The following is a 72,089-nucleotide window of genomic DNA, read 5'->3' on the forward strand; positions in this document are numbered from 1 at the left end:
GAAACGGGCCCATTTACAAGTAAGTAAGTCAAAAGATAAAGGCCCTGGGATTTGGGTCCTCTTTTTATATGCTTTTTTTTTCCCCCGGAGTGCCATTTTAAATTGGGGTAGCCAAGGCTGTTTGTTCCACCCGGGGGCTAATCAGGGCCTTGGGCCTTTCCTTTGTTTTATTTTTGCAGCTTTTCCCTTCCTTCTTTCAGCCACTCCATTCTGTCTCCTTTTCCTATCCCCAAATACTAACATTCCCCCCTCAAGAATGGGAGGGCCCCTTTTTTGGGAATAGGGGTTTAAAATCTTTCTGGCTATTCCTTCTGAACTGGGTGCGAGGGGCATTGGGCCTCCCCGCTTGCTATCCACCCAAATCCTTAAAACAGTTCCATCTAAGGGGGATGTGTTTTCCTGGGGGGCTTAATTTTTTTTTTTATCCTTTGAACGGGAAGCATGTTGCAGCTTTTGACATAGGCAGAACAAAATGGGTTAACAATTGAAATACATTTTAAAACAAAGAGCATCAAAAGCATAACAAGACTAATAGGGCATTAGCCAACTCCCAAATTTTCCCCTTGCCAGGGTGGGTCAATCCCCCCTTGTCCCCGGGGTCAAAAATCTATTTTTGCCTTTTTGGGGTAAAACCCCCACGTTTCTTTAGAGCTGTCCCCGAAAAATCTTATCCCGAAACAATTTTGGGGGGGTTCTTAGAATGGCACTCATTTGTATTCTGAAAAGGGATGTGAGATTCCCAGCTCACAGTTATTGAGTGGTTTTCTTCCAGGGGACTCGTGATATGAATCCAGGAGTCATTCCCTTTACCTTTACTGCTTGGGGGTAGAAAAATACAGGGTAGGGCCCTTCCATGGGGCTGGGGGTGAGCCTTTTTTGGGGCCCATCTTTCCAGACTTTAAATAGGACTTGAGCCCTGGGGTATATAGTGGTGACTCCTTAGAATTTTGGGGCCTGTTCACACCCCAGAAAAAGTATTTCTGTTGGGAAATTTACCACTGGGCCCGGGATAAAAATGGGGGGGTCTGACCTCTAGATCTAGGAAAGGTCATTACATAAACAAAAGTCTCTCATATGCATCTCAAAGGGGTAAACCAACCTGTGTTGACTCTTTCTACTTTTCTGAAGACTGAGGCTCCAGGCACAATGGAGATAATAAGTAATGCCCAATGTTTTAGAGATCCCCTGGGCTTCCATGGTGGCTCAGAGGGTAAAGGGTCTGCCTGCAATGTGGAAGACCTGGGTTCGATCCCTGGTTTGGGAAGATCCCCTAGAGAAGGAAATGGCAACCCACTCCAGCATTCTTTCCTGGAAAATCCCATGGAGGGTGGAGCCTGGCAGGCCACAGCCCATGGGGGCCAAAAAATCGGGGAAAACTGAGCCTTACTTGCTTGTTTTTTCTTTTTACCTTTGATTAAATGAATTTCCCCTTGTCACTTGTGAGACTGGGCAACCAAACTTGGGAAAGATTTTTAGGGGCAGTTTTTTTTTTTTTTTTTTTTTTACTACCTCCCAGGAAGTCCTTAAAAACCCCTTTTCCCCCTAAAAAGTTTATCCATATTAAATTTTTGGTTTTTACCTTTAAAAGGCAATGGGGGTTCTCGTTCTCCTGGGTATTTGAGATGGGCGCCCCAAAAATTTGGCTTTCCCCTGTTCCATGGGGGACTTCCTTATATTTTTTTGAAACTTTCCTTTTAGTTTTGAACCTGAGGCCTTTTCCCTTAAAGATTGGAGGTAATGAAACCTCCTGAGTTCCCCAGGGAGAAGAATTCCCCCCTTTTGGGCCCCATGACTGAACCCCTAAACCCCCCTTTTTGGAAACCCCTATCGTTTGAGGCTCAAATTTTTAACCAAGACCCTATTAGGCATTTTTCCCCCTTACCCCCCGGGCGGAGTGGGTGTCCCCCAACTCTCCACGGGCCCGGCTTAGTTTGGGTTCAACAAAAATTGCCGTTTTTTCACTGGATGGATTTGAGCCCTTTTGCAATCCGGCCTGTGCCAAATTGGGGGAAGCTGAAAACGGTTAAGCTTATCCTCTTATTTTCTTTTAAGGGGTTGACCCTATTTCCTCCCCTTCCCCTTTTAAAAGCATTTTTGTCCCCAGGAAGCATTTCATGTATTAATCCCTTTAGGGTTTAAAGGAAAAAAACAAAAAATGGGAAATTGGGTTGTTGGGCCAAGGTTTTTAATTCTGGGTCCAAAAGGAAAACCTGATTTGGGTTTTTTTCCTTAAGAACAAATTTGTTAAGAGGCAACAAAAACCAGATGGTCCATAAAAGTGGAGTGGAGACTTGATCCTGGGGTATGTTTGTAATTTTGTGAGAAGGGTGGTAAGGGTTTGGGCCCAAAAGGCCTGCAGGACCAACTCCCAAATTGGCAAACATTATCCCTGGAAGCCCAGTTGCCTTTGAAGGGAGGCCAATAGGTGGGCTTCTAGCAGGCATTGTGTGCCTGTCGCTCACCTTAGTGGGCTCACTGAGAGATGCTGATGTCGCACATGTTGTAGGAAACATGGAAGACAAAGGCCTGAATATCTAGAGGGATTGGATATTATACAGTATTTCCCTCCCAAGGGCCAGCTATTTTCTGGTTGTCACTCCAGAAGATTGTAGAGGCAACATTTTGTGCCGGGCTAGGGCTCAGGAAAACAGCATGAGACAGGAGGGAAGAGGGCAGGGCATAACTTTTGAAAGAATGACATAGCTCAAGGGCATAACATAAACCGATTAAAATCAGTTGGGTCCAAGATGACAAGTCAAATTCAAGTAAACCTTAATCCCCAATCTGTAAGCTAAATGGCACACTCAGAGGTGTCAGGACAGCTCCAAGGCACTGTCAAAAGATGGAGGAGTGGGTGGCTCCACAATGGTTGGGATGATCCTCCCACTCATTAGCATATGAATTCACCTAGCCAGGCCTCATTCTGTGGCCTAAGCCAATGGCCCACACCCTGCAGAGTGTACTTCTCTCTGAATCCTAACAAATCCACCTCTTACCTATTGCTGTGTCTCTCACTGAATTTTTGCAATGAGACATCAGAGCCTGAGCTTCATTAGGTCCTGAAGCCAGGCATCAAGGGTTTTGGCTGGGCTCGAGTCCCAGGAGAGAGAGCTGAAAGACGGGAGGAAAACGCAGTGGGAAAGATGTGCCAAGGAATCCCCTTCATAGCCTGCCAGGAAATCTCCTAAATACCTGACCTCTGCTCACAGTTTTCATTGGACTGATCCTTGGCACAAAGACAGCTACTGGGGCTCAGCTGGAAGTACTGTATGTACTCCTTTGGGACATACTGAGGAGTAGCCTCTCCAGACTCCCTCGGTTGTCCACTGCCACTCGCCTCTTTGCAGGGGGTTTAAGGAAACATGAAATGAGAGGTTGTGGTGGAACTAAGATTTCCTTAGGCATGTGTCCCACCAGCCGTAGGAGTGAGGACTTCCTATCTTAACCGGAGGTCTTCTCGAATCTGAGACTGAGCCACGTGAGCTTTCTGCTGAGTTTATTTTTCGCTGTCCTGGTTTCCAGCACAATGGGCTTCTTGTCACTTCCCTTGCGCTGTGTTTTCTTCGCATTCCCCTTCTACTGTGGGAGCTTTGTCTGAGTTGGGCTCCAGCTGTGCTGGCCTCCTCCTTGCAGGGCCCTGCACGGAGCTTGTTTCAGCCAGGTTCAATCAGAGTTATGGCACCACAGATGTCGGGGAGTGTAATCTTGGTTCTGTCTCATCTCAACAAAAATTTGAAGCGACGGACATTAAAGCCCTTGGCTTGTCACAGCTCTTGGACAATGTTATAGCTCCCTCAGTTTTATTTAGAAAATAAAGGAAAATACATCCTCGAGGCTTGGGGGCATGGCAAACCAAAAGACGTGAACAGAAGAGAGAGAATGAGAAAGAGAGACAGAGAGTGCATGCACACGGGGGGGGGGGGGGGGGAGAGAGAGAGAGAGAGAGAGAGAGAGAGAGAGAGACCCCAGCCCTTTGGCTTGTCTTTTTATAAGTTTTTTTTTTTTTTTTCCTCTGGGCTAGCCAGGAGTGCTGTTTGTTCTACCTGAGGTCCTCACTCTGGTCCTTGGACCTTCCTTTGTTCTGTTTTCAGGGGCTTTTCCCTCCCTTGTCTTTTAGCCACCTCCGTTCTGGACTCTGTTTCCTATTCTAACTACGGAACAGTTTATCTGGTCTTTCATCCTTGGGTCACCACATTCCTCCCTCTATTTTTAAGGCTAATTCTTTGGCCCTTTTTGATACCTGCTCATGTCTAACTATCTACCTATTTCCCTTCTCAGGTCTTTGGGAACCCAGTCTCAAGGGAAAAGGGAAGATAACCATTCTGGCTTCTTCAGGCTGTACAGGGTTGTCGTGGGGGTCTGGGTTCTCTTTGCCTGCTCTCTGTCAGGGTGATTTATGGAGGGAGATGAGAGCCCACAGAATGGTAAGGTAGCTTGTTTCAGCATTGTCTGGGTGTTGGCTAGGGACTATTCTTGTTGTACTACCACTTGGAGATTTGTTGTATTCTAGAAGAAACAGACTTCACAAGAAAGTTAAAGATACATGGCCCAAGATTAATAGAAGTGTTAGGGGAAGCACACTGACTGAAACCACCCACCCTGACCAGGCACCATAGTAACCACTTGCATGAGTTGTCTTATGACAGGAGGTCCTGGTAAGGAACAGGGAACTAATAAGCCACCACCAACTGGAAGAATTCAGGAAAGGTCAAAAGGAGACACCACATGTCTGACCACCTCCCAGAATCCTTCTCTCTTTCATCTAGACTTCATCCATCTAGGCTGAACAAGGCACCAGGAAGCAGTCTGAGGCAGAATGATTGGCTAAAGACAACCCAGAAACTAATCTCATCGCCATAAAACCTGAGACTGTGAGCCATGTGGCAGAGCTATTCTCCTGGGTTCCTTTACCCTACTGCTCTCCCCCTAGGTGCCCTTTCCCAATAAAATCTCCTGCTTTGTCAGCACATGTGTCTCCTCGGACAATTGATTTCCAAGTGTTAGACAAGAACCCAGTTTTGGGCCCTGGAAGGAGTCCCCCTTCCTGCAACAGAAGTAGAAAATCTGCTGAGGAGGTAGCCAGGAGAACCAGGACTAGACATTGGTTTGTGACATTAGTGTTTCTCTAGGTATGAGAAGATGCAAGAATTTGGGCTCATAAAACCTTTATCTCAAAACATCTGACTATCTGAAAGCCTGTTCTTCCAGGTTTTTCCCAGAGCACAGAGTGCCTTATTTCTGATCTCTAACCTGAACTCTTTCAAGGGGTGTTGAAGGTAAGCAGCTTGCAGTGGTCATGATTTAGCTTTGTAGAAGCACCTGGCAAGTGCCAACTTCTAGTCAGCAGTGCCCCTTCATAGCCACATATTTGACCATGCTTTGGGGCATTTCATGACCATTGTGTCCCATGGAGCTGGGAAGGCTCATTCCCAGGTCTAATGAAGATTTCATTGACAGGCCACTCATGGTGTTGTTACTAGACCAAGCCTTGCAAGTAGCAAGAGTCTCTGGACCATACCTGTCTTACTAGCCTCTTGGTCCAGGAAAATATTTCCTCTTGTTGCTTCTTCCCATATCTAGAGTTACTTTATTACAGCCATTGATCTCATATGAAACTGCATATCAGCATTTTATCACAGGCTCAGTCACACATTTGGTAATGTAAGAAACAATCTTCTGAAACAAGTGACATAATGTAAGTGACATAAAATACATAAAATCATAAAATACAAGTGACAAGAAAATAATATAGCTAGCAGTTATTAGTAAGGTCACAAACAAGAATTTAAGTCAAGAACTTTCATTAGATATAGCCCAGTATACTCCAGGTCATCTGACTTAATTAAATGATTATAGCTGGGTGTTAATCTCCTTGTTAATCTCCTCATGGAGCATCTGACCTTTATCCAAAGATTGATTACTGAGATAAGCTTTAGAAGCAAACTTAGAGTGTCCTTTTTAATAACTTAATTTAAACCTTTTAGCAATATAACATAACAACAAGGAACTAGCTCAGAAGTGAGTCATAAACACAGACCTTAATTAGCAAAACTAGAACTTAATATTAAGTGAAATATAACTTTTTGTCATTGTGAGAGCATTAACCCTGTAGCCAGGGAAGGCTTTAACCCATCAAATAAAAATGAGGTTTGTCAGGAAGCCCAGAAAAGCCAAGCGGCCATCTTGGATTTCCCATAGCCCTGACTCTTTGATTTACAGCTATTGTTCACCCATTTTTAATTCCCTGATTTAGGAGCAGACTATGCCATGTTTTAAGGACATCAGGATAGCAAAATTCTAACTGTGAGGGGTTATTCTTGTAGAAGCAGCATGAGCTTTGTCTACATGTACTATAATCTTAAATAATGCTTATTTACTTTACCAAAGTAACAAAAGATTTGAAAACAAATATAAATCACTTAAAGGCAAAAATATTCATAATCTGTTACTGAAAGCTGCATTCTAAGAAAACTGTGTTCTCTTAACATAAAAAGAGTAGATTAAATTCCAATCTGGTACCAGTTTACCAGATAACAAATAAACAAAATTTGCTTATTGGTTAACCTTAGAAAAGTCTTCCATACATCTTGAAGTAGCAGTATTCTTGCAAAGACATCAGAATGAAACCATAGAAGGCATGTTTAAAATCTGATTAAGTTGCAATTGACAGTGTAACCTGGTCATTGCTGTGACTTGTAACATTTTAATATGATAACTAGATTTATAACTGACAACATTTTACTGGGACATATCAGATTTTCATGAATTTCACATAATTTCTAGTATATCTATATTAGTAACATCAACTATACAATATAACCCGAGAGGATTCATCACTCCTCTAACAATACTTCCCATGTAATTTAAGATGTCAAGTGAACTCAGGTAGTTTAATACTTTGGGATGTCTCAGGGGCCCTCTGAAGCATCCCAAAGTTAGCTAGAAGTCACATTATTTAGGAAGTTTTGTCAATTAATATCACAAGGGTTTATAACAGTCAGGTAGGATCATATAAGTCACTGTGAAACATAGTCATTCGCTTAGCCAAAATCAACAAAAGATTTCAAAGGTAAACATAGAACAGATCACTTCTGTGATAAGGTAAATAAACTTAATATCCATTATCAAAGGCAGTTCAACGTCTCAAGAAAACTTGTATTATGTGTAAAACTCTTTTCTGGGGGTCCACATTTCATAAAACCTCTTTATCACTTTCTGTACCCATTCCTTTGTTCTCCTCTCCTGAAACAGCCACCTGTATGTCAGGATTACTTCTTTTTACCTTCAGAAAATGCAATTTCATTCCTTATACCTTCTTTATTAACAAAACATACATCCTACTTTCCTTAAGCAACCAAAAAACTGACCTTTATATTAGCATTCTATAGACCAGTGAACATAAATACCAGTGAAAATTTCTAAAAACAATTTTGGTTTTTTATAGAGAACATCTCAGGATGGCACCAAACACTATTCATTAATACTCAAAAATCTCATTAGTTTCTGTGTAAGAGGAAGTTAGTATTAAGAAGTGAATGTTTCAGAATCTTATTTTATTTGGAAATGACCTAGCTATTCAATAAAATTTCATCACTTAGTTTAGTGCAATAATAGTAATTCATGTTACCAAAATCTGGAGAGACTATTTTAGACAGACATTTTTAAAGTATAATTATTTTTAATAGTTTATCTAAAAGCTCATATCTCATTTACATTTTTTAGGAGTTTTTTTTTTTTTTTCTAGAGGTACTTTCCTTGTTGACAGACTTGTAACAGATATAACAATATAGTGATATTTAACTTATAATAAATCTAAGCACAATGAAAATAATATGCTCAATGTTAATTAATGACTCTTAGACTTGTCTATATTAGATTAGCAAACATTAATACTAGATATTTAATACTGAATATTTCCCAGTTGACATGAATCTGAAATTCATTTAGGTTAGGTTTTTTTTTTTTTTTTCTATTTAGAACTGTTTGATTTGTAAGCACTTATTTTTCTTTAGGCCAATTAAATAAGAACTCATTTACAACTTCAGCAATATTATCAAAAAACAAAAGACACACACTGAGATGTACATAAATTCAGACAGACAGACAGAGATCTCGTAGTTTTCTGCCTGAGATTTAAAATATCTCTTTGACCCCTCCTCCCCCATTTTTTTTTTTTTCTTGAAGTTCTAATTTGCCCAAGGCTGAGGTCTCAGGCAAAGTGGGCATAATATTTCAAGGACATGGAAAGGGTTAACTTCAAGATTTTTCCCTAGGCAGGAATTTTTAACAAGCTAGTTGTTTTTAATTCTATATGCAAAAAAGAACTGGTTTTGCAGATTTCAAGAAAAAAAATTTCATTTTAACCAATTTTCTCTGGAGTCTAAAACATATCATGGCCATCAAGTCATCTTTCCTTTCTATAGTCATAGTTTTATACCTAAATTATAGACCAAATAGTGCTCAAATTGACTGTAATATATAGGGCAGATCAACTGATAAAAATCTGGTATTGTCCCTCAGGTGGAGAGTGAGACTTTTGTCCCATCAGAAGAATCTGAAGGGTTAAGAGAATTTGCAGGAATAGGGGACCCTTCATCCACCCCCACCCTGAGAGACAAGAAGTAGTCAGAAGAGAATTCTTTAGGATGTTAGGAGAGTTTCTGATCCCTCAGAAACTCAGTTCAGTCACTCATTTGTGTCGGACTTTTTGTGATCCCATAGGCTGCAGCATGCCAGGCTTCCCTGTCCATCACCAACACCCAGAGCTTGCCCAAACTCATGTCCATTGAGTCGGTGATGTCATCAAACCCTCTCATCCTCTGTTTTCCCCTTCTCCTCCTGACTTCATACTTTTCCAGCATCAGGGTATTTTCCAAGGAGTCAGTTCTTCACATCAGGTGGCCAAAGTATTGGAGCTTCAGCTTCAGCATCAGTTCTTCCAATGTATATTCAGGACTGATTTCCTTTAGGACTGACTGGTTTGATCTCCTTGCAGTCCAAGGGACTCTCAAGAGTTTCCTTAACAACACAGTTCAAAAGTATCAGTTCTTCGGTGCTCAGCTTTCTTTATAGTCCAACTCTCACATCCATACTGGAAAAACCATAGCTACTGGTAAAACCATAACTTTGACTGAATGGACCTCTGCAGCATGAGTCTCTCAAATCTGGATTCTGACTGAGGGCTTTGAAGGACTGAATGTAAGGAAATTTTGAGTCCTTTCTCTGTTTTTGGCAAAAGCTACTGTGCCATTCAGAGGCCATTTTTTGGGGAGTCCCCCAGTTTGTATTGGGGCCATGCCTTTTGCAGGGTCAAAATTTTCCAGTTTCTGAGAGTGTAGACAAGGAGTGAGTCTGAGAGAGGCTCGACGTACCAGAACTCACTCTTAGCCTACCTGGCATAGAATGGAGTTACTGAGAGTCACCAGTTGACAGAAAGTTGTCCCTTTGGTCCCAGTGATCTCTCCGTGCGACTAATGGCACAAAATGGCCAACTGTACCAACAGTCGCATCCGAAGTGAGAGGTGACCCCTGAGAACCATGCGGCTAAGGCACCATGTGACAGCTAAAGTTAACCCTAACCCTAACCCTAATCCATGTGACAAAACCAAGTGGCTAAGGTACCACGTGACCAGGGCAGGCAGATATTTTCCGGAGCAACTGGGTGACTCACCATTCGGTGATTCCCTGAAACGTGGAAGGCACTCTTGGGATGACTCAGGGGCAACACCTAGGCTCCTGTAAATCAATCTGGACCAAAAGGGGAAGACGTGAAAGTAACAGGGAAGAAGGCTGAGGAATCCATCTTACAATCCTAGTGGGGAGATGGTGGCCAGGGGACAATGGTATCTGTTTTGCTTCAACCACTATGTGCCTGGTGCAGTACAGGGAAGTTGTCTTGCTGGAGGTGGATGCCCTTGTGGTCTGATCCATTGCTTGTCCCTCTTATCTTCACATGAGAGTCTTCATGTGGCAGGCGCCCTAATGGCTTTTAAGTGCCTGGCCCGTGCACACACAATATTGGTTGGCCTAGTCCTCAGTTAGAAAGGAGTCTAAAGGAGAGACCCTCACCCATTCAGGTAGCAGCTACTGGGGCACAGTGAGCAGTAGGGCCTTTGGAACACACCGGAGGGTAACCCTGGCCAGAGTTCCTCAGTTGCTTCCATAGCACTTGGCTATTTGCAGAGGGTCCCTATGAGAAAGGAGAAGAGAGGAGGCCCCAAGTCCCCATTAGGGCCGTCAAAAATGTCATGATCCAAGTGTGGATTGGAAAAGAATTTCCAGAGATGAGGCAGAATTAGAGGAGAATAAAATTTATTAGAGTGGGAAACCCTGTTAGAACAGCGGGCCAGCTCAAGGGAAAACTGATGTTGAACAGGGGTCTTTAGCCCACTTTTATACCCAGGGTCCGAGGAGCGGGGTAGGTGTCTTGTGGGTCATTTGCTGATTGAATGAGGCACGTATATTGGGTGGGGGAAGAGTAGGGCAAATACCTTCTCCCTTTGTGTGGTAGGAGGAGAGACAGGTAATACTGCTCAGGAGGACCTGAACTCCATTAATAGTTATAACATGGGGGAGGGAAGGATGATAAGGGTCTGGTTTTTCAGTTCCTGCATTCCAAGATCCTACTTGGTTTTATCTGGTGTTTCATCCTTGGGTCACCACATTCCTCTATTTTTGGGACCAGTTCTTTGGCCGCCTTTGGCAAGCCTCAGGCATGGGATATGTTATTTTCTTTCTTCCTGCCATCCACAGGTGGACAGGGTTCTGAACAAAGGCACTTTAGTTTAACAGTTGGGCAGAGAGGGGCAGGATTCTCTGAGGCAAATCATTCTGAATGATTATAATAATAAAAGTAACGAAAGCAAGTCAAAGAAACAGTTGCATCATGGAGTCAGAATTAGCTTCCATGGTTTACTTATTATTATGAGGGGGTAGGGGAGTTGGTTTACTTATTGTGAGGACTACCAAATCTGAAATCCACAGGGCAGGGCAAGCTGGCAGATTCATTTCTTTTGACTGCTTCACTTTTAGGGTTGGAATAATTTAGAATAGTACTTTCTAGAAAATACAGCAGCCAATAGAATTTTATAATTTTTACATTAGAAAAGAGTTTGAGAGCTTTATTTAAGTAAGAGGCTATCACAGAACTAATGTTCCTTGGAACCAAATTTTGAGAATTAACAGCTTGTGGTCATTTAAACTAAGAGCTTTAACATCCACTGTTTAACCATAAAGTGGGCTTGTCAGGTGGTGCTAGTGGTAAAGAACACAGTTGCCAATGAAGCAGATGTAAGTGACATGGGTTTGATCCCTGGCTTGGGAAGATCCTCTGGGGGAGGGCATGGCAATTTACTCCAGTATTCTTTCTTGGAGAAATCCATGAACAGAGGAGCCTAGTGGGCTTCAGTCCATGGGGGCACAAAGAGTTGGACACAACTGAAGCAACTTAGCATAGCATACATACATTTACTATAACTCTCTTTGGTCACACTGCTGTTGATTTTACTTCTTTAATCATAAACGCGTAACTGGTCCTCAGCATGAAGTATATGTATCATGATGCTTTGGTCTATATAAATAAGAAAAGAGTGAGTTTGTTTAGCAAAAGTTGTCTTCGATTTGTGGATTTAAAAGACTAGGACTCTAGTTCCAGTTCTGGCGTCTAGTAATTATGTGACTTTGGAAAATATGAAACATCTGATAACAATATAAATAATCAAAGCCTTACTTTACTCATCTATAAAATAGGAATTAAGGATATTGATAGCTTTAACATGAAACAATGGGTATTAAGGCATGTGGAAGTATGAACACTGAAATACAGACACAGAATTAAGTACTTTACATAAATTCATCAGAGTCATAGAATTTAAAACTTTTTTTCTATGTTGGTCTTCAACTGTTTCATGAAGTTTATATAAATGCAGAAATTCTCTTGAGTTTCTGTAACAGGTCTTTTGGGTTATTATTTTTTTCAAATAATAATCAGATTGTGTTTAACAAAGCTATATAAAAGAGAGTACATTGGCTTGCTGGGACTATTAATAGACTGTAATAAAGTATCACACATTGATTACCTTAAAAACTGAAGTTTATTATATCACAGTTCTGGGGGCAAGAATTGTGATACTAAGGTCTGGCAGGGCTATGCTTTTTCTGAAGGTGCTGGGGAGGAAATCTGTTCCAAGCTTCTCTCCTAGCAGCTGGTGTACTGTTAGCAATCTTGGATATTCCTTGGCTGTGGAAACAGACTTCAAACTTCACATAGCATTCTCCTTGTGCCTTTGTGGATGTCTAAAGTCCCCCTCACCCCACCTTTTTTTTTAAGGCCAACAATCGTATTGGATTAAGGATGCACTCTACTCCATCTTGAATGATACCTGCAATGACCCTATTTCCAAACAAAGTCACATTCTGAGGTACTGTAGGTTAGGGCTTTCAATATGTGAGTTTAAGAGAGGTGGTGAGGGAGATACAGTTTAACCCATAACTTAGAGTATATTCAGAAGGAAATGGGAGTCAGGAAATACACACACAGTTTTTATATTATTATTTTGAGAAGTTTATGAAAGATAGAGGAGCATAAATGAGGATCTAAAGTTGGTAGAAAATTGTATTGTTTTGATTTTTAAGGTGACAAGATTTGAAAAACATAAGGTTCATGGGGAAAAGCTAGTGGAAAGTCTGAGAGGAACAACTGAAGGATCGAAGTCCAGAGAACATAGAAGAGAATGATTGGAGATAATGATGGGTTGGTGTTCCCTGTGAAGAAAGGGGAATACTTCTCTTAATATCACAGTGAGAGAGGACTAATGGAGAGGCGGAGATTTAGATTTGTTACATTTATTATTACAAAGATGAGATAATTGTCTTCTAATTGATTATTATTATTATTAATATTATTTTTCAAAGTGGGAACACAGTCATACATTGAGTATAAGGTGGGAGTAGATTTGGAAGTTGAATGAAGGTAGATTTTTTAATGAATGAGAGGATTACTTGATAGTGCTGGTGTCCAAGTTGCAATAGGTAATCACACATGTAAAGACGAACAGTTTGCTCACATGTGTGGATTTGTATAGCATGCTAAACTGCCAGTATGAGAGATGGGTAACTAGATTTATCGATATTTGGAGTTTTTTTTCCAAGTACATGCGAAATAAGGGCAATGAGGCCAGGGATTTTTACTCACTAGTAAGATAATACTTAAAATTATTAACCATGGTTACCACAAAGGAGACGGTAGGAAGTAAAGTCAAGAGGGGCTGAGGATTCAGGAGAAATTGAAAGACGCTAATGAGACTGACACACTGGAGTAGCTGAGCAAGCAAGTACAGGGCTTTACATTTCTGTTTCCTTTGAATATTCAACTGCGGAAGTCACCTGCTACCATCCTTAAAGGGAGGATGCTTGAGTTAGTACTGGATTCAGTCACAACGGAAAAAAATACAGCATACAAATGGTTTAAAGATATAAAATTTATTTCTTACTGGGAGTAATTCAGAAAGTGAGCATATCGTAGTTTCATAAAGCTGTCAAAACTCCAGACTTATTCTATTAATATCTTTTCTGTCTGTATCATATTACATGATCAGAGATGTTCTTAGAGATCCATCCATTGTGCCACATTCCAGCCATCCAAATAGTTAGAGAAAGGAAGAAAATCACACAATTTTCCTTTAAGAGCACATTCCAGAGATCATACTGAATGTAGTTATTTAGTCAACAAGTTATGTCCAACTTTTTGCAACCCCACCGACTGCAGCAATCTAGCCTTCCCTTGCCCCTCACCATCACCCAAGTTTGCCCAAGTTCATGTCCTTTGAATCGGTGATGCCATCCAACCTCTGTCATCCTCTTCTCCTTCTGCCCTCAATCTTTCCCAGGATCAGGGTTTTTCCAAAGAGTCATATAGAATAATTCATCTTAAAATGCACTGGTCATAATTTAGTCACATTCAGCAGGGGATGCTAGAAGTCTCGTCTTTTTACTAGACTGTTATAGGCATAGTAATAAGAAGAGGAACCTATAACTTAAGAAGAAGGGAGAATTAATATGAGAGGCAACCATCAGTGTGTGTATCAGAGTTTCATCTTAGAGTAAACCAGTAAAGGAGGAAGAAAAAAATAAATTTGGTCTTGTGGGGAGAATTATAATCATCATGGAATGTTAGGCATATAAATTACAGCATCAGTGTTCTACTCCACCTGGACAATGGTCAGAGGGCCTGAGTCAGAGGACCAAAGTCTAAAAAGTGGTCTTAGGTCACCATTAAATGTTTGTTTGGAAAATGTGTAGATGTGGGATCCATCTGTCATGTTATAGAAAGATATATCTCTAGCCTCATAATCCACAAATACCCCCACACTGAGGGGTTTTTCGTTTAGAGTAAGAGAAGTTTCTGGGGATGTGAGGCCCCAGTACTCCCCATTATAGAGCCTAATGGCCCAGAAACCATTCTGTGGTGACATTTTGGCCCTCCCATTCCTTGCTACATTATTCATACAAACTCCCAGGTCCCAGGAATGTGCATTCTGAACCTCCACCTCCCAGAAGCATCTCCCTGAGCTGACATGCAGCTGACCAAGCACACATGGAAGGTGGACAAATCTCTCTGGGGAGCTGGGAAGATCTTGACATGGTTCTTGCCAGGTTACTCTTCTCCCCTCTTCAGACAGGAAGAGGGCAGGATGGGCAGTGGCTGGATCCAGAGTCAGGTTGACTGCAAAGACAAGAGATCATCAGGTTTCTGGGAAGAGTTTCAGTAGGCTTGGGCCAGAGTTCTGTGAGAGCTCCTCTGGCTCTGGGGAGATCCAGTTCACCTCCCTGGATATTCCTGGGACTACCCACAAGGAACTGGGTCTGTCTTGGACCATGATAGACTCACCAGTCTGGAACTCTTCTTTTCTCCAATCTGCAAGGAACAAATGAACATAAGAATCCACCATCTGACAGATAGAGCTGCCTGTCTATCCAGAATATTATGGTGATAAACTCCTTAATTCAAGAATAACAGCAATGAAAGAAGAAAAGAAAAACCAACCTCTTTTTATATACTTGAACATCTTTTTACAAGATTCTAATTATGTATGACTTGAAGACCTGTACCAACCCTATGCTCTCCTCATCCAAAATTCATATAGGATAAATATTTGTAATTTATTTAGGATGTTTGAAAGGAAATATAGGATATGATGTGTCTGACCAAATAATTTATTATTCACTCTCAATTCCTCAGATTTTAGCAGATGATAACCATTTTACCTACACTCAAAACATAATGTTATATGCAATTAAAAATAATAAAACTACTAAAATGTAATGTTCCAAACATATTATCTGTTAGAATAATGAGTAGATTACTGGACTCATGAAATAAATCCCTGTAGTTTCCTTGATTTTCAGCAAATCATTTTGCACACAGTAGATGTTCATTTAAAATATCTTTGATAATAAGATTTTCTTCATCAGAACCCGTGTTGCTCACCAGCATATAATGGTATTTCCCTCCATGCTGCAAAAGAACAAAATAGAAAAAACTTTACTTTTACCCTTGCATGTCTCTTTTGCTGTCTTTTTTATTTTATTACAAACAAATAGAAATATTTCTCTTTGTTCTATTTCTTCTACTGAATCCTTTGAGCTCCCTCTTTGTATCCTATATCCTCATATTCCAATTTTCAAATATGGTGATAAAAAAGATCAGGTGGAGGTTAGATAGAAATATAGAAAAAACAAAGGTGGCAGGGATAGGATCATGAAAGACAGCACATAGAAGGAAGAAAGGAACAAATGAATGAAAGGGGACAGGAAGAATTACAGGCCAAGTCATTTGTGGTTTGCACTTCAGAGAGAATTTTTTGAAAGCATTGATATTTATAAAGATAATGCTTCCAATGCTGTTTTGCTTACACTAAACATTTTTGTTGTATTTCTGCATTCTATCCCACTGGCATAGGGGCATTCTGGCTTTTCTCTAAGAAAAGCAGAACAGTGAAGTTTTCTGAGAGATAATTATTACTCACCGGACTTGAATTGAGCCTTCTTCCTCTCTGAAAGAGAATACACAATCATGTATGTATATATAAACAGATTTTCTTAACATCATAAAGAAGATGTGAGTAATGCCATGCATCTGTCAATATTTGTGTCTGAAACTTGCTAAGTAATGTCTATTTCAAAAGCAATGAAAGAAATGTTTGAAGTTCATTCCATCTGGAAACTTTACTAAAATTTAAAGAATATAATCTAATATGAAAGGACACTTTCTTGCAGTTCAGCCACTCAGGCATGCCTGACTCTTGGAGATCCCTAGGAGAGGGGCTTCCCTATCCTTCACCATCTCCCAGAGTTTGCTTAAACTCATGTCCATTGAGTCAGTGTTGCCATCCAATCATTTCATCCTCTTTCATTCCCTTCTCCTGCCTTCAATCTTTCCCAGCATCAGACTTTTTTCAGATGAGTCAGTTCTTCACATCAGGTGGCCAGAGTATTGAGACTTCAACTTCAGCATCAGGCCTTCCAATGAACATTCAGGACTGATTTCCTTTAGGATGGACTGGTTGGATCTCCTTGCAGTCCAAGGGACTCTTAAGAGTCTTCTCCAGCATCACAGTTCCAAGGCATCAATTCTTTGGTGCTCAGCTTTTTTTATTGTCCAGAAGTCACATCCATACATGATTACTGGGAAAACCATAGCTTTGACTATACGGACCTTTATAGGCAAAGTAATATCTCTGCATTTTAATATGCTGTTGAGATTTGTCATAGCTTTTCTTCCAAGGAGCAGGCATCTTTTAATTTCATGGCTGCAGTCACTGTCCTTTTGGAGTATAAAATAATAAAATAAAACTACTCCTTTGGAGCAGAAAATAATAATTCTTGTAGTAGGATACTAAAAATAATGTAGAATTATTTTAGAAAATAGCCATAAAATTTAGAGATATAATATCAACTAAGTTTATTTGAGTGACTGAAAAATATATGTTCAAGACCCTGAAGGAAGAGAAATTTGTTGAATTAACTATTAAATTGTTAAAAATAGAAGTGAATGTACAGTAATGATCTTGGTTGGAAAGAAAAGATAATGCAAATTCCTGTGAAAATATTTTTATACCTTAGATCACTGGAGATTATGGTCAAGCAAAATGTATTAAGATTACATTTGACACTAGTATATGCAAAGTATTTAGAAGGTCAACAAAGGAGGAACTTATTCAGCAACTTTAGAGTCTGGATACTATTTTTAAGTTAAAAGAAGATAATATATTAAGAAATGGGGACTCCATCTCAGAGCACATGAGGAAAAACCAAAGTTAAAGGAAACTTTCTATTGAATAGAAATAATCACATTCTTCTTAGCCTAATCCCTTTCATCCCACAAATTTTTTTTTAAACCAACTTTATAATGAAGTTATGATAGTCACCAGGAAGATAAAATAAAAGGGAAAGAATAAAAGGTAGGCAAGAGAATTAAGAGACTTAATATGGGAGGAGTTCAGAGTGTCAAAGAAAATGGATAAGGTAATTTGAAATTCACAAGAATGCAAAGGAAAGACAGCAGTATGTAAGAAGTGAATGTCAAGAAATGAAGAAAAAATTTATCTGGAAATACATCTTTTTTAAAAAGTCATAAAACTTACCCATTTCTTTCTTGAGTTGTTCTGAAAAATATAATGCAAAAACTCGTATAAATTTCAAGGAAAGACAATACAGAAAATGAAAGTGAAAATAAAATTTCCGTTGCACAGTAGATAGAGAAAATGAATATAATCAGAAAAGAACCAAAGAAACAAAAGTACTGAAAAATACCAAGGAAGCAAATATTTTTATCTTGGAAAAGTGGGTGAAAATTTGTTCTTGCAGACAAAAAATGTTGTCTGACACTTTGGTAAACAATGAATGTTGCCAACCATGAAGCCATCAGAACCTGATGGTGTACCCTGAGGGGATTTAGGATGGAGAAAAACGAGATACATGGCCCCAGTATCAATGATGCATATCAAAGGAATAATTTCAGTGAGCTGAGACTGTTGTATCTTACCATATGTAGAAAGGCTTTAACATCATTAACTTGAGATGCCTGTTTTGTTTTTGCTTTTTTAAGTTATTGTTAGAGGTAACCTTGATGTGTTCCAATACAGTTTTCTTTTTTTTTTCCCAGTAAAAATTCCTAGATATCTTATCCTTCTTTATCTCTCTGTAAGAGCTCCTCAGAATTCTCTGAGAGGCCGTATTCCAGGTTTTAGTCCTTGAGTAAGGTCCTCAAAAAAATATAAATTGAAACTTTTAGCTTAGGCATTTGCTTTTCAGTCAACAATTTTGGTTTGGTGACCAAAAAAAGGACCAAAAACAGACTTCTCTCCTTCACCTGAACTCCACAAGGATCTCTAGCTTTGGTACCAGAAGAGGTTCCCTTGTGCCCATCTACCTCCTCAGAGTTTTAGACAATTCTGGGTGGATCTTGGATCTCTTGTTATTGACTGATGAGCCTGAGTTTTATCGGTGGTATTAAATCTCTGGCTAAAGTAGTAGTTCTCCTTGAAATTTAGTTTCAAGAAGAGATGCCCGGGGGAAAGACACTGAGAAATTTTTGCTCAGTTGAAAGACAATGAGAGAGTTATCCTTAGTTGAGATACACTGGGAAGATTGTATTGTGTGAGTATAGAATTTATACTTACAAATACTTGCTTTGTTGAAAATTAAAGGACATCTCACTATAAAAATGGCCAAATTGAGACTCTTTTGACATATCCAAATTATGTTTTTGTGTGCACAGCTAAAAAATAGCTGGCTTGATGAAACATCTTTTCAGAATTCTGACTTTAAAGGAAAAAAATATCTGCCATGGAGGAACTTGCATTTTTGTCCCTGTGTCTTTGAGATGTAAATGTTCTACCTGCTCTTCTCAGATATTTTTTCTGTGTTTTGAGAGCTTGGTTTCTGCTTTCCAGAAGATACACATATGGCAAGAATTTGGCAGGGAGTCAGATAGACTAGGATTCTGAGCAATCTTTTTGTCTGGCTATGCCAACTCTTGGTAAAGAATCTGCCTGCAATGCAGGAGACCCAAGTTCAATTTGTGAGTCAGGATGATCCCCTGGAGAAGGGAATGGCTACCCACTCCACTATTCTTTCCTGATAGTCTATGAACAGAGGAGCCTGATGGGCTAAAGTCCATGGGATCGCAAAGAGCTGGACATAATTGAGCAACTAACTACACGACAACTCTCAGAAAATTTGTCATAAGGGGCCCCAACCCATAAGGCATTTGTCATCTTAACCTTCAGTGCATCGGCCTATACAATGGTGGCCCTTTACTTAGATGATTTTTGAGAGTAAACATTTAAGATCCTGTGAGAATTACATCCTTTTTGATCTCTTATGGGGACATCGTTTGTGTCTTATTGATTTGAATTGCTATTAAGATTCTACTCATCAACGGCCAAACAATGGAGTCTTTAAATTGAAGAAACTTTTAAATTGGCAAATTTTTAGAAAGCTCTAACTATGAACAGCTATTTTATTGGCACTTATGAAAAAAGCAAATTAGAAAGTAGATAAAAAATATATATGAAATGGGTAACCTAAAAACTCCCTTAGTTTAACACTCAAAATATTGTAAAGTAATTAGCCTGCAACTAATAAAAATAAATGAAAAAAAAAAAGAAAATAATGAAGAAATTGTTTGGAAAGATAAAAAAAAAAATTTGAGAAGCCTTATATTTGGTCTCAGCTGCCCATGATTCAGTCTTACAAATGCTAATAAAACATTAGATCAATTTCTAATTAGGTTGATTAGTAGAGGAATAAGAAGCTGAACAAAAGTCTAAAAATTTCTTCCCCAATAGGTGCAAATTTTAAAGGTCCTCCTCCCCAAAAGAGAGATCTTTCCATGGTTATTAAGAAACAGAATTTTAAAAAATGAACATTAATATGATTAAAGAAAAAATCTGATGTAACACAACTTAAGGTTTGATAGGCCAAAGGAATCCCTTATAGGTCCTCGGCATTGTGTGTATGCATGCTAAGTCTCTTCAGTCCTGTCAGATTCTACAGGCTACCGTATGGACTGTAGCCTGTCAGGCTCTTCTGCCCATGGGATTCTCCAGGCAAGTATACTTGAAAGGGTAGCCATGCCTTCTTCCAGGGGATATTCCTGACCTTGGGATTGAACCTGCATCTCCTTCAGCTCCTGCATTGTAGGCAGATTCTTTACTGCTAAGCCACCACGGAAGCACCCTCCACGTTAAAGGGGCCCAAATAAGTTTACTTTATTTACTGTGGAAGAATAATTACAGAGCTATTTGATAAGCAGTTTGTCACTTGGGGCGAAAGTTAGGCCAATTAATAAGGTTAAAAGTTTGACAAAAGAGCATTCATCCCTTGGTTCAATCTCTTACTGAGGACAGCAGAGAATTTATACAAAAATTGATAATATGGTCTAGTGGACCGTAGGAAGCATCACTATGAACAAAGCTAGTGGAGGTGATGGAATTCCAGTTGAGCTTTTTCAAATTCTAAAAGATGATGCTGTGAAAGTACTGCACTCAATGTGCCAGCAAATTTGGAAAACTCAGCAGTGGCCACAGGACTGGAAAAGGTCAGTTTTCATTCCAATCCCTAAGAAAGGCAATGCCAGAGAATGCTAAAACTACTGCACAATTGCACTCATCTCACGCTAGCAAAGTAATGCTCAAAATTCTCCAAGCCAGTCTTCAACAATACGTGAACCGCGATCTTCCAGATGTTCAAGCCGATGCAGAGGAGGCAGAGGAACTAGAGATCAAATTGCCAACATGCGTTGGATCATCGAAAAAGCAAAAGAGTTCCAGAAAAACATCTACTTCTGCATTATTGACTATGCCAAAGTCTTTGACTGTGTGGATCACAATAAACTGTGGAAAATTCTTAAAGAAATGGGAATACCAGACCACCTGACCTGCCTCCTGAGAAATCTGTATGCAGGTCAGGAAGCAACAGTTAGAACTGGACATGGAACAACAGACTGGTTCCAAATCAGGAAAGGAGTACATCAAGGCTGTACATTGTCACCCTGCTTATTTAACTTATATGCAGAGTACATCATGAGAAATGCTGGGTTGGATGAAGCACAAGCTGGAATCAAGATTGCCAAGAGAAATATCGATAACCTCAGATATGCAGATGACACCATCCTTATGGGAGAAAGTGAAGAAGAACCAAAGAGCCTCTTGATGAAAGTGAAAGAGGAGAGTGAAAAAATTGGCTTAAAGCTCAACATTCAGAAAACTAAGATCATGGCATCTGGTCCCATCACTTCATGACAAATAGATGGGGAAGAAATGGAAACAGTGAGAGACTTAATTTTTTTGGGCTCCAAAATCACTGCAGATGGTGACTGCAGCCATGAAATTAAAAGACACTTGTTCCTTTGAAAAAAAAGCTATGACCAACCTAGACAACATATTAAAAAGCAGAGACATTACTTTGCCAACAAAGTTCCATCTAGTCAAAGCTATTGATTTTCCAGTAGTCATGTATGGATGTGAGAGTTGGACTATAAAGAAAGCTGAGTGCTGAAGAATTGATCCTTTTGAATTGTGATGTGGGAGAAGACTCTTGAGAGTCCCTTGGACTGTAAGGAGATCCAACCAGTCCATCCTAAAGGAAATCAGTCCTGAATATTCACTGGAAGGACTGATGCTAAAGCTGAAATGCCAATACTTTAGCCACCTGATGGGAAGAACTGACTCATTTGGAAAAGCCCTAATACTGGAAAGATTGAAGGCAGGAGGAGAAAGGATCAACAGAGGATCCTTGAGTCAATGGACATGTGTTTGAGTAAACTCTGGGAGTTGGTGATGGACAGGGAAGCCTAGCAGTCCATGGGTTCGCAAAGACTGAGCAACTGAACTTAAGTGAGAATATTTATGTTGAATATTTGATTCATGACTAAGTTTTAAAGTGAAGTTATGAGATCTATAGATATGTCAGTTTATACATATGTATGCATTATACATATGGCATGTCTCTACCTTCAGATAGTATTATCAAAATTAAAATATTAAAGATCTTTGTTTAATTGACTTAAAAGTAGGTGCTTACAAATTAAATATAAACTGTCTCAGATAATTTTAGATTCATGTGATCAGTGTTAATTTAGTGTCAGATATTAAAGTTACTTTAGGCTTGTTGGTTTAATAATGTGGACACGGTTTTGGAGTCATCAATATTGAGTATGATACCCTTTTGTACTTAGGTTTATTGTAAATCACTAAGTTCATGTTATTTCTGTTGCAGAGTTTGTCAGCATGAAAAATTAACTGGATGTGATGATATTTTTATAAGGTATAAAATAAAAGCAAATATTAGAATTTTCAGTGAAATCTAAGAGTAATTGTTTTGGTATGTCTAAAATAGCTTTGCCAGATAAAACTTTAGTTATGATAAGTTAAATGATGGGAAATCACTGAATACTTAGATCATTCAAATAAGATAAAATAATGGAACACTGACTACTAAACCTTTTTGCATTTATCTGCTTTGTCTTCTTAGAAAACTAATGATGATTGAGTTTATTAGACATGTGTTTTGTACCACACTGAGGAAAGAAACTGTGCTATGAGAGGAGGTATGCTTCTAGAGGATATGCAATATTCTTGTTTGCCAATCAAGAAATTCTGGTATGCCAAACAGTTTACAATTACTTGCTTGTTGACTTTCACTAGAGATTAAGGTTTTTAAGGGTTAACATTATAATATATGTAATTAAAGTTACTGGGATGACAAGTGAAACATTTCACTATGTAAGGAAAGTAAGAGGTGCATTTTCAGGGAAAGAAGGTTTGAAAAATGGGGATGTATTTTTGTTAAGGGGAAAAACATGATTTTCTCCTAATGCTGGTTATTCCTAAATGAGGAAGTCAAAGGGTTAGTTGCTCAGTTGCTTCTGATTCTTTGCAACCCTATGGACTGTAGCCCACCAGGCTCTTCTGTCCATGGAATTCTCCAGAAAAGAATACTGAAGAGGGTAGACATTCCCTTCTTCAAGGGATCTTCCCAATCCAGGGATTGAACCCAGGTCTTCTTCATTGCCAGCAGATTCTGTACCATCTGAGCCACCAGGGAAAAGAGTATAAATGGAGAAAGAGGAGGGTTAACTAATGTAGATACAGATAGTTGTGAAAAATGATTCCTGAAAAAATAATTTTTTACATGTTAAGGTTGGAGTGGAATTGGATTTATTAGGTAAATAAATTATGTTCTTGTGGTTGAACTGGGGCAGGACAAGAGTCTTCCCTTTCTGTTAAGAGAGCAAAGATTTTTGGAATGTTGAGCAAACTTGATAGCAGATTGCAAATTTCTTTGCCTTTTAAATGTTCTGTATTTGCCTTAAAATATTTTATTGTCACTTTGGTTAGATAAATAAATATTAATTTACAGTTTCTTATGATCCTTTTGACCAAGTATTTCATAACTTTTTGATACCTTTGACAAACTTACCCAAGGAAAAGACAGAAAAAATTACTATGGCAAGAAAGAAAATAAACCTGGAAAAAGGTATGTAAAATATCTGTACAAGTGAGAGAAGACTTTAGTAAATGGCCAAGGGCATTGGAAGTGTGAACCTAAAGTCCACACTGGACCAGGCTTTGAAAGGACAATGAAGAAAGATATGTGGAACAAATTCACAAGCAAAACTTCAGGTTACAATGGGAGACATTCAGAAGAACTGTGAGTCAATAAGTGGCCAATCCATAAAAAGGTTGATGTTTGAAAAGTTTTGTGGGTATAAAAGAACATCAGAAATAATTTATTTGCTTCATTCTGAAATTCTTCTGCAAAATAAAAAAGAAAGAGCTATGCAAATATTATTGTAAATAAATGTAAATAAAATTAGACGTATTACATTTGAAATGTACAGTTGTCATTAAACACATGCTAGAATGAAGCCTATCTTAGCTCAGTTACATGAAAGGAAGGACGGTAAAGTATTACATCGCAGGGAAAGTGAAAGTGTTAGTCACTCAGTCGTGTCCGACTCTTTGTGACCCCATGAGGTGTAGCCCATCAGGCTCCTCTGTCATGGAATTCTCCAGGCAAGAATACTGGAATGGGTTGCTGTTCTCTTTCCTGGGGGATCTTCCCAACCTAAGCGTCAAATCCGGGTCTCCTGCATCGCAGGCAGATTCTTTATAGTCTGAGCCATCAGGGAAGCCCATGTATCAGGGAAGGGGGTTCAAATCAACAGAACTGAGCCTGACTCAAAGAAAGCGAACATATCAAAGATGTTAAAAATACCAAAACTTCACAAGTACATGGTTAATGATATTCAGTAGACAGAAAGGATGTCTCTCCCTAGCTTGCAAAGGAAAGACAAATCAAATGAATAACACAAGGGAAACTGAAGAGAAAATGAAGATTGCACACTTCAGTTAGATATGACAATGAGAACAAATTATGGAACAATGAATGGATGTTGGGATGGAGGAAGCTGGTATTGAGTGACAAATACAGAGATTTAAGTAGCAGATTAAATAGTGATTAGGAACAGAATGAAATATATTTTTATTATTGTTGAAAAGTTACCTTTTCTTTAGGTTTCTGGAATAATGAATTATTTCCTTAAAGTCTTCTACCTTAGCCATGTAAATGTGCATTATTAGCAACATGTGCATATTTAACATATTTAATGTATTGAAAATTTTTCCAGTCACAATTCCTTTGATATTCAGTCTCTAACATGATTGTGAAGTTAGATTTTATTCAAGGGAAACCTGCATCCTCTCAAAATGACCTTAGACGGCTTTTACAGCTTGCTTACTTGCTGGTTTAGCAAGATGTTCCCAAGTTATTACGACATTCCCCATGAGACCTGATAATGGCACAATTTTTTTGAGAGGTTTTCCATTCTTTTCCTGAGTTATGGTTTATAGAGATCATGATCTTGGCCATGGAGTTGTAATTGCTGGGAAGATGATCAAAATACCTGGATGTACTCAGTGAAGCAAAATATATGTGTATCTCTCTATACATATAAACTATATTATTGACTTGCCTTTTTCCTGTTCTTCCTTATCTGAAAAATAAAAGGAAGAAAGAATTTATCAGAATGAAAGTACAACATCAGGAATGGAGATGATCAACAATTTGAAAACATCCACAGTTTGTTTCAAAATGACCAATATTTCTGAGAATTAAAACTGTAAGTTTCTGAACTCCATTTGAAACCAGTCAGATTCAATGTGTACATCACTTAGTTCTCAGTGCAAAAGAAGTTAAGATAGGAAATGACCCTGTGAGAAGGAGTAGTTGATATGTCCTCTGGCATAAAAATGACAATCATTGCTCTTTCCTCGAATCTTCTACCTTTTTCAGAGTAAACTACAAACACCTTGCATGCACAACAGAGGCTACTCAGAAAGTGAGGAGGATGCATGGAGGCAAAGCATCCACATGACCAGAGCTGTGTCTGAAGCAGTAGTCATATGAAGCCTGCTGCACACATTAAAGAGGTATAGTCCCCATTTCCATCCAATCTGAAAACAGAAAAAGTGATTGAGAAATACTGTTACAATGGAGTATGGTAAACTTTTGGAAACATCATAGGATATTATCTTCTCTTCCTGTTTACATGAAAAATTTAGAATACAGATATGTATTATCAGTGCTTCTAAATACATCAAATAATTGCATTTGTAGTTACTAATATGCAAATCAAAGTGTAAAAATAGAAATAATTATAATGGTTGGTAGAAAAAGATTCCAGGAAACATTGTGAAATGTATACCTGAGAATGCTTTGTACTATGATTAATGGCAATGGAAGACTTAGATTCAAGCTTACATTTGACCAAAGGATGACATCAGAATTGACTCATCTTTCACAAAGCAAAACACAGCAAAACTTACTCAACAAGTAATTTAACAAAGTTTTGGAAAATGTCAGTTGCATAAACTGTTATTTCCCCAGTTAGTCCTAATATTTTAAATTCGTGACAATGGTCCAAAGATTTGGTGTCTTCAGAAATACATAAAGGGTATAAACCAGGTGGTTATTAGTTGAATGGCTTTTATCTCATCACTTTTTAGCAAAACTATGGAAAGTCTCTGGAGACAAAAGAGGCCAACATTTCTAGGGGGAGAGTAATGTGGAGTTAAAAAAGAAAGAATGGGATGTAGGAAACAGAAAATGACAGAATTTAATAAGAAGAAGTCCAACACAACATTTGGAGAGAAAAGAGTGTACCACCAAAAGAAGATTGAGCCCCCAGACAACATACAGATAAAAAGGAAGACAACATTAAAGACAGGGAGAAAGGAATCATTTTAAATGCATTTTGGAGTAGGGAGTTGACAAAAAATTTACCTAAACTGTGCTGCAGTGCTTCTGAAAAAGAAAACATGAAGGATCAATGTAAATATATTGTGAGGGAAACATGAAGAAAATCCAATGTGCTCAAAAAATTGTATTTAACATGAAACATATCAGGGTGCAGATAAACAACAAACACTGCTTGCAAATGTATACACACACATACACACAGACACTGGCTAAGAGCTCAGGTTTATCCAGAGATAGTCTAAAGCAGTGAATAGAGGCATAAAGAAGAGAATTTACTGAATGAGAATAATCCTAGGAATATTATACATGATGACTACCTTTTAAATATATTACTAATCCCTTTTGACATTATTGAGACTTTTAGTATTTGACTTGCTTGCTTTTGAAGATATCAGCTACTTTAAATTGAAAGGAAGAGAATTGTGGTAGTAATGTTACCAGAGAGTGTCCTAAATCATAGATAGGACTGGATTTTGCCTTGATTAAAAACTTATGCAACAGAAACTTTAAAAATGCCCAACCTATTATGTATATTAATAATAACATTTATCTGATGGAATCAAGCTGTCTACATTGATTCCTTGGGCAAGACATGAGCATGGTAGGGATAGGGAAAATTGAGCAACACTTGAAGATGGCAAATATTGGTTGGAAAACTAAGATAGTAAGATGGAATCAAGTAATAATATGTATATGTGGGAGCTGAGGAAGATGATTATTGATAGTTGAAGGCAAAAGTGCAAGGAAAAGATGAAACAACTACAGACAAAAAGAAGCATTCGACTTTTGACTTTCTTTTTTTCCCCTTAATATATACATTTCATTGAAGTCTGTTGACTTACAATGTTTCAGGTGCACAGCAAGGTGATTCAGTTATACATATACACATATATTATTTTTGAACTTATTTTCCATTATAGGTTATAATAAGATATTGACTCTAGTTTCCTGGGCAATACAGTAAACCTTGGTTGTTTGTTGCATATTTACTTTTTAATTAGAAATCTAGCATTCTATTCATACTATTTACTTGCTTTTTTCCTGTGGAATCTTATCTGAGGAAAAAAAAGAGAAAAGCAATATGAAAGAAGTCAATGTTTATGGGAAAGAGTGGTATGGAGTAAAAAAGGAAAGAATGGGAAGAGATGGAAGTTAGGTAACAGAAAATGACAGAACTTTTAAAGAACAAGTAACAGATGAAACAACAACTAGGAACATGAAAGAAAAAAATTTTTTGACTTACCTTTTTCCTTTTCAATCTTATCTGAAAATATAAAAGAGGGAAAAAAGCATTGCATTCAAAATACAGGCACAATATTAAAAAAGGAGGGCAAAAATTTGAAACCCTTCTATAGTTTACTCCATAGGTCAAATTCACTGATATTTTAGAAGGTGGAAATGTGATTCTTCACAGGACATCCTGTAATCACAGACATTGCTATATTACATCCCACTACCCACATCTCCAACTCCTGGAGCAAATGTAGCAAAGACAGATAATGACTCAACTAGAGGAAGTAGAACAGGACTATGAGGGCAAACAATATCAATCATTCATCTCTCAGTGGACCTTCTTTTTTTCAGGGTACAGTGCAAACAGGCACACATACATGAGTCACATATTAACAAGTCATGAAGAAGCCTACAGTAAAGTACCCATCTGTCTAAAATGATATCTGTAACTACAGCTTCTTATGAAGGCTGTTCAGTATACAGAAGAGGTGTTTTGCTAAGTTCATTAAATCTGTAAACAAGAATATTATTGAATACCATCATCAGAAAATCAAGGAAGTTAAATTTTGAATATTAATATTATTGTATTATGAAAAAAATATTTTAAGAATATTGTAGGACTCTTGTTTCTTGTGTTATTCACATAACACTTCAATATGGAGAAATACGTTATATATTACCTTACCATACAAAGTTCTTTTACCAAAATCTAAAAAGAAGGGTAGCTTGTTGAATTAATAATTATGTCAATGAAAATACATAAAAATATGAAACATTTTTTACAGTAAAAAGAAAATAAACTCTGGGAATACCATATAAAAGTTTGTTTTTTAGGACACTTGGGTGATATGATCAATGGCGATGGAAGAGGGAGCCTAAACCCCACACTGGAACAATGAATGATTTCTGATGCTCATCTCCTAAGGTTTGGGGAGATATCAATTGCATAATAACGGCCTTTGAACTTTGAATATATGGCAGATATACTAACAACGGACAGTTCCCAGAAAATAAAGTGTAATAATATATCCATCAGTCTCTTCAATTTCATTTCACAGAATTCATATTGAAGCTCTGACAAGACTGTACAGAATCGAGGAAGGCAGTGTGCATTAGGAAAGGAACACATGGAGTGAATAAATAAAGGATCAGACAGAATGAGGGTAGAGGGTAGGAAAACAGAAAGGGAGACAACTTAGTATGCATGATGTTTACAAAATAAATTGAGAGAATTTGCTGAGTGAGAAATATCTTAGAAATATTATGTATGATGACCACCTTTTAAAAGTGTTATTAATCCCTTCAGACATTATTGAAACTTTTAGTATTTGACTTGCAAGCTTTTGAAGATATTGGCTACCTAAACTTGAAAGAAAGAGAACTGTGGTATTAAAGTCAATGGAGAGAGTTCTAAATCAAATGACCAGTTTGATTAGAAATAAACTTATACACCAGAAACTTCATAAGTACCCCAGCCTATTGGGTATTTTAATAATGAGGTTAATCTGACAAAATAGAACTATCTACATTGATTCCCAGGTGGCATGAGTGGTAGAGAATCTGCCTGCCAATACAAGAGATGGAAATGACACAGATTCAATCACTGGGTCAGAAAGATCCCCTGGAGAAGGAAATGGCAACCCACTCCAGTATTCTTGCCTGGACAGGGGAGCCTGACAGACTACAGTCCATGAGATCGCACAGAGTTGGACACAGCTGAAGCAACTTAGCACACACCTTGATTCCAGAATAAGGCAAATGAAAAATCTCATAAAGTGCAAAATTGAGCAACACATGTAAGAAGGCAAACATCAGCTGGAAAACTAATAAAGGCTAAATTTTGTAATAATATGTTTATGTGGGAGTTAAGGAAGATGATCATTGATAGTTGAAAGCAAAGGTGCAAGTAACAGATGAAACAACAACCAAGAACAGGCCAAAGGGGGAAAAAATCCTCAGTTTTCAACTTGCCTTTTTCCTGTGCAATCTTATCTGGAAAAAAAAAAAGAAGAAAAAATGGGAAAGGATGGAAGTTAGGTAACAGAAAATGACAGAACTCTTTTTTAAAGGTGCAAGTAACAGGCAAAAAACCTTCTGAATCTTTGACTTACACTTTTCCTGTGCAACTTTATCTGAATTTTAAAAAAAAGGAAAAAAACATTTAGTTCAAAATGCAGGCACGTCAAAATATGAGGACAGAAAATTCAAATGCTTCTATAATTAATAGGTGGAATTGACTACTATTTTAGGAAGTGAAAAGGTGAAGCTCCACAAGATATCTTGTAACCAGAGGCATTATATACATCCCACCACCCCCATCTCCAGCTCCTGGAGCAAAAATAGTAAAGAGAGATAATGACTCCATGAGAGGAGGTAGAGGAGGATTCCTGGGGTAAACAATATCAATCATTCATCTTTTTATAGAAACTTTCCTTTTTTCAGGGTGCAGTGTAAACAGGCACACACATGAGTCAGGTACTAAACAAGTAATGAAGAAGCCTACAGTAAAAGTATCCATCTGCTTAAAATGGTATCTGTAACTATAGTTTCTTACGAAGTCTGCTCTGTATATAGAAGGGTTCATTAAATCTGTAAACCTGTAAAGTTAATTAAACTCATATTTAAAGAAAAATATGATTTAAAACCATCACTAGGAAGTCAAGGATGTTAAACTTTGGATGTTTATATTATTGTATTACAAAAAAAATTCTTTTAGATATAAATTGTAGAACTATAGTTTCTCACGTCATTCACACATTAATATTGAGAAATGTGCCATATATTTCCTTAATATGAAAAGTCCTTCTACCAAACTCTAAAAATAAGGACAGTTTATTAAATGAATAATTATATCAAGAAAAATGAGGAAAAGATAGGATGATTACTATGATATGAAAGAAAATAAACCCCAAGAGTACCAGATAAACTTTGTTTTTTAGGACACTTGCATGATATGATCAAAGGCAGTGGAAGAGGGAGCCTAAACTCCACACTGGAACAATGAATGATTTGATGTTGCATAGTCCTTAAAAGGACCATAGACCAAGAAACTTCACTGAGAAAGAATGGAGTCTTTGCTCATCTTTTAAGGTTTGGGGAGTTATCAACTGCATAGTAATGGCCTTTGAACTTGAATATATGGCAGATATACTAACAATGGACAGTTTCCAGAAAATAAGTAGAGTGTAATCTGTACCAATCAATCTCTTCCCTTTCATTTAACAAAATTGAAATTCTGGCAAGACTCTATAGAATAGAAGAAGGCAATGTTTATAGGGAAGGAACACATAGATTGAAAAAATAAAGCAACGGGAAAGAATGAGGGTAGAGGGTAGGAAAACAAAAATAGAGACAATATGGATGATGTTTATGAAACAATAATAAACAATCATTTATTAGTCTGTTTTCTGTATTTAATAAGACTTTGACTGCTGCTACATAGAAATCCTGTAGAAAGAAATGACAGTTCACTCCAGTGTTCATGCCTGGAAAATCCCATGGACAGTGGAACCTGGTGGGCTATATTCCATGGGGTCGTAAAAGAGTCAGACACAACTCTGCAACTAAATAACAACAACAACCTAGAAATCAGTTCTAATTGTTCCTGTAGCCCTGTTGTATAAAAGCACCCACCAACAGGGAATTAGAAAAAATGGAACCCACAGCTAATAGACAAAATGCAAGATTTGGTTCTCATGCACATTTTCCTCAGGCAAGGATTTTATAACACTTATTTTTAGTGATTTCTAATTTAACTCATATAAAAATGGAGCTCATTGTACCACTATCAGCTTTTCAGAATAAGATGCCAATACACACACATACATGGCACAATTACTTAGATGAGAAACCAAAGAGAAAAAAAGCACCCATTTGTCAAATACAGTGTTGTAGCAGTAGTTACAAGAAGCCTGCTACAAGAATGAAGAGATGGTCTTAAATTCCATTCTCTCTGAAAACAAAAATATAACTAAAAAGTGTCATTAAAAAAGAGGGAGGTTTCAAGATGGCGGTGGTTGGGTGGTTGACCGAAAGGCCGAGGTGAAGGCCCCTACGAAGTCAAACGGGCCGAGAATCGTCCCCTCCCCGCTTCTCACAGCCCCAGGAGCCCAGCAGAAGCGTTTTAGGTTTTATTTTTTAAACAAACAAGTAAATCAAACAACTTGTCAACATGGGGCAGAGACCCACGTCATCCACCAAAAGTGGAAAATTTATGAACCCTACAGACCAAGCCAGAAAAGAAGCTCGGAAAAGAGAATTAAAGAAGAACAAAAAACAGCGCATGATGGTACGAGCTGCAGTTTTAAAGATGAAGGATCCCAAACAAATTATCCGGGACATGGAAAAATTGGATGAAATGGAGTTTACCCCAGTGCAGCAGCCACAGTTAGATGAGAAAGTGCTGAAAGACAAGCGTAAAAAGCTACGTGAAACATTTGAACGTATTCTACGACTCTATGAGAAAGAGAATCCAGATATTTACAAAGAATTGAGAAAGCTAGAAGTAGAATATGAACAGAAGAGGGCTCAACTTAGCCAATATTTTGATGCTGTCAAGAATGCCCAGCATGTGGAAGTGGAGAGTATTCCTCTGCCAGATATGCCGCATGCTCCTTCCAACATCTTGATCCAGGACATTCCCCTTCCTGGGGCCCAGCCACCCTCCATCCTTAAGAAGACCTCAGCCTATGGACCTCCAACTCGGGCAGTTTCTATACTTCCTCTTCTTGGACATGGTGTTCCACGTTTGCCCCCTGGCAGGAAACCTCCAGGTCCTCCCCCGGGCCCACCTCCTCCTCAAGTCTTACAAATGTATGGCCGCAAAGTGGGCTTTGCCCTAGATCTTCTCGCTTGTAGGCGAGATGAAGACATGTTATATAGTCCTGAACTTGCTCAGCAGGGTCATGACGATGATGTTTCTAGCACCAGTGAAGATGATGGCTATCCTGAAGACATGGACCAGGGTAAGCATGACGACAGTACTGATGACAGCGACAGTGACAGATCAGATGGAGAAAGTGAAGGGGATGAATTTGTACACCGTGATGACACTGAGAGGGAAAACAATGAAGAAAAAAAATCAGGTCTGAGTGTACGGTTTGCAGATATGCCTGGAAAATCTAGAAAGAAGAAGAAGAAGAACATGAAGGAGCTGACTCCTCTCCAAGCCATGATGTTTCGAATGGCAGGGCAGGAAATCCCCGAGGAGGGCTGAGAAGTCGAGGAGTTTTCAGAGGACGATGACGAAGAGTCGGATGATTCCGAAGCAGAGAAGCAGTCACAGAAGCAGCACAAGGAGGAGTCTCTCTCTGATGGCATGTCTGCAGCTTCCCAGCAGCAAGCCCCTCCACAGTCTGTTCCTCCATCTCAGATACAAGCACCCCCCATGCCAGGACCACCTCCGCTTGGACCGCCACCTGCTCCACCTTTACGGCCACCTGGACAACCTACAGGCCTTCCTCCTGGACCACCTCCAGGAGCTCCTCCGTTCCTGAGACCACCTGGAATGCCAGGGCTCCGAGGGCCTCTACCCCGACTTTTACCTCCAGGCCCGCCACCAGGTCGGCCGCCTGGCCCTCCTCCAGGCCCACCTCCGGGTCTGCCTCCTGGCCCTCCTCCTCGGGGACCCCCCACCACGGCTACCTCCCCCAGCACCTCCAGGTATCCCTCCACCCCGTCCTGGCATGATGCGCCCACCTCTGGTGCCTCCTCTTGGACTGCCCCACCTGGGCTCTTCCCACCAGCTCCCTTACCCAACCCGGGGGTTCTAAGTGGTCCCCCAACTTGATCCAACGACCCAAGGCGGATGACACAAGCGCAGCCACCATCGAGAAGAAAGCTACGGCAACCATCAGTACCAAGCCACAGATCACTAATCCCAAGGCAGAGATCACACGATTCATGCCCACCGCACTGCGGGTGCGTCGAGAGAATAAAGGGGCTGCTGCTGCTCCCCAGAGAAAGTCAGAGGATGATTCTGCTGTGCCTCTTGCCAAAACAGCGCCCAAATCTGGCTCATCTGTTCCCGTGTCGGTGCAGACTAAGGACGATGTCTATGAGGCTTTCATGAAAGAGATGGAAGGGCTGCTGTGACAGCTTTGGATGCTAGATCAGGCTTCTGTTCACATCAGTTGTTCATGGAGAAAGAGGCTCTTACTCAGCTTAGGTGAAAGAGTTGCTTTCACTGTCAGGGTATTTTTAATTTCAGTTCAAGGAATATCCTAAAGTTTAGCCTTGTTCAGAATTTACTGCATAAAAAAGAGAGGGTATTTCATGCAAAATAAATTGGTTATTGAAGCAGTGCTGCTAATAACATCCATCCCCCTTCATACCACCATTTTCATCTGGTTTCTTCCCCTACTCCAATTCCTTGGAAACTTGTGATCAAGGGGAACTTTGTTTTGGCTTTCTTGTGTGCTGTGGGCACTGGAGTAGAGATTTCTGGAAAAACCAGTTTATTTCACCCCCATTTTGCCTTTCATGTTTGAGTTATTTTTAATATTTTCTTGTAAATATTTTGTAATATTGTAGTGAAATGGATCACAATGTCATTTCCTAATACAAAGCGATATATGTGGGAAGAAAATGTACAATTCTTTAATTAAAATTCCCACTGATCTAAACTTTGAGTGTTCCATGGAATAAATAAATAAATGTTCTACACCAAGAAAAAAAAAAAAAAAGAAAAAGAGGGTGTGATATATTTAGTAGCACTATTTTTGTTTTATAAGAAAATCTCTAGAAACATTGCAGGGCAAATAACTTCTGTCATTTACATAAAAAATCAGAATAGGGCATGTATTATCATTGAACTCTGTAAGCTATAAGATTATATACTAATACTTAAAGGGATCTGCTGTTAGCTAAATTTATAATTGTGTCAATTGAAATGTAAATATTAATTAAATTTCTTTGTACTAAAACTTAAAAGAACTTCTTAAAATTCATATAAAATATTTGCATTCCTGGACATAATTGGTTCAAAAATAGTGGGAAACTATTCCTCATGTTTATGCTTGACAAATGTGTGATATCAAGGCTTGCAAAGGCTTTGAAAGGACAATGGGAAGAGAAATATGGAACAAGTCCATAAGAAACAATTTAGGTAAAGATAGTAGACATTGGTAGTAGTGTAAGCCAATGAGTGGTCAATTGATAGAACGACTGGAAACAGTAAAGACATCATCTCCAAACAGGCATTTGAAAAATTTTGTAAGTACAAAAGAATGTCAGAGGTAATTTACCAAATTTGTTCTGAAGTTCTTCTGCAAAATAAAATCGAAAGAGCAATATAAATATTATAAAAATACATATGAAGAAAATTCAAATGATATCTAAAATTTGAAATATAAAATTAAGCATTTCAGAATGTAGATACATGTACACACACATTCATAGACACATGCACTGACAGTATCTGAAAGTCCACTTTAATGCAGAGAATAATGTAGAAAAATTAAAATAAGGAGAATAGAATGAAGTTACTGACAAATATTTTAGAAATATTAGCAGTTGTAGTTACCTTAAAAATATCCTTTCTCCCCTTCGATATTGTTTAGGCTCTTATTATTCAATGGATTCATTTTAGTAAGTTCTGATTGTTACTAAACATCAATAGTCAATTCTCATAAATGTGGTAGCTCTGTAGTACAAGGGACTTCCTTGGTGACTCAGTGATAAAGAGTCCGCCTGCCAAAGGGATGGGGGTTCAACTACTGTGTCAGGAAAATCCCCTGAGGAAGGAAACAGCAACGCACTCCAATATTGTCTCCTGGGAAATCCCTTGGACAGAGGAGCCTGGAGGGTTGCAGTCCATGGGGTTGCAAAGAGTAGGACTTAGCGACTAAACAACAATAACAACAACATGTAATGTAAAGTAGCTATAGACACTGCTGCTGAGAATAATGAACCATTGTTTTCTGTGAAAAAGCAAGGGTAATTATCTGTCTATTTATAACATTTCCATTACCAGTGACCTTTATTTTATATAAGTTTTATTGAAACACAAGCCAGAATGAAGACTCTCTTAGTTCTGTTACATGAAAAGAAGGACAATAAAGTATTATAGGGGAGGAAAGGGGGTTTCAGATCAAGAATTGAGCCTGACTCAAACAAAATTGACACATCAGAAACTTTTTAAAATATCAAAATTCCAGAAGTATATTGTTAATAAAATTCACTGGACAGAAAGAATCTATCTCCTCGGTTTGAGAAGGAAGACAAATCAAAGAAGTAACATGTGGGAAGCTGGAAGAGAAAATGAAGATTTCAGACTTCAGTTAGATAATGACAATGAGAACAAATTATGGAAAAGTGAATGAATATTGGGTTGGAGGAAACTGATCATTGAGAGACAAATACAGAGGTCTAGAAAGAAACAGATTAAATAGTAACTAGGTACAAAATGAAATGTAATACATTTTACTATTGTTTGATAACTTACCTTTATCTCTCTGTTTCTGGAATAATGAATTATTTCCCTAACATTCTTCTACCTTATCCATGCAAATGTGCATTATTAACAACATGTGTATATTTAACATATTGAAAACATTTTCCAGTCATGATTCCTTTGATGGTGAAGTTAGATCTTATTCAAGGGAAACCTGTGTCCTATTAAAATAATTTTAGATGACTTTTGCAACTTGCTTGTTTACTGGTTTAACAAGATGTTCCCAAGTCATTATGACATTTCTCATGTTACCTGGGAATGACACATTTCTTTTTGAGAGGTTTTTCATTCTTTTCGTGAGTTATGGTTTATAGAGATCATGATCTTGGCCATGGGAGTTGTAATTGCTGGGGAGGTTATAAAAATATCTGGATGTATCCAGTAAAACAAAATATATATGTATCTCTCAAAACATATAAACTACATGATTGACTTGCCTTTTTCCTGTTCTTTCTTATCTGAAAAATAAAAGAAGAAAGAATCAATTTATTCAGAATGGAAGTAAAATGTCAGGAATTGAGATGATCAACAATTTGAAAACATTCATAGATTACTCTGTTTCAAAATGACCAATATTTCTGAGAATCGGATCTGTAAGTTTCTGTACTCCATGAAATTAGTCAGAGGCAATGTGCACATCACTCAATCCTTAATGCAAAAGAAGATAGGAAACTACACTATGAAAGAGAGTAGATGATATGTCCTCTGACATACACATGACAGTCATTGCTATTTCTTTGGACTGTATACATTTTTCAGAGTAAATTGCAAACAACTTGTATGAACAATAGTGGTTACTAAGGAAGCGATGTGGATGCATGCAGGCAAAGCATCCACATGACCAGAACTGTGTTTGTAGCAGTAGTCACATGAAGCCTGTTGCACACATTGAAGAGATATAGTCCCCAGTTCCTCCAATCTGAAAACAGAAAAGTGACTGAGAAACACTGTTACAATGGAGGATGGTAAATTGTTGGAAACATCATAGGATAATACCTTCTCTTCCTGTTTATATTAAAATTTCAGAATGCAGATAAATATTATCAGTGGACGTTTTTGAAGACCAACAGTGCTTCTAAACACGTTGAAGAACTGCATTGGTAGAGTTAGAGTTAACTACTATGCAAATCAAACTGTAAAAATAGAATAAATGGTTAGTTGATAAAAAAGACAGGAAACATCATGTAAAGGGTTTATTTACTGGTGAGCCTCTGGAGGCTACCCTGGAAGCTGTTATATGCCTGCAGTGCAGGAGACTGCCTGTGATGCAGGAGATCCAGGTTCCATCCCTGGGTGGGGAAGATCTCCTGGAGAAGGAAATGTCAACCCACTCCAGTATATTCTTGCCTGGAGAATCCCATGGACAGAGGAGCTGTCAGGCTATAGTCCATGGGGTTGCAAAGAATCAGACAAGACTGAAGTGATTTAGCACACATGCATGCAAGAAAGGAATGCTTGGTACTATGATCAATAACAGTGGATACTTAGATTCAAGATTACATTTGACCAAAGAGGGGCATCAGAACTGACTCATCTTTCTCAGGACAAATAATACTGAAAATTACCAAACAAGTAATCTCTCCAGGTTTGGGAAAATATCAGTTGTGTATATAATTGGCCCTAATCTTTGAAATTTCTGACAGTGGTTCAAAGATTTGGTATCTCTAGAAATACATATAGGGTAGCTCAGTCGTGGAAAAGAATGAGGACAGAGGAAAGGGAAACAGAAATTGAGAGAACTTAATATGGATGATGTTTATGAAACAAAATAAGAGAAAATAACAGACATCGAGGGTTAAGAGCATGCCAAAAGATGGTGTATAGATAAAAGGAAAGGGAATGTGAAAGACTCTGAGGAAGCAGTCGTTTGGCATCTTCTTGGAGTATAAAAGTTGTCAGAAAAATTTACCAAACTGGCAAAAATATAAAGTGAAAAGATCCAAATAAATGTTAGAGAACAGAAAAGAAAGAACATACACATTTGATGAAAATTCATATGCAATGATAAATGTACCAGGATGCAGGCCAGTCCACAAAAAACACACACACACGCATGCAGGCACACACACATATACAAACTGCAGCTTAAAGCTACCTTTTTCTGGAAAATATTGGTTAAAATTACAAAAGAAGAAACTGAATGAATTTGCTTAGGAAAAATGTCAAGAACAGTAGCAATAATGGCTACTTAAAAAAAAATGTTTCTGACATCATGCTTTTATGCCATTTTTTTTTTTTTGAGAAAAATTTCTTTAAAAAATGAAAAGGAGAAAAATGAGTGAACTTTCTGTATTGGAAAAAATCATTATTTCTTCCAATTATAATGTTATAAAATTATCTTGATTCAAATTGTTTAAATTTCAATTTCTTGGAGGTTAGCCTTCATAAGTTCCTTGACTGGTACTAAATATAGAGTCAATGCTTATTATTTGGTAGTGCTTATACACAATAGCCACACTCACTGTATTAAAGGAGTCTGAACCATTGCCAGTGGAAAAATATCATGTTAGTTTCCAGAGTGCTTCTTTTCACAAAGTTTTCAGCAAGTGAGTAACCTATAGCTTCTTAAAAATGTAGATTTCTATTTCAATTCATGCCTAAATAAATCTTAATTAAATCACATGAAAGAAAGGAAATGATGCTCTAGACACAACATATGGAAACTGAAATCAAATGACCTGGACACACGTGGGACAAACTTTCAAAATAGTCTCTGAGAATGCCAATACTCTAGAAATGTATGGTTAATAAATTTATATGACAGGAAGGCACTGTTTATGCCAGTTGAAACAAAGTGACAAATTAAAGAAATCATAATGGGAGAAATTGAATGTGAAATGAAGATGGTGAATTTCAGCTGCAAAGACAAAATACCTAGACAAAGGCACAGATAAGTATGCATAGAAACTTGAAGACAAAGATACCGGAAAAGAATGAACCCATGACTAGGTAGGCAAGGAAGTTGCCTTGACATTGGGAGCTTGACATTTTTCTCTTCACATAAAAAAGAAAAAAGAACTCAAAACACATTCAAAATGATGATCCAATGTGAGGAAGAAATAAAGAAAAACTTGAAAACCTCCTATACTTTACTCTTTGGTTCAGCATGACCTCATTTTCTATAAGGTCTGAAGACCTTTCCAGAAATCAGGGAAAAGATTGTTTTACTTTCATTCACCCCTTGGTGTCAAAGGAATCAAGACAGGAAATGACCCTGGGGAAGGACGTAGAAAGGACTTCGTGGATAAACAATGCCCATCATTGGTCCTGTATTAAATTTTCTACTTTCTACTTTCAGAATAAACTCCAAATTCACAATTATACACAAAGAACAGCTTAAAAATAGATGAGGAAGCAAAGAGAAAAAGTGTTCATTTAAAAAAAAATGTATAGCAATAATCATAAAATGTACACCTGTGGCTGATTCATGTTGATGTATGGCAAAAACCACAATATTGTAAAGTAATTAGTCTCCAATTAAAATAAGTAAATTAGTTAAAAAAATAATACAACAATGACAAGGAAATGCAAAATAAAGTAAAATAAGAAGTCTATAGCATTGGCAGGCAGGCTCTTTACTACTAGCACCACCTGGGAAATACATGCTTAGTTGTATCAATACCTAAAAACGGAAGCTATTCAATATTATTTTAAAATGTTATGTATTATCATAAGGAAATTAAAATATCATATCTTGCTAAGTAAAGAGCAGGAAAATGTTCATTATCAAATAGGCCATTACATATTTAAATAAATTATTGGCTTTTAAAACTATTATTATGTGGTTAATTAAGCTATCTTCTTGTCTTCTAACAGCCCTTCAAATGGCTATAGGTTATCAACCTCAGGTCTGAAGCTTCCCTTTGGCCATTGACTAAAATGAGTGAAATGAGTGTTAGAAAATATTGCCTATTCTTAAAGGCAATATTTACTTCTGCTGAACCTTAACAGCGCTTAAAATCTGTGTCATGTATCAATTATACATAGCCTTGCCTTGTTCTTTATTTCTGCCATAATTTTATGTATATTAAACTAAGCTCCCATAGATAATGGAAACCTGCTCTATAACTCTACTCAATGCTCTGTCGTGACCTAAATAGGAAGGAAATCAAAAGTGAGGATATGTATATACACATAGCTGATTCACTATGCTGTAATAAAAATTTTTTAAAAAGAGATGAAGAAGGAAAGAGAAAAAGTGTTCATTTTTCAAAAAATGTATAGCAATAGCAATGAATCCTAATACATGCGTTAAAGAAATATATTCCTAAATATCATCACCTCTGTTGAAAACAGAATGATAATTGAAATTTTTCACTAGAAAAGAAGGATGTTAAGTTTAAAATGACTATTAGGGTGATGTAAACAAAAAATAAAACAACTATAAAAACCATAAAAAAGTTGGCTACATCTGATGCAAGGAGAACAGAAATTTGTCATTTTTTTATCTTACTCCGAGTTTCAAAGTGACCAATATTTTTTAAATTGGAAGCAAAAATTTCTGAAGGACATTTCATCAAACAGGAGCAATGGTATATCACACGCACACACACACACACCACTTGACGCAAAAGTTATAAAGATGGAAAATGACACTGTAAGATAGAATAAGACTTCTGAGATAAGCAACATAAATCATATATATTTCATTGGACTTTCTCTTTTTGTCAGAACACAATCCAAACATACACACTACATGAGTACTTAAGGTACTTAGGAAGTTATGAGGAAACCTACAAAAGCACTCATCTAGCTAAAACTCCATAAGTAGCAGCAGTCCTATGAAGCGTGATTTATGCATTAAAGACATATATTCCCTACTTACATTGAATCTGTAACCAAAAATATAGCTGAAAAATATCATCATTAAAGGAAGGATATTAAACTATTAATGGTTATATTAGCGTTTCACTATAAAAAACATTTAGGAGTATCCTAGAACTCTAGCCTCTCATGGCATTCACATAAAACTTCAAAATGGAGAAATGTGTTGCAAACAATCTTGCTCAGTATACAGGGTCCTTCTACAAACATTTCAAAATTATTGCTGCTTGCCACATCAATAATTATATCAGTAAAATGCAAGAGAAAAACAGGAAAATTACTGTGGAATGAGGGAAAATAAACCCAGGAAAGGGAATGCAAAATATCTGTACCTGAGAGAAGATTAGTGGATGGTCAAGGGCATTGGATGTGTGAGCCTAAAGTCCACACTGTATCTATGAGTGACACCTGAATTTACAGTCTTTGATAGGACAAAGAGTTGGAGAAAATTCACTCAGCAAGTGTGGAGTCTTATCTAATGAAGCTTGGGGGAGGTATTCATGGTATGTTAATGGCCACCTGAACTTTGAATACATGAGAGAAATCCTAAATTATTGAAAATGTACCAGAAAATAAATACAGAATGTAAATAATGTGCCCATCAGTCTCATCCCCTTCATCTCACAAAATTCATAGTGAAACTGAGAAGGCTTTGGATGACAGAATAAGACAGTGTTTATAGGGGAGGAACATAGGAAATGAAATAAGATGTACTGAGAAAGACTTACACAGGTCTAGGCTAATAGATGGAGAGAATTTAATATGAGAAAAGCCTATAAATGAAATACTGAGGAGAAAAAGAGTAGATAATGAGATAAAGTGTGAGCCAAAAGATGAAGTGAATGTAAAGTGTTAGTTGCTCAGTTGTTTCCAGCTCTTTTGTGACTCTATGGGTTGTAGCCCACCAGGTTTATTTCTGTCCATGGGGTTTTCCAGGCAAGAATACTGGAGTGGGGTACCATTTCCTCCTCCAGGAGATATTCCCTACCCAGGGATCTAACCTGGGTCTCCTTCATTGCGGGAAGATTGTTTACCATTTGAGCCACCAGGGAAGCCCCAAATCAAAAGATGGCATATAGATAAAAAGACAGAATGAAACAATAACCAAAAATGTGGCTGTTTAAAGCTTATAGGAATAAAAATGTCTTCAGGAATATTTACCTATTTTTTCCCAAAGAACACCTGAAAAATTGAGAAAAAAAACAACAGGTAAGTATAATAGGATGAAAGGTCAAAGGAAACTAAATTTAGCGGAAAATTTGCATACAATTATAAATGTAACAGGATTTAAATAAACATACACACACACAAACATATGCAGGTGTATACAATATGCCAAAGTAGCTGACAGTTTTCTTTGGTGCTGATCAAAAATTAAATGAGCAAAAGGAATAATTTTGCTGACTTGAAAAATTTCAAGTGTATTAGTAGTGGTGGTTACCTTTTGAAAATGTTCTTGAATTATTTGGACACTTGCTACTTGGGCTGTTATGATTTGATTGGTTACCTTTAATAAAGTCTTTTGCTGCTACTAAATATAAATCATCATCTCTCATAAAATATCCAGAAGGAGTAAATTAGAGTGTACTGAACTACTTCTAGAAAAAATGCAGGATTTGGCTGTTGCTGCTGCTACTGCCGCCAAGTCGCTTCAGTGGTGTCCGACTCTGTGCGACCCCACAGATGGCAGCCCACCAGGCTCTGCCGTCCCTGGGATTCTCCAGGCAAGAATACTGGAGTGGGTTGCCATTTCCTTCTCCGATGCATGAAAGTGAAAAGGGAACGTGAAGTCGCTCAGGTCGTGTCCGACTCTTAGCGACCCCATGGACTGCAGCCTACCAGGCTCCTCCGTCCATGGGATTTTCTAAGCAAGAGTACTGGAGTGGGTTGCCATTGCCTTCTCCAATTTGGTTGTTAGGAACCACTATTAACATTTTCTTATGCAATGATGATATAACTTTATGATGAACTGTTATTTTAGTTCATGCCCAAAAGAACCTCATTTTATTTCAATCATCTTCTCAAAATAATGTAAATATGAACCCATGCAAACAGAATTTGTTAAGAAGAGATGAGGAACCAAAGAGAAAAAAATCACTCATGTGTTCAAAACATTATCTGTAGCAATGACCACATGAACTCTGCTGCATGCATCAAAGAGATACATTTCTTCTGGAAACAAATGTGTACTGAAAAATGTCCTTAGAAAAAATAGGATATTAAATTTTAATGAATAATTTAGTGTTTTATGGAAAAAATCTTGTGGAACATTGCAGAACAGAGATTATGATTTCATTCACATAAAATATTCAGGTTAGAAATGTGTGCAATTTTTTAACATTTCTAACAATATAAAATCCTTTCACAAATAGTTTGAAGCAATTGCAATAGTCCATATTAACAATTGTGTTAATAAGAATGAAACAATTGTGTTCATAGAATGAAAATTACTCTCTTTGGATATAAAAAAGATTTCACAAGAAAGAAATCTGGGTACTACTCCCAGTATAAGGGTGACCTTCATCAATGAATCATTTCAGATTTTATTCAGGCTTTCAAAGACCAGAAAAAAGAGAGATATGGGAGAAGGTGACATGCAAAATATTGTCTTAGAATGGTAGAAATACTGTAGAGTGCAAACCAATGATGACATATTGATTAAAATGTGGAATATGTTTAAAGCATCAAGAAAACAGGCATTTTAAAGTGTTCGGGGGAGTACAGGGATGTCAAAGATACTTTATAATATATTTTTTTCTGAATTTTGTCTGTGAAATACAATGAAAAATCAATGTAATTTTCATTGAAAAGAAACACAAAGAATCAAACTTTCAGATCAGAAACTTAAAAATTGCAAAATTTTACAGTTAAGTTCATATTTGTATACATTTTACAAAGAGCAAATGTCTGCATAAATTGTACAGATGGGACAAATGAAAGCAAAAGTAATGGAGCATTGAATAACCCATGAAGAAGAAAACCTTCAGTTGAAATAATCATAAGATGAAAGGAAAATGATGTAAATTCATATCTACATTGCAGTGGAGGAAGATGATCACTGAGAATTGAAGACCAAAGTCAAAGAAAGAGATGAAACATTACAAGGCACCAAGTGTGAAATAGTATTGGGACTTGCCTCTCTCCTGTTCATCCTTATCTGAAAAATAAAAGGAAGAAATAACCAGTCAAACCAAATGAAGGCACAGTGTGAGGAAGAGAAGACAAGAATTTAATTTCTTTCCATTATTTATTCACTCAATAAAGTGATTCCACTTCTCTAAGAATTAGAACCTAATTTTCCAAAGGCCATGTAACTCATGAGAGGCAATGCTGTTTTAAGTTCCCTCATCTTTTTCTGCAAAGGAATTACCACATGAAAACTTCCTGTGGGAAAAACTGAATCAATATTTGGTCTTGAATTGGGCTTTCCAGGTTTTATTTTTTAGCCCATAACAAATGAAAAACATGCTCAAATATATGAAATGGGAAAGTGTGATTCAAAAGTATATAATGAAAGTATTCCTCTGTCAGAAATTTGATCTGTGGTTGTATTTATTTGAAGCCTGCTAAATGCCTTAAAAGTATATGTTCTCAAGTTCTGTCCAGTCTGTAAACCAAGAGGTAATTGAAAAATGTCTTTAGAAAAGGAAGATCTTATGTTTTGAAATTTGAAGTGTTTTAGGTAGAAAAATTTTGGACTCATCTTAGGACAGCAGCTTTCCTTGTCATTCACATAAAAAGTCCTAAAAATTGAGATATATCATTTATCAATTTTCCTCAAGATATAACCTCCTTGTTTAATTATGGAAAAGGCATTGCAGTTTGCAGAAATAATAATTGCATGAATAAAAATAGAAAAGAATAAAGAATACTATATGGGAAGATGACAGGGAAATATTATAAAATAAACCTAAAACTGGAAAATTTGAGTAATATACTCAAGAAGTGTAAACGAGTGAACTCTTCACCACAGGGATTACATAGAGTTTATAAGATGTTTAACAGGACAATGGAGGGAGAAACTTCATCATTAAATTGGGAGTTTTCTCATTTCTTAAGACTGGAAAACTATCAATAGTTTATTAAAGTTTTGGATAGTTATAAAGCTTCTAAATTATCTGACATATCTCAGAAAACATAGAGAATGGCAAGCATTTGCTGGTTAGTTCAACCCCTTCATCTCAGAAAATCATGATACCATTTGGGAAGTCTCTGGAAACAGACAAAGTCAATGTGATAAGAAGGAAAGGTAGAAAAGATGCAATGAGCAATGACAGAACATAGGGAAAAAACAACGGAAATGATGAAATAAGAAAGAGGCTCATGTCCAAAACCTGGACAGAAGTGAATGGCCATCCACATGAAAAGTGAGCCAATGGATGGCGTAATGATAGAAGGACAGGGAGTGTTCACTACAGTGTGGAAGCAATCATGGAAGAATTACTGGAGTGAAGAGTTGTTACAAACTTACCAAGTTTTTTCAGAATATGACCTGGAAATCAAATGAAAAGCTTCATGTAAATAACATGAAAAACAAACATGAAGAAATAGAAAATATTCTGAAGAGTCCAAAAGTAATGTTAACACTATCTAGATGCATTTAAACACATTCACATATGTACATTGTGAACACAAAATAAACTCACCAATAGTGGTTGAAATCTCCTCTGTTTATCCAGAGATCGTTTGATTTTTAAAAGAGAAAGAATAAAAAGGGAAATACGGTCAATTTAAATGAAGAGAGATTTTTAGAAGTATTAGTTCAAGAAGTTACATTTTCAAAGTTTTGTATACTTTTTTATTTTATTTGAGCTCTTATTAGCCACTATGCTTCTCTAATGTTTCTTGAGGGCTACTAAAACTATATAGGCCGTTCTCAGTTTTATTTTAGTTCTGTTGTATGACAGCTATAAACACTGAATCCAGGATCTTGAGCCACTGCTCCCAGCAGAAAATGTATTAGTTTCCTGGGTGCCTCTATTCACAACATCTTCATTAACAAATTAAGATATTACCAAGTTTTATGTGTGTTTCTATTTCAATTAATGCCTAAATGAAGTTTATCTTAATTAAATTACATGACAGGAAGGAAATGATATAATCAATTTAAATAGAGTTCTAAATCACATGACTAGTACACATGTTGTAAAACTTTTCACATAAGTCATTGAAAATGCCAATAATTTTCAGTATATGAAAGGTATATGATTAATTAAAATTTCATGACTGAAGGGAGTTTTATGACAGTTGAAAACACAAGACAAATCTCAGAGTTATACTGGTAGAAGCAGAATGAAAAATAAAGCTGTCAAATTTCAGTCAGAGACTAGACAGTGAGAAAAAACATAAAAATATGAGTATGTTTGACAAATAAGATGTTTGTCTAAACTTTGACTAGATCTATAGGACTTGGGATTTTCCCCTTCAAACTTATTGATGTCATAAAAATGGAAAGATCTTAAAACACATTCAAAATGAAGGTACCAAGGCAGGAAAGGAAAAGAGCAAATATTTGAAAATTTTTCATCCTTTACACTGTGGCACAGTCTGACTTGCATTTTCTGAGAACGGGCACCATTCTCTGAAAAGACTTAATGGCCATCTCAAAAATTAGAGGGAAGGTTTTTAATTTTTATTCACTTCTCGGTGCCAAAGAAATAATACTGAAAATGACACTACAGCAGGAGGCAGAACCTCCTCTAGGATAAACAGTACCTATCACAGGTACTGCATTGCTTTCCAGTTTTTTCAGAATCAGTTACCTACATAACTCACAAGAAAGCTATTTAAGAAGCTATGAGGAAGCAAAAAAAAAAAAAAATTCATTGTCCCAAGCTATACGTGTACCAGTTGTTATATGAGGCCTGCTATAATACTTTAAAGTAATCCCTATATTCCACTTCCTCTTTAAAAAAAATTAAATAAAAAAATGCTATTGAGAAGGAGAATGTCAAGCTTTCAGTAATTCTATAAGTATAGTAGGGGAAAAAATCCACAAGCATTTGGTTACATTCTCATGGGAAGATGACAGGAATGTGGTGGGCTTCTATAGTTTCCTCCAAGTTTTAAAGTAAGAAGTACTTTTAGAACTGGGAGCAAAGTTTTCCAAGGACATCTTGCCCCCCAGAGGCATGTTTTATTGTATCCTTCCCTGCCACCATCTCTTGATTCAAAAGTACAAAGATAGAAAAATGACGCTATAAAAAGAGGAAGAAAAGGACTTCTGGGAATAAATATTGTTCACATACATTCCATTGAAACTTCTTTAACTGTACCATTCTTTTCTAAAATACAATGCAAGCATGCATACGTACAGGAGTCAGATACTTAAGGAGTCATGAGGACACCTACAACAAAAGCACCCATCTAGCTAAAACTCTATCAGTAGCAGTACTCTTATGAGGAATACTTCATACATAAAAGAAGTACATTCACTACTTTCACTTAAACTGTATTCAGAAATATAACTGAAAATATCACTACAAAAGGAAGGATATTAAGTTTTTAATGGTTATATTAGTGTTTCTTTAAACAAACACTTAGGAGTATCTTAGGACTCTGGCCTCTCATGTCTTTCACATAAAATCTCAGAATGGAAAAATGTTTTGTAAATGAACTTTGCTCAATATACAATACAAACCCTCAAAGTTATTGCAGTTAGACAGGTTAAAAATTATGTCAATAAAATGCAAGAGAAAGACAGTAAAATTACTATGGTGTGAGACAAAATAATCCTAGCAAATGGTTTGTGCACCTGAGAGAAGACTCTAATAAATGGTCAAAGTTATTGGAAGAATGAGTCTAAAGCCCACACTGATCCAATGAATTACACTTGAATTTACACAGTCTTTGAAAAGGATAAGTGTTGGAAAAACTTCACTCAGTGAATACAGTCTTCTCTTACCTCATGAAGTTTGGGGAGGTATTGATGGCATATCAATGACCCCTTGAACTTTGAAAACATGACAGACTTTCCAAGTCAATGGAAGTGCTCCGAGTAATAAATATAGAATGCAAACCATGTTTTCATCAGTCCCATTTTCTTCATCTCACAAAATTTATAATGAAACTAGCAACACTCTGAATGATAGACTGGGATAATGTTTAGAGGGAAGGAACATAGGAAATGAGAAAGGAAGCATTGGGAAAGAATCAGCTATAGGGTCATAAAAGTGGAGAGAACTTAATATGTGTGAAGTTCCTAAATAAATAATTTGGGAAGTTAGAATAGACATCCAGGAAAAAGGTAAGCAAACCAACAGATGGCAAGCCAACAGAAAAATATTCAAACTGCTGAGAATGGATAATTTAAAGTCTTTTGGAATATTAATGCTGGCAGATATATTTACCAATTTTTTCCTGAAAGTCATCTGAAAAATAAAAACAGAAAAATACTGTAAAAATCATGTCACAGAAACATAAAAGACCCCAAATTTAGTAAAATATTCACATACAATGGTAAAGGTTACAGAATATAGACCAACACTGATACATACACACACATCTACAGATGCACATGTACCAGCATAGCTGAAAGCTTCCCTATGTCCTGATAATACTGATAAAAAACTAATAAAAGGAAAAGGAGTAATCTTCCTGACTTGAGGAAGAGTTTCAGTAATGATACTAATAGTGGTTTTCCCTATATAAGTTATTGATTTATTAGACTCATTTGGGTGATTATTTATTTGGTTGGTTAGCTTTAATAAATTTATTGGTTGCTGTTAAATATAAATAATCACATCACATGTTTGTTGTAGCTCTGGTGTATAAAGTACCTACAAACAATAAGTTAGAGAATACTGAATTGCTTTAGAGAAAATGCAGTATTTGGTTCTTGGGAAACTATATTAACATTATGTTAAAAATGAAGGCATAACTTTGTGGTGAATTGCTAGATGAATGAAATTTGTCTTATTTCAATCATCTTATCAGGAAAAACATTAACATGCACCCATGCCAACAGAATTAGTTAAAATGAGATGAGGAACCAGAGAAAGCAAATCACTCATTTGTTCAAACCAGTATCTGTAGCAATGACTACCTAGTCTTTGATGCATGAATTATAGAGATAAATTTGATTTCCCTGAAAACAAAAGTATACTGAAAAATGTCATTAGAAAGATAAGATATTAAAATTTTAATAAATAATTATGTGTTTTATCAAAAAATAACTTATAAAGGAATTACAAGATAGTAATTTATGGTGACATTCACCTAAAATATTCAAATCTGAGATATGTGCTTTTCTTTATAATTCTTAAAAATTTTAAATCTTTCCAAAATAGCTGAAGTATGACTAAATTGACAATTGCATTAATAAAAGTAAATAAGAATGGATTTAAACTACTCTCTTTAGATATAAAAAGTTCCAGGAAAAAAATATGTGAGTATTTGCACACCTGGGATTATTAGACTTTAGCCAGTGTAAGAAGGACCCTCAAGTTTACACTTGATCAGTGAATGATTTCAGGTTTTATTCAGGCTTTGAAAGACCAGAAAAGGGAGGAGTATGAGAGAAGTTCACAAGATAAATATTGCCTTAGAATGGTAGAGATCCTGGTGAGTGGAAAACAATGAAGGCGTATTGATGAAAGCTGGGATTTGTGTAAGACATCAGGAAAGCAGGCCTTTTAAAATGTTTTGAGAATAGAGGGATATCAAAAATACTTTACCATCGTTTTTTGGAGTTTTTTCTGTAAAATACAATGAAAAGTCAATATAAATTTCATGGAAAGAAACATGAAAATTCAGATTTGTTGAAAATTGTATGCAAATTTAAATTCTCAGGATGCAAATAAACACTGAAAACCCCCACACACTTATACCAACTCACACAGGATGCAGTGTTTGAAAATTCCCTTTTAAGAAAAGAATAGTATTCACCAAATGAAGAAGGGAAAAAGAGATACATTTTCTGAATTGAGAAAACTTAAGAAATACTTGGTAATTACTTGATAAAGTTTTTATAATTCCTTTTGGCAGTATACACTCTTTTGTTACTCAGATTTTTATCTTTAATAAGAGATCTGTGTACTGTTAAATACATATACTCAACTGTCCGAGAGTTGTATCTTTGCCATATGAAAATCACCAAACATTGAATTACAGACTTCTGAACTACTGCTCTTGTAGGACAGCAGTGTCAGGTTCATGGGTGTGTCTTTTCACAATTTTCTCAACTGCTTAATGAATAACTGTATTTTATGAGACTTTGATTTTAATTCATTCCTCAAAGAACCTTACTTTTACAAAGTAAAATGGAAGAGTGGTGAGTAAAACACTAAATGGTAGTAAATGGATTTCTAAATCAAATGTATGGGAAAATCTTGAATAAAACTTTCAGAGTAGAATTTTTAAAATTGCAAAACTTTGCAGGTAATTTTGTACTTGAATATATTTTACAAATAGGAAATATCTGTGTAAATTGCACAGATGGGACAAATCAAAGGAAAAATAATGGAGCATTGAATAATCCATGAAGAGGGCAGACTTCAATTAAAGTAGTGATAGAATGAGATAAAAAAAAATGATGTAAAGCTATATGGTATGTACATTGCAGTGGAAGAAGATGATCACTGAGAGTTGAAGAAAAGTCAAAGAAAGAGATGAAACATGACAAGGTACAAAGTGTGAAATGTTAATGAGAGTTACATTTATCCTGGTCACATTTATCTAAAAAATAAATAACCATGCAAACCAAACGAAGGCACAATGTGAGAAAGAAAAGACAATAATTTGATTCCTTTACATTATTTATTCATTCAATATAAATTGCTCCACTTTTCTAAGAATTTGAACCTAACATTTCAAAGGCCATGTAACTCATGAGAGGCAATGCTATTTTAAGTTCTCTCACCCTTTTCTGCAAAAGAATTACCATACAAAAGTAAATCATGGTAAAATGGAAATTCTTCTGGGATAAACTGAATCAATATTTGGTCTTGAATTTGACTTTCCACCTTTTTCATAACAAAAGACACATATACTCACATTGATGAAATGGTACTGAAAATACGATGTAAATGTGAATAGTTAAAGTACCCCTCTGTCAGAAAATTGATCTGCAGCTGTTTTCATTTGAAGCCTGCCAAATGTCTTTAAGGGATATGTCCCCAAGATTTATCCAGTATGTAAACCAAGATGCAATTGAAAAATATCAAGGAGAAAAGGAGGATGTTAAACTTTGAAATTTGAAGGATTTGTGAAAAAAAAAAATGGAATTATTCTAGTACAATATTTCCCTTTTCATTTACATATATAGTTCTGAATTTTGAAATATACATGATTTTTAAAGATACAATATATTGTTTAATTATTGAAAAGACATTGCAGTTGGCAGAAATAATAATAGCATTGATAAAAATCTCAAAGTATAAATTATACACATAGATGGGGAAAAGACAAGAAAATATTTTAAAATATTTGTAGAACTGGAGCATTTGAGTAATTCTTTCAAGAATAGTAAAAGAGGAGGGGAGGAGCCAAGATGGCAGAGGAATAGGGGAGACCACTTTCTCCCCTACAAATTCATCGAAAGAACAATTGAATGCAGATCAAACTTCACAAAACAACTTCTGATCGCTAGCTGAGGTCATCAGGTGTCCAGAAAAGCAGCCCATTATCTTCAAAAGGAGGTAGGACAAAATATAAAAGATAAAAAGAGAGACAAAAGAGCTAGGGACGGAGGTCCATCCCAGGAAGGGTGTCGTAATAGAGGAAGTTTCCAAACACCAGGAAACCCTCGCACTGGTGGGTCTGGGGTAAGTTTTTGAATATCGGAGGGCAACCTAACTGGAAGGGGAAAAACAAATAAACCCCACAGATTACGTGCCTAAAAGCAACTCCCAGGAGAAAAGTACCCCAGACGTCCGCATCCGCCACCAGCAAGTGGGGGCAGAACGGAGAGGAGCGGCAGCATTGCTTAGGGTAAGGACCAGGCCTGAGTGCCTTGAGGACAATCGGAGGGAGCTTTTGTGAGTTACCAACTTAAACTGTGGGACAGATAAAGAGAGAGAGAAAATTAACCGGCCGGAACACACTGCCGGCCATTCGCAGAACAAAGGGTCTGAGCAAGTCCAGAGGAGCTAGCCGGCTGCGAACCGGCCCAGCCCCGCCAGAGGCAGGAGGCAGTGGGGAGGGGAAAGGGGCAGGCTCAGCCCCAAAGACGGCATCCCCTACCACACTACAAACAGTCCTCCAGTTTCTAACCAAAGACTTCCTGAGACTCTGGATGGTCGACATCCGCGGGCGGGGACTGGGGCTGGTGACGCGGAGGGGAGAAGACGCACGCACCCGACTGGCACGGATGGAAACGGAGGCTGGGACCGCGGAGAGGAGAAGGCGCGCCGCACCCGGGGAGAGTGCTCCCGTCAAGCCCCTGGCTGCCTGAGCCACTCGGACGGGCGTAGGCACAAAAGGCGGGCGCAGCTTTTTGTTCCGCGTTTTTGTGGAACACCCGAGGGCTGGAACCACGCGCAGCATAGGGCACGCTCCATATAGAGCAGCTGGGAGCCTGAGTAGCATAGACGGGGAAAGCAGCGCCAGTCCCTCCCCGCAGCGCGACAGAACTAGCAACCTGAACAAGAGACCACCTCCGACCGCCTGTGTCAGGGTGGAAATTAGGCACTGAAGAGACTGGCAAACAGAAGCCAAATAAACAAAGGGAACCATTTCAGAAGGGACCGGTGCAACAGATTAAAATCCCTGTAGATAACACGGACTACACCGGAAGGGGCCTGTAGATATCAAGAAGTGTAAGCTGGAAGGAGGAGCTATCTGAAACTGAACTGAAACCACACTGACCGCAACAGCTCAAGAGAAATTCCTAGATACATTTTTACTTTTTTCTTCTTTTTTCTCTTTTATTTCTTTTAAAATTCCGTATTACACCCCCATTACTTCTTAACTTTCATTTTCATAGATTTTTACGATTTTTTTAATTAGGAAAAATTTTTTTCTTTTTCTTTTCTTTTTTCTTTTTCTCTTATTTCCTTTTAAAGTCCTCTATTACTCCTCTACTACTTCTTAATTTTCATTTTCATTTCACTATAACCTTGCAAAAAAAAAGAGAAGCCCTATTTTTAAACTGAACTTCATATATATTTCTAAAATTTTTTGTGTTTTTGTTCTTAATATTGTATTTTTAAGAGTCTAACCTCTAGTCTAGATTTTTAATCTTTGTTTTTCAGTATGTGATATAAATTTTGGGCATTTAAGATTCAATATTCAGTTCCCATTTTTATTCAGGAGTGTGTTGATTACTCTGTCCCAATCTTGACTCTCCATTTTCTACCTCAGAACACCCATATTTCCTCCTTTCCCCTTCTCTTCCCAATTCAATTCTGTGAATCTTTGTGGGTGTCTGGGCTACGGAGAACACTGGGAACAGACAACTGCGTAGATCTGTCTCTCTCCTCTTGAGTTCCCACTTGTCTTGTCCTGCTCATCTCTATCTCCCTCCTCCCTCTCCCCTTCTTCATGTAACTCTGTGAACCTCTCTGGGTATCCCTCATGGGGGAGAATCTTTTCACCATTAACCTAGAAGTTTTATTATCAGTGCTTTATAGTTAGAGAAGTCTTGAGACTACTGGAAGAATAAAACTGAAATCCAGAGGCAGGAGACTTAAGCCCAAAACCTGAGAACACCAGAAAACTCCTGACTACATGCAACATTAAGTAATAAGAGACTGTCCAAAAGCCTCCATACCTACACTGAAACCAACCACCACCCAAGACCCAGTAAGTTTCAGAGCAAGACATACCATGCAAATTCTTTAGCAACACAGGAACGTAGCCCTGAACATCAACATACAGGCTGCCCAAAGTCACACCTAACACAGGCCCATCTCAAAACTCATTACTGGACACTCCATTGCACTCCAGAGAGAAGAAATCTATTTCCGTGCACCAGAACACCAACACAAGCTTCCCTAACCAGGAAATCTTGACAAGCCAATCGTCCAACCCCACCCACTGGGTAAAACCTCCACAATAAAAAGGAACCACAGACCTCCAGAATACAGAAAGCTGACTCCAGACACAGCAATCTAAACAATATGAAAAGGCAGAGAAATACCCAACAGGTAAAGGAATGTGAAAAATGCCCACCAAGTCAAACAAAAGAGGAGGAGATAGGGAATCTACCTGAAAAAGAATTTAGAATAATGACAATAAAAATGATCTAAAATCTTGAAAACAAAATGGAGTTACAGATAAATAGCCTGGAGACAAAGATTGAGAAGATGCAAGAAATGTTTAGTAAAGACCTAGAAGAAATAAAAAAGAGTCAATTAAAAATGAATAATGCAATAAATGAGATCAAAAACACTCTGGAGGGAAACAAGAGTAGAATAACGGAGACAGAAGATAGGATAAGTGAGGTAGGAGATAAAATGGTGGAAAAAAATGAAGCAGAGAGGATAAAAGAAAAAAGAATCAAAAGAAATGAGGACAACCTCAGGGACCTCTGGGACAATGTGAAACGCCCCAACATTCAAATCATAGGAGTCCCAGAAGAAGAAGACAAAAAGAAAGGCCATGAGAAGATTCTCGAGGAGATAATAGCTGAAAACTTCCCCAAAATGGGGAAGGAAATAGCCACCCAAGTCCAAGAAACCCAGAGAGTCCAAAACAGGATAAACCCAAGGTGAAACACCACAAGACACATATTAATCAAATTAACAAAGATCAAACACAAAGAACAAATATTAAAAGCAGCAAGGGAGAAACAACAAATAACACACAAAGGGATTCCCATAAGGATAACAGCTGATCTATCAATAGAAACCCTTCAGGCCAGAAGGGAATGGCAGAATGGCAGAGTAATGAAAGATTAATGAAAGAGAATGAAAGAGTAATGAAAGAGAATAACCTACAACCTAGATTACTGTACCCAGCAAGGATCTCATTCAGATATGAAGGAGAACTCAAAAGCTTTACAGACAAGCAAAAGCTGAGAGAATTCAGCACCACCAAACCAGCTCTTCAACAAATGCTAAAGGATCTTCTCTAGACAGGAAGCACAGTGTTGTATAAACGTGAACCCAAAATAACAAAGTAAATGGTAATGGGACCATACCTATCAATAATTATGTTAATTGTAAATGGGTTGAATGCCCCAACCAAAAGACAAAGGCTGGCTGAATGGATACAAAAACAAGACCCCTATATATGCTGTCTACAAGAGACCAACCTCAAAACAAGGGACACATACAAACTAAAAGTGAAGGGCTGGAAAAAAAATATTCCACGCAAACGGAGACCAAAAGAAAGCAGGAGTCGCAATACTCATGTCAGATAAAATAGACTTTCAAATAAAGGATGTGAAAAGAGACAAAGAAGGACACTACATAATGATCAAAGAATAAATCCAAGAAGAAGATATAACAATTATAAATATATATGCACCCAACATAGGAGCACCACAATATGTAAGGCAAACGCTAACGAGTATGAAAGAGGAAATTAATAGTAACACAATAATAGTGGGAGACTTGAATACCCCACTCACAACTATGGATAGATCAACTAAACAGAAAATTAACAAGGAAACACAAACCTTAAATAACACAATGGACCAGCTAGACCTAATTGATATCTATAGGACATTTCACCCCAAAACAATCAACTTCACCTTTTGCTCAAGTGCACAGAACCTTCTCCAGAATAGATCACATCCTGGGCCATAAATCTAGTCTTGGAAAATTAAAAAAAACTGAAATCATTCCAGTCATCTTTTCTGACCACAGTGCAGTAAGACTAGATCTCAATTACAGGAAAAAAATTATTAAAAAATCAAACATATGGAGGCTAAACAACATGCTTCTGAATAACCAAAAAATCATAGAAGAAATCAAAATATGCATAGAAATGAATGAAAATGAAAACACAACAACCCAAAACCTATGGGACACTGTAAAAGCAGTGCTAAGGGGAAGATTCATAGCATTACAGGCCTACCTCAAGAAACAAAAAAAAAAAAGTCAAATAAATAACCTAACTCTACACCTAAAGCAACTAGAGAAAGAAGAAATGAAGAACCCCAGGGTTAGTAGAAGGATAGAAATCTTAAAAATTCAGGCAGAAATAAATGCAAAAGAAACAAAAGAGACCATAGCAAAAATCAACAAAGCTAAAAGCTGGTTTTTTGAAAAAATAAACAAAATTGACAAACCATTAGCAAGACTCATTAAAAAACAGAGAAGAACCAAATTAACAAAATTAGAAATCAAAATGGAGAGATCACAGCAGACAACACTGAAATACAAAGGATCATAAGAGACTACAACCAAATGGACAACTTGGAAGAAATGGACAAATTCTTAGAAAAGTATAACTTTCCAAAACTGAACCAGGAAGAAATAAAAGAACTTAACAGAGCCATCACAAGCAAGGAAATCGAAACTGTAATCAGAAATCTTCCAGCAAACAAAAGCCCAGGACCAGATGGCTTCACAGCTGAATTCTACCAAAAATTTAGAGAAGAGCTAACACCTATCTTACTCAAACTCTTCCAGAAAATTTCAGAAGAAGGTAAACTTCCAAACTCATTCTATGAGGCCACCATCACCCTAACTCCAAAACCAGACAAAGATGCACAAAAAAAGAAAACTACAGGCCAATATCACTGATGAACATAGATGCAAAAATCTTTAACAAAATTCTAGCAAACAGAATCCAACAACATATTAAAAAAATCATACACCATGACCAAGTGGACTTTATCCCAGGAATGCAAGGATTCTTTAATATCCGCAAATCAATCAATGTAATACACATTAACAAAATGAAAGATAAAAACCATATGATTATCTCAATAGATGCAGAGAAAGCCTCTGACAAAATTCAACACCCATTTATGATTAAAACTCCTCAGAAAGCAGGAATAGAAGGAACACACCTCAACATAATAAAAGCTATATATGACAAACCCACAGCAACCATTACCCTCAATGGTGAAAAACTGAAAGCATTTCCCCTAAAATCAGGAACAAGACAAGGGTGCCACTCTCACCACTACTATTCAACATAGTTTTGGAAGTGGTGGTCACAGCAATCAGAGCAGACAAAGAAGGACAAGGAATCCAGATAGGAAAAGAAGTGAAACTCTCGCTGTTTGCATATGACATGATCCTCTACATAGAAAACCCTAAAGACTCTATCAGAAACTTACTAGAGCTGATCAATGAATATAGTAAAGTTGCAGGATATAAAATTAACACAGAGAAATCCCTTGCAGTCTTATACACCAACAATGAGAAAACAGAAAGAGAAATTAAGGAAACAATACGATTCACCATTGCAACAAAAAGAATAGAATACTTAGGAGTATATCTACCTAAAGAAACAAAAGACCTATACATAGAAAACTATAAATCACTGATGAAAGAAATCAAAGAGGACACAAACAGATGGAGAAATATACTGTGTTCATGGATTGGAAGAATCAATATTGTCAAAATGGCTATACTACCCCCAAAGCAATCTATAGATTCAATGTAATCCCTATCAAGCTACCAACAGTATTTTTCACAGAACTAGAGCAAATAATTTCACAATTTGTATAGAAATACAAAAAACCTCGAATAGTCAAAGTAATCTTGAGAAAGAAGAATGGAACTGGAGGAATCAACCTGCCTGACTTCAGACTCCACTACAAAGCCACAGTCATCAAACAGTATGGTACTGGCACAAAGACAGAAATATAGATCAAAGGAACACAATAGAAAGCCCAGAGATAAATCCACGAACCTATGGACACCTTATCTTTGACAAAGGAAGCAAGGATATACAATGGAAAAAAAGACAACCTCTTTAACAAGTGGTGCTGGGAAAACTGGTCAACCACTTCTAAAAGAATGAAACTAGAACATTTTCTAACACCATACACAAAAATAAAATGGATTAAAGATCTAAATGTAAGACCAGAAACTATAAAACTCCTAGAGGAGAACATACGCAAAACAGTCTCCGACGTGAATCACTGCAGGATCTTCTATGACCCACCTCCCAGAATATTGGGAATAAAACCAAAAATAAACAAATGGGACCTAATGAAACTTAAAAGCTTTTGCGCAACAAAGGAAACTATAAGCAAGGTGAAAAGACAGCCCTCAGATTGGGAGAAAATAATAGCAAATGAAGCAACAGACAAAGGATTAATCTCAAAAATATACAAGCAACTGCTGAAGCTCAATTCCAGAAAAATAAATGACCCAATCAAAAAGTGGGCCAAAGAACTAAACAGATATTTCTCCAAAGAAGACATACAGATGGCTAAAAAACACATGAAAAAATGCTCAACATCACTCATTATCAGAGAAATACAAATCAAAACCCCAATGAGGTACCATTACATGCCAGTCAGGATGGCTGCTATCCAAAAGTCTACAAGCAATAAATGCTGGAGAGGGTGTGGAGAAAAGGGAGCCCTCTGACACTGTTGGTGGGAATGCAAACTAGTACAGCCTCTATGGAAAACAGTGTGGAGATTTCTTAAAAAACTGGAAATAGAACTGCCATATTATCCAGAAATACCACTTCTGGGCATACACACTAAGGAAACCAGATCTGAAAGAGACATGTGCACCCCTATGTTCATCGCAGCACTGTTTATAATAGCCAGGACATGGAAGCAACCTAGATGCCCATCAGCAGACAAATGGATAAGGAAGCTGTAGTACATATACACCATGGAATATTACTCAGCCATTAAAAAGAATTCATTTGAATCAGTTCTAATGAGATGGATGAAACGGGAGCCCATTATACAGAGTGAAGTAAGCCAGAAAGATAAAGAACATTACAGCATACTAACACATATATATGGAATTTAGAAAGATGGTAATGATAACCCTATATGCAAAACAGAAAAAGAGACACAGATGTACAGAACAGACTTTTCTACTCTGTGGGAGAAGGCGTGGATGGGATGTTTCGAGAGAACAGCATGTATATTATCTATAGTGAAACAGATCACCAGCCCAGTTGGGATGCATGAGACAAGTGCTCGGGCCTGGTGCACTGGGAAGACCCAGAGGAATCGAGAGGAGACGGAGGTGGGAGTGGGGATCAGGATGGGGAATACATGTAACTCCATGGCTGATTCATATCAATGTATGACAAAACCCACTACAATATTTTAAAGTAATTAGACTCCAACTAATAAAAATAAATGAGAAAAAAAAAAGAATAGTAAAACAGTGAGACTCAATCTCACACTATCCAGTGAATGACATCAGAATTTATAAGATCTTTGACAGGACGATGGAGGGAGAAACTTCATCATTAAATTGGGAATCCTCTTCCTCTTAAGCATTGGCAAATATTAACAGTAGAGTCATCGCCCTCTTCAACTTGGGTACTTGTAAACGTCCTAAATTAACTGACATTTCTCAGAAAACAAGGAGAGCATTGTAACCATGTGCTGATGAGTTCAGTCCCTTCATGTCAAAAAATCATGATACCATTTGGGAAGTCTCTGGAAACAGACAAAGTCAATGTGATAAGAAGGAAAGGTAGAAAAGATGCAATGAACAATGACAGAATATAGGGATAAAAACAACAGAAATGATGAAATAAGAAAGAGGTTCATGTCAAAAACCTGGACAGAAGTGAATGGCCAACCACGTGAAAAGTGAGCCAATGGATAGCGTATTGATAGAGGGACAGGGAATGTTCCACACATTGTGGAACCAGTCACGGAAGAATTACTGGAGTGAAGAGTTGTTGCAAACTTACCAAGGTTTTTCAGAAGATCACCTGGAAAGAAAATGGAAAGCACCATATGAATATCATGCAAAACAAACATGAAGAAAAGTAAAATGTTTTGAAGAACCTGAAACTGATGTTAACTGTATCTGTATACATATAAACTCATGCAGGTTTGCACATCATGAACACAAAACAAACTCAACAATAGTGGCTGGCTGAAAGCTGCTGCCTTTCAAATGTAGAACATTCTATTAAAAAAAAATAAAGCAAACAGAAATATTAGTTCTGGTAATTACACTTTCAAAATTTTTGTGCAGCTTTTGATTTTTTTTTAGGCTCTTATTATTCAAAATGTTTGTTCTAATAAGTTTCTTGACAGCTACTGAAAATACATAGTCAGCTCTCAGTTTTATTGCAGCTTAGTTATTTAAGTTGATCATAAACACTAAATCAAGAATCTTAAGCCTTTTCTCCTAGCAGAAAATATAAATTAGGTTTTAGGGTGCCTCTATTCACATCATCTTTATTTGCAAGTTGTTTTATAAATGTTTCTATCAATGAATACCTAAATGAAGACAATGGTACAAGAAAAAGGTGAAACTTTAACTAGGTTCATAGGGAAAAACATCAGTGGGACTTGAGATTTTTCTCTTCACACTTATTAATAAAATATTAAGTGAAAGAACTAAAAATTCACTTAAAATGAAGGTACAATGACAAGAAAGGAAAAGGACAAACATTTGGATAACTTCCATTCTTCACAGTGTGGCTCAACCTGACCTAAATTTTTGAGAATTGGCACCATTTTCTTCTCTTTTTTTAATGTTTTTTTTTTTCCATTTATTTTTATTAGTTGGAGGCTAATTACTTTACATCATTGCAGTGGTTTTTGTCATACATTGAAATGAATTAGCCATGGATTTACATGTATTCCCCATCCCGGTCCCCCCTCCCACCTCCCAGTGAAGCCTAGATAGTCTTCTCAGAGGTCAGAGGAACCATTTTTTTGACCTACATTTACCTCTTTGGTGCCAAAGAAACAAGATTAGAAATGACAGCACAGGAAGAGCAGGTCAGGTCTTCCTCTGAGATAAGCAGCACCCATATGGGGACTGTATTGCCTGTTTTTTTTTTTTTTTTCTTTTTCCATAATCAAATGCAAACACAATTCAAACACAAGAGTACTATTTAAGATGTTATTAGGGAGATTTCCCTGACAGTTCTGTAGTTTAGACTCTGTGCTTTCACTGCAGGAGGCATGAGGTGGATCCCTGGTCAGAAAACTAAGGTCCCACATGCCTGGATTTATCTTTGGACTTTCTGTCCTTTCTCATTGATCTATATTTGCTGTGGATTGACCTAGAGATTCTCATAGAGAGTGAAGTAAGTCAGAACGAGAAAAACAAATATCATATAATATCACTTACATGTGGAATACACAAAAGTAGTACAGATGAACATATTTGCAAAGCAGAAATAGAGTCAGAGATGTAGAGAACAAACTTACACACGACTATGTATAAAATATATAACTAATGAGAACTATAATATATAATAACTATAACTACTTTATAGCACAGGCAACTCTACTCAGTGCTCCCTGGTGACCTGGGAAGGAATTCTAAAAAGGCGTGGATGTATATATATTTATAACTGATCCCCTATGCTGTACAGCAGAAACCAGCAAGGCATTGCAAAGCAACTATAATACAGAAAACAAAACAAAACACCAGAAATAGCAACAGTACTACCTCTTCAACAAAGCACAGATGTTATTAGAAGAAAAAAATCCCACAGCCCTCATGGTGTAGGTAAGAAAAATAAAGTACTAAAGATGCTAAAAGTATAAGCATGCACTTGCCCCAAGCTGTACATGCACCAGATGTTATATGGAGCCAGCTAACTACATTAAAGTAACTCCTGTACTCCACACCCTTTAAAAAAAAAATTACATGAAAAAATGTTATTTAAGGAGAATGTTAAGCTTTCAATGACTCTCTAAGTACAGTAGGGGGAAAAAATTCACAAAAATTTGGCTACATTCTAATGGGAAGATGACAGAAACATAAAATACTTCCATGGCTCACTCAAAGTTTCAAAGGGTCAAGTATTTTAGAACTGGGAGCAATGTTTCCCAGAAGACATCTTGTCACTCAGTGGCATGCTTTTTTGCATCCCCGCCCCACATCCACCTCTTGATTCAAAAGTACAAAGATAGAAGATGACACTAAAAGAGGCAGAAAAGGATTTCTTCTGGCATAAAAATACCAATCATATATATTTCATTGGACCTTCTTTCACTGCACTGTTCTTTTCTAGAATACAATGCAAGAATGCACACATATCGGTGTCAGATGCTGAAGAAGTCATGGAGAAGCCTTGTTTAATTACTGAAAAGATAATTTTTATCACTTCATGGCAAATAAATGGGGAAACAGTGGAAACAGTGACAGACTTTATTTTGGGGGGCTCCAAAACCACTGCAGATGGTGACTGCAGCTGTGAAATTAAAAGACGCTTGCTCCTTGGAAGAAAAGCTATGACCAACCTAGACATCTTATTAACAAGCACAGACATTACTTTGCTGACAAATGGCCATCTAGTAAAGCTATGGTTTTTCCAGTGATCATGTATGAATGTGAGATTTGGACCATAACGAAAGCTGAGCATGGAAGAATTGATGCTTTTGAACTGTGGTGTTAGAGAAGACTCTTGAGAGTCCCTTGGATGGCAAGGAGATCCAACCAGTCCATCCTAAAGGCAATCAGTCCTGAATGTTCATTGGAAGGACTGATGCTGAAGCTGAAACTCCAATACTTTGGCCACCTGATGTGAAGAACTGACTCATTGGAAAAGACCCTGATGCTGGGAAAGATTGAAGGCAGGAGGAGAATGGGACAACAGAGGATGAGATAGTTGGATGGCATCACTGACTCGATAGACATGAGTTTGAGCAAACTCCGGGAGTTGGTGATGGACAGCGAAACCTGGTGTGTTGCAGTCCATGGGGTCACAAAAAGTTGGACATGACTGAGCAACTGAACTGAACTGAGAGAAACTTACCTATTTGTTTTTGAAGGTTGTCTGAAAAAGAAAAAGGAAACATCATTTTAAATATCACGGGTCAGAAATAAAAAGGAATTCAAATTTAGTCACATACTCATGTATAATGTCAAATGTAATAGGATATAGGCAAACACAATTTTGCAGCTAAATGACAAATAGACAAGCACAGATACATAAACACATGTAAGGAAGCACACACAAGTACAATGTCGCTGAAAGCTTCCTTTTGTCCTGATCATATTAATCAAATAAAGAGGAAAAAGGAGTGAGCTTCCTGACCTGAGGAACAACTTCAGAAATAATACTACTAGTAGTTTTCCTTTAAATAGATTCTTGCTTTACTGGACTTCATTTGGGCTGTTAGTATTTTGTTGGTTGCTGTTATTTGGAAACATCACAGGACCATAGTTCTTGGTGTCATCAGCATAAAATATTCAGGATTGAGATATGTATTATTTTTCAACTTTCCTAACAATACAAAATCTTTCCACAAACAAGTAATTGTGGTTGGCCAAATCGATAACTGTGTCAATAAAAGTAAATAAGAATGAAGTAAAATTACACTTTTTTGATACAAAAGAATTCCAGGTAAAAAAGTTAAGTGAGTTTTTTGCATATATGGAAGCTAAAGGCAATGTAAGAATGACCCTCAAGTTTACCTGTGACCAATGAATGATTTCAGATTTTATTCAGGCTTAGAAAGACCAGAAAGAGAAGAATATGGGAGATATCGACAACCAAACTGTTGCCTTAGAATGGTAGAGATCCTGGAGGTGGCAAATCAATGATGGCATTTTGATGAAAAGCTGGGATTTGTGTAAGACATCAGGAAAGCAGGCTTTTTAATGTGTTTTGGGAGTAGAGGGATATCAAAGATACTTTAACAGTATTTTTCCAAATTTTGTCTGTAAAATACAATGAAAAGTCAAAGTAAATTTCATTGGAAAGAAACATAAAGAAAATTCAGATTTATTGAAAATTGTATGTAAATTTAAATTATTAGGATGCAGATAAACATACAGAAACCACACACACTTACACAGATATATACATACAAACATATACAGGGTTTGAAAATTCCCTTTTGAATAATGAATAGTATTCAATAAATGAAGATGGGAAAAAGGAATACATTTCCTGAACTGAGAAGACTTAAGAAATACAGTTTTTGGTAATTATCTGATAAAAAACTTTATGATTTATTTTGGCAACAAGCACTATTTTGTTACTCAGTTTTTCATCTTTAATTAAGTGATGTATGCTTTTAAATATATATACTCATCAGTCCTAGCATAGAGCTTTGCCATACGAAATCATGAAACACTGAGTTATAGAATCCTGAACTACTGCTCTTGTAGGATATCATGTTCGTGGGTGCCTCTATTCACAACATTTTTCTCAACTGATTAATGTATAACTGTATTTTGTGAGACTTTGTCTAGTCAAGGCTATGGTTTTTCTAGTAGTCATGTATGGATGTAAGAGTTGGACTATAAAGAAAGCTGAGCGGGGAAGAATTGATGCTTTTGAATTATGGTGTTAGAGAAGACTCTTGAGACTCCCTTGGACTGCAAAGAGATCCAACCAGTCCATCCTAAAAGCAATCAGTCCTGAATGTTCATTGGCAGGACTGATGCTGAAGCTGAAACTCCAATACTTTGGCCACCTGATGCAAAGAGCTGACTCATTTGAAATACCCTGATGCTGGGAAAGATTGCAGACAAGAGGAGAAGGGGACAACAGAGGATGAGATGGTTAGATGGCATCACCGACTCAATGGACATGAGTTTGGTAAACTCCGGGAGTTGGTTATGGACAGGGAGGCCTGGCGTGCTGTGGTTCAGGGGGTCACAAGAGTCGCACACGAATGAGCGACTGAGCTGAAGTGATTTTAACTCATTCCTCAGTAAAGCCTATTTTCACAAAGCAAGATGAAAGAGAGGTTAATGAAATACTAAATGGGAGTGAAGAAGCTTCTGTATTAAATAAATGAAAATATCATGGATAAAACTTTCAGAACAGAAACTTTTAAAAATTGCACTTGTCTCATGCATCTACCACTGGGAAGACCCAGAGGGATGGGATGGTGAGGGAGGCTGGAGGGGGGATTGGGATGGGGAACACATGTGGATCCATGGCTGATTCATGTCAATGTATGGCAAAAACCACTACAATATTGTAAAGTAATTAGCCTCCAGCTAAAAAAATAAATGAAAAAAAAATTGCAAAGTTTGACAGGTAAGTTAGTATTTGTATACATTTTATAAAAAGAAATTATCTTCATAAATTGCACAGATGGGACAAACAAAAGCAAAAATAATGGAGCATTGAATAACCCATGAAGAAAGAAGATTTAAATGGAAATAATTATAAAATGAGAAAAAAATTATGTAAAGCAATATCTACACTGCAGTGGAGGAAGATGATCACTGAGAGTTGAAAATCAAAGTAAAAGAAAGAGATGAAACATGACAAGGTAAAAAGTGTGAAACATTAATGGGACTTACCTTTATCATTTTCACCCTTATCTGAAAAATAAAAGAGAGAAATAACCATTCAAACTAAATTAAGGCATATGTGAGGGAAAGAAGACAATAATTTTATTACTTTCCATTATTTATTCATTCAAACAAAATGGCTCCCCTTTTCTAAGAATTTGAACGTAATGTTCCAATGGTCATGTGACTCGTGAGAGGCAATGCTGTTTTAACTTCCCTCATCCTTTTCTTCAAAGGAACTACCATACAAAAGGAAATCAAGGTAAAGTGGGAATTCCTCTGGGATAAACAGAATCAATATTTGGTCTTGAATTGGGCTTTCCAGGTTTTTCATAATAAAAGACACATATGTGCACGTAGATGAGATGGATCTACAGTACTCCTCTGTCAGAAATTTGATCTGTGGCAGTATTCATATGAAGTCTGCTACCTGCATTAAAAAGATAAGCTCCAAGTTTCATCCAATATGTTAAACTAAGATACAGTTAAACATATAATTAGAAAATGAGGATGTCAAACTAATTTGAAGAGCTTTATGAAAAAAAAATTTGGAATTATACTAGGCCAACAGCTTTTCTTGTCATTCACATAAAAAGTCCTAAATTTTGAGATATACTAGACAATTTTCTAAGATATAACAGTCATTTAATTACTGAAAAGATAATTTTCAATTATTTCTGCAGTTTGCAGAAATAATAATTGCATGAATAAAATGTAAAAATGTAAAGAATATTGTAGATGGGAAGGAATATAAGAAACTATCATAAAATATTTTAAAAACTGGATTATTTTGAGTATTATGTTCAAGAACAGTAAAGAGTGTGACTCAATTTCATAGTTAAGCAGTGGATGGCATCATATTTTTATAAGATCTTTGACAGGACAATGGAGGTAGAAACTTCTTAATTAAGCTAGGAATCCTCTCCTCTCTTAAGCACTGGGAAAATGCTAATAGTATATTAATGGCGCCTTCGACTTGGGTACTGGTAAATGTCCTAAATTTACATGGTAACCATGTGCCAGCTAGTCCAATCTCTTCATCTCAGAAAACTATGATTCAAGTTTGGCGAGTCCTGGGGAGACAAAGAAAGCCAATATGATAGAATGGAAATGGAAATAAGATGCAATGATCAATGATGTAACACAGAGAAACATCAATGAAAAGAAGATAAGAAAGAAGCTCACATCGAAAAATTGGATGGAAATGAATGGACATCCACATGATGGTGGGCCAATGGATGGCCTATTGAAGAAAGGGCAGAGAATGTTCAAGACTAAATGGAAGAAGTCACTGGAAGTTACTGGAGTTAAGCGTTACTATAAATTTACCAATTATTTTCAGGAGATCACCTAGAAAACAAAACAGAGAGCTTCACGTTAATACCATGCAACACAAATATGAAGAAAAGTGAAATATTTTGAAGAATCCAAAAATAATGTTAACACTATCGAGATACACTGAAACACATTCACAAATACACATCATGAACACAAAATAAACTCGCCCATAGTGGCCGACATCATCTCTCTTTTATCCAGAGACCATTCTATGGTTAAAAAAAAAAAGAAGAAGAAGAAGAAAAGCAAATGCAGTCAATTTTCTAAATGAAGAGAGATTTTTAGAAATATTAATTCACAGTTACATTTTCAAAACTTTTGTGTACCTTTTGAATTTATTTAAGCTGTTATTATTCAATGCTGTGCTGTGCTTAGTCATGTCTGACTCCTTGTGACCCCATGGGCTGTAGCCTGCCAGGCTCCTCTGTCCATGGGGATTCTCCAGGCAAGAATACTAGAGTGGGTTGCCATGACCTCCTCCAGGGGATTTTCCAAACCCAAGGATCAAACCCAGGTCTCCCACATTGCAGGCGGATTCTTTACTGCCTGAGCCACCAGGGACGCCCAAGAATACTGGAGTGAATAGCCTAACCCTTCTCCAGGGGATCTTCCCAACCCAGGAATCAAACTGGGGTCTCCTGTGTTGCAGGTGGATTCTTTACTAGCTGAGCTACAAGGAAAGCCCCCTTATTATTCATTATGTTGGCTCTAATAAGTTTTGTGACAGCTACTAGAAACATGTGACTAATTCCTAGTTTTGTTGTAGTCAGTTGAATAAGCTAGTTGTAAACACTGAATCAAGAACCTTGAACTTGAATCAGGACTTCCTCTGAGATAAAAAGTCACCCATCATGGGGACAATATTGCCTTCTTTTTTCCCAAAATCAAATATGAATACAACTCGCACACAACAGGGGTATTTAAGACGCTATTAGGGGAACATTTCTGGAGGTCCAGTAGTTAAAACTCTGCCCTTTCACTGCAGGGGGCATGGGTTTGATCCCAGGTCAAGTAACTAAAATCCTATATGCCTTGGTTTATCTCTGGACTTTTTATCTTGTTCCACTGATCTATATTTCCTGTGGATGGACCTAGATACTGTCATACATAGTGAAATAAGTCAAAAAGAGAAGAACAAATATCATATAATATTGCTTATATGTAGAATCTAGAAGAAATTGTACAGATGAATTTAGTTGCAAAGTGGAAATAGAAAAACAGAAGTAGAGAATAAACTGATGGCTACCAAGGGGTGGTGGTGGCAGTGGGATGAATTGGGAGATTGGGATTGACTTACATACACTGCCGTGTATAAAACAGATAAATAATGAGAATCTGATGTGTAACACAGGGAACTCTACTCAATGCTCTGTGGTTACCTAAATGGGAAAAGGATCTAAAAAGAATGGGCTTATGTATAGGTATTACTGATTCACTTTACTGTAGAGCAGAAACTAACAAAACACGGTAAAGCAAGTATACTCCAATTAAAAGAGACAGGAATAGCAAACTGCATTACCACATCACTCTAGATTAGGTGTTATTAGAAGAAAAAACAAAAATCCTACATGCCACTTGATACAGGCAAAATAAAAAACTAAGTTATGAGGAAGTGAAAAGTAAAATAATCCAAGCTGTATGTGTAAAAGTTCTTATATGAAGCCTGCTAAATACAATAAAGTAAATCCTACATTCCACTCCTTTTGTAAACAAAAATTTAAATGACAAAATGTTATTAGAGAAGAAGAATGTTAAGCTTTCAGTGACTATTAGTTTTGCAGGGTTAAAAACCCCACATACATTTGAGTACATTCTAATGGGAGGATGATAGAATTTGAAATGCTTCTTCAGCTTATTCCTAGTTTCAATGTGAGAAGTATGTTAAGAACTGGGACAAAGTTTTCCAAAGGACACCTTGACTCAGGTGCAATTTTTCTTGCATCCTCCAGCCCCCACATCTTGATGTAAAAGTACAAAGAGAGAAAATAATATCATGAGAAAAGGTAGAATAAGACTTATTCTGGGAGAAAAAATATCAATCATATATTTCTCCCTGGACCATCTCTTTTTCCAGAACACAGTGTAAATATGCACACATACACGTGTCAGATACTTAAGAAGTCATGAGGAAGCATATAGTCAAAGCACCTGTCTAGTTAAAAGTCTATCAGTAACAGTAAGCATAGGAAGCACATTTCACATATTGAAAAGATACATTCCCTAGTTCTATTCATTTGTAATCAAAAATATCATAGAATGGCACCACAAAAGGAAGGATTTTAAACATTTAATGGCTATGTTAATGTTTCTTTAAGACAACATTTAAAATTATGCTAGGACTCAAGCCTCTTATGTCATTCACTTAATATTTCAAAATGGAGACATAGGTTATAAATGATCTCAAAATTATTAGATTTTCCAAGTGAAAAATTATGTCCGTAAAATGAAAAAAAGAGAGAAAATTGTTATGGTATAAGAGAAAATACACCCAGGAAATGGTATATAAAATATATGTACACATGAGAGAAGATTCTAGTAAATAATCATGGGCATTGGAATTGTGAGCCTAAAGTCCACACTGGACCAGTGAATTCACACAGCCTTTAAAAGCACAGGAGCCCAGGACATGGAAGCAATCCAGATGCCCATCAGCAGACGAATGGATGAGGAAGCTGTGGTACATATACACCATGGAATATTACTCAGCCATTAAAAAGAATTCATTTGAATCAGTTCTAATGAGATGGATGAAACTGGAGCCCATTATACAGAGTGAAGTAAGCCAGAAAGATAAAGACCATTACAGTATACTAACACATATACATGGAATTTAGAAAGATGGTAATGATAACCCTATATGCAAAACAGAAAAAGAGACTCAGATGTATAGAATTGACTTGTGGACTCTGGGAGAAGGTGAGGGTGGGATGTTTCCAGAGAACAGCATTGAAACATGTATATTATCTAGGGTGAAACAGATCACCAGCCCAGGTTGGATGCATGAGACAAGTGCTCGGGCCTGGTGCACTGGGAAGACCCAGAGGGATCGGGTGGAGAGGGAGGTGGGAGGGGGGACCGGGATGGGGAATACATGTAAATCCATGGCTAATTCATTTCAATGTATGACAAAAACTACTGTAATGATGTAAAGTAATTAGCCTCCAACTAATAAAAATAAATGGAAAAATAAATAAATAAATACATTGATATTCAGGAAAATAAAAAATAAAAAAAAAATAAAAGCACAGGAGCTGTAGAAACTTCATTCAGCAAATTTGGAGTTTGTTTTAACTCATAAGGTTTGGGAAGATATCCATGGCATATTAATGGCCCCTTGAAATTTGAAAACATGATAGAGGTTTCAAGTGAATGGAAGTCTCCAGAAAATAAATACAGATAAAAACCATGTTTCCATCAGTCTCATCCCCTTCACCTCACAAAACTTATAATAAAACTAGCAAAATTCTGAATGATAGACTGGGAAAGTTTATAGAGAAGGAACATCATACACACCCATGACTGATTTGTGTCAATGTATGGCAAAAACCACCACAATACTGTAAAGTAATTAGCCTCCAACCAAAGCATATTAATTAACTAAAAAATACTGGGATCCAAGAAAAGAAAAAGGAAGCATTAGGAAAGAATCAGGTGTACAGTAACAGATGTAAGGAAAATTTATTATTGTTGAAGTTCCAAGCAAATAATATGGGATATTAGAGTAGACATCCATGCAAAAGGAAGACAACAGATGTTTTAGGGTTAAAAGGACAGGAAATAGTCAAATCATTGAGAATGGTTAATTTAGTGTGTGTTTGGAAGATTAATGATATAAAAGAAATTTACCAATTTTTTTCTGAATGTCATCTGAAAAAGAAAACGGAAACACCATTATAAATATCATGGTTTAGAAACAAAAAGGAATTTAAATTTAGTGAAAAATTATTATGCAATATTAAATGTAACAATATAGACAAGCACAGATACATACACACATGTGTGCAGGCACACACACATACCAATGTGACTGAAAGTTTCCTTTCATCCTGAGAGTACTGGTCAAAAATTAAAAAGAGGAAAAGGAGTGATCTTATTGACTTGAGTAAAAATTTCAAGAATGAAAGTACTAGTGGTTATATTTAAAGAAGTTTTTGATTTACTGGACATCACTTGGACTCTTGTTGTTTGGTCTGTTTGTTGCTATTGTTGCTTTTTAGTTGAAAAGTTGTGTCCAGATCTTTTGTGACCCCATGGGCTGTAACCCACCAGGCTCTTCTGTAGCCCGCCAGGCTCTTGTGCTCTTGTGTCTTTTCCCAGGCAAGAATACCTGAGTGAGAAGGATGTCACAGTCATCAGTGATTCCAGCCCTCCAGAGCACTCAGAAAGGAAAAGAATACCTGCTCAATCTGGTAGCCCTCAGATTGCAGTCACTCCTTGTGATGAGCACTGAAGAACTCAAGATGTGAAGAAAACACAGGATACTGGCCCCAGGATAACTGAGATGCATATTAGAGGAATGATTTCAGTGAGCTCAGAGTCTTGCTTCTTCCCATACATAGAAAAGCATTACATTCCTTAATTTAGGATATCCATTTCTCTTTAATTCACAAAAACATTTTTCATGTTCATACTACCTGCCTTTCTTTGCAAGTTTCTATATAACTTGACTTCTTCCCTTTCCTCCTTGGAGTTGTTCTCTTAGGATCACTTGAGATGCTGTCTTCTAGGTTTGAAGACCTGAAAGTTCCCACCGAGTAAAGCGTAATTCAACCTTTAGGTTGTGACTATATTTTAAGTTGACAACGGCATTTTTTATTAACACTGAGACCTTGACAATTTGGTTCAAGGAAATTTTTTTTATTCACAAATACTTCTGTGTTTTCTTTCTCCTTTCAGAATTGAGCTTGCTCAGTCTTGTTTTGGTTAAGAATTTGCAGGGTAGGGACAATTACAAGACAAAAGAACAATTAGTCTGTGGTTTTCTTCCATAACTTTTCAGTGATCTGCATAGTTTAGGATTCATTACTCTTGATTGACCAGAGACTCTGAAACTAAGAATCAGCTTGATTTCATTTAATTGAGCTATACTAATATATTGGGCAAAAGTAGTCAGTTTTGACAAATAAGTTTTCTCAACTTAAAAAAGTATACTAGAATGGGTTGCCATCTCCTTCTCCAGGGGATCTTTCCAATCCATGGATGATAAGTCTTCTGCATTGGCAGGCAGATTTTTTTTTTTTTTTTTAACCACTGACTCAACTGAGTCACCAGAGAAGCCTCTTTGGTTGGTTACTTTTAATCATTTCTTTGGCTGCTACTAAATATCAATGATCAAGTCTCACATTTATTGTATCTATATTGTATAAAATATCCACAACAGTGAATTAGAGACTACTGAACTGCTTCAAGAAAAAATGCAGGGTTTGGTGTTGTGGAGCAACTATTAACATTTTGTTAAGCAGTGATGATATAACTTTGTTTATGGTGAATTGCTATTTTAGCACATGCCAAAATGGAGTTCATCATATCTCCATCACCTTTTCAGAAAAATAAATATTAACATGCACCCATGCAAATAGAATTAGTTAAAAAGAGATGAGGAACCAAGAGAAAAAAAATCACCCACTTTTCAAAACAGT

General features: G+C 37.0%; 1 pseudogene; it reads left to right on the top strand.

Annotated features, from left to right (window-relative positions):
- The first annotated feature begins 31,559 nt into the window (after positions 1–31,559).
- Positions 31,560–34,247, top strand: LOC139031413 (WW domain-binding protein 11 pseudogene; annotated as a pseudogene).
- The last annotated feature ends 37,842 nt before the right edge of the window (positions 34,248–72,089 follow it).

This window comes from Odocoileus virginianus, chromosome 27 (genome assembly GCF_023699985.2).
Source record: "Odocoileus virginianus isolate 20LAN1187 ecotype Illinois chromosome 27, Ovbor_1.2, whole genome shotgun sequence".
Classification (NCBI taxonomy): Eukaryota; Metazoa; Chordata; class Mammalia; order Artiodactyla; family Cervidae; genus Odocoileus; species Odocoileus virginianus.